Raw genomic sequence first — 72,089 nt, 5'->3', positions numbered from 1 at the left:
CCATTACTGAAACTCAAAGCAAAAAAGACATATAGGTAGAAACGGGAAGAATATACCATAAATGTTGAAACTATGAGTGTCTTAATCTCATACAATACACCTAAAGATATGCTATCTAAATATAGAACAATTTTAACTAAAATGAAAGATTCTGGGAACCCATGTGGATTCCTTATAGAAAGAGGGCAGGCAGTACCAGTATGGGTGGGAGCAGAAATAGTATAGAAAGTTAAGTAGATACATTCTGAAATCTCTCCCATGTGTCTCACAGCTTGGATGTGACCTCGACTGGAGGTCATAAGCAGCCAAGAGAAAGATCAAATGCCTGCACCCCAGATCATGGATAAAGCCTCAATTCAAACAGGGATATAACAAGAAGAATCACTACTGCTCCTCCCTCCACCCCTTCCCTTGGGAAGGAAGTAGAAAAACGTCTAAAGAATAATGTACAAGAGTAGTAGTTCTCAAATAGGGATTTCTGGGGAAACATGGCCATATTCTTAGGGGTTCAAGAGTAATCTATGAGAATTTTAATTCTGCATTAAAATGGTAATCTATTATTTTGATATTGGTATTTGTACTTATGATTGCCTTTTGGTCAAGTGTGATCATATTGTACTGTTTTATACGACAATAACTAGGCAAAAGGTGTATACTGAATTAGTATTCTTTTTTAAAAAAACTATTTATTTATTTTAGAGAGAGAGGAAAAGAGAGAGAGAGACATCCATTTGTTGTTCCACCCATTCATGTATTCATTGTTTGATTCTTGTATGTGCCCTGACTAGGGGATTGAACCTGCAACCTTGGTGTACCGGGATGACACTCCAACCAACTGAGCTCCCCAGCCAGGGCCTGAATTAATATTCTTGCAGTAAAAATACAGAACAGATTAAATATAGAATTAGACCTGATATTACATCTTTCAATTAAATAAAACATAGACAATTTATCAAAGCTTTTGCTCTAATTGTTCCCTCACTTCATTTAAGTCTGTCAGTTTATCCAAGAGGCGTTCCCTAACCATCCTATCTAAAATCAGCAATCCTCTCTCCAAATCCCACCCTCCTCTAATACACATGTCGAACTTCATACGCTATAGGGCACATGCCTTCTTATCAAGTCATGAGACGTTACAACAACTTAACATATGTTAGGACTCAAAGAAAATCTCAGTATTTTCCTCAAATTGAAATAAATCAATTTAAAATCACTGATCACAAGACAATACAATAATTTTTATAACTCTCAAATAAACAATTTTGACTTAATAAAGAAATTAAAACTCCCAACAGGTTGGGTCGTGAGTATGCCTCTTCATGCAGGCGCTGCCACAGCCTGGGAGCTGTGTGCAAAGCTGACTTTTGAAGGGTTGAGTTACAAGCAGTCCATCCCATCCCAGAGATGGCAGGAAAGGGAGGGAGGGGAGAGGGAAGGAAGGAGAAAGTGGGAAGGGTGGTGTAGATTTGTGTGACTGATCTCAGCAGGAGGTGCAGAGATGTAAGTTGAGAATGCATGCAGTGAAAGCCCTTGGGGCCTCACCCCCCCAAAATAACTCCCACCTTAATCCCTGCCCCTATTGCCTGCTGTCCCCATGGGCTACCTACCCCTCTTCCTCTTCATCCACCCACCCCATTACCTACATGGCTGACCCAAATCCAAAGCATTTTGTATATATAATTTTTTTTTTTTTCTTTTCAAAGAACAAAACAAAATAAACCTTCCAACACATACTATCTAGAAAATGTTTATAATGAAAATCCTAATATCGAAGTCTTTTGGATGTGGACAGAATTATGCTGAGAAGAAAATTCAGAATCTCACTTTATAAAATCAAATTAAAAATTCATTCAAGAAGTTAAAAAAGGGATAAAAATGTTAAAGCTAAGCTCAAGGGGAGAAATAAGGAAAAAGCAGAAATTAATGATTAGGGAGAAAACAATAAAATTGATAAATAATACCAAGAGATAGTTTTTTAAAGAAATACTTTTTTTTTTTTTTTTTAATGTCTTAGTTAAACCAGCCAAAAGGAAAAAAGAGTAAAGGAAATATATTCAAGCAGGGAAAAGTAGGAATTGAAAAATTATAACCCTAAATTAATAAATTTGAAAATCTTACTGAAAGGATGACAGACTAGAAATATTAAAAATTGCCCATACTGACTCAAGAAAAGAAAGAAAAACTCAGTCTCACTAACAAAGGGGATAATTTCAGAATGAACTATTCCTTAGAAAAACTCAAGTGTCACCCTGGCCAGTGTGGCTCAGTTGGTTGAGTGTAGTCCTGTGCACCAAAAGACTGCTGATTCAATCCTGGTCAGGGCATATGCTCAGGTTTTGAGTTAGATCTCAGGTCGGGCTGAGTTTGAGAGGCAACCAATTCCATGTTTCTCTCTCTCCCTCCTTCCCTCTCTCTTTCTCTCTCTCTAAAAATCAATAAAAAAGTCTTTTTTTAAAAAAAGTGTCAGGCCTAGAAGGTTCATGAATGAATTCTTTCTAATCTTCTGTTATGGGTACATTCCCATGGTATTTAAATTATTCTGTGGTACAGATCAAAATGGAAATATTCCTAACTCTTTTTAGGAAAGCTATATAACAATGTTAAAATCTGGCAAATATAAAATTTTCTAAATTAAGGAAAATACCAATGATTTTCACTTAGGAAAGCTGATGCTAAAAATTCAAAACAAAATATTTACAAATAGAATCCAGAGTTACACAAAAATAATAATATACCATAAACAAGTATGATTCATTCCAGGAATTTTGGAATCATCAATAAAAGTAAATATTTTATTTTTAAAAAATATATCTTTATTGATTTCAGAGAGAGGAAAAGAGAGGGAGAGAGAGAAACAAAAAGTAAATATTTTAATATAAATGATAGAGTGGGTAATGGAGATGTTATTTTTGACCTTCTGATTATAGCACTTCAACTGTTCTTGAAGAAATATTGAGTCTTTAGGTGGGGCTGTAATGTAAACCAGTCTATCCAAACTGTAAATCCTTAAAGTTTCACTGGAAGTGTTTGGAAGACAGGATAATTCTTTCTGCTCTAACAGAGTCAAAACAGGAAAGTCACGTCTGAGAGTGAAAGTAATAGGGAGAGAAAGCAAGATATGGAGAGGGAAAGAGGGAGAGAAAGAGAGACACACAGAGAGAGACACACCAGTTCTTCTGACATCCTTTAAGACCCTAGTAGTCATATAATTGAGCCTAAAAACAAAGTTTACCCTGGCTCCCATTGGGTACTTGATTCAACAGGTTCACTTTATTGCTTAAATTATTGTGAGTTGGATTTCTGATGCTTGCAATTTAGTAGTCCTAACTAAAACAATTCTATGGTAAAAATTAAAAGTAAATGATAAAAGCTACAAAGGCATTTCATAAAATTCAATATCCACACCTAATTTTAAAATAACTTTAGAATAGCAGGAAGAATGCTATTTCACACCTTATTAAAAGTATTACAAACTAGCAGATAAAACCACCTAAGAAAATGAATCACTATCCATTCAACTGTTTAAGCCAACAGTTGGCTTTATAGCTTCCTCTCCCACACCATCCATTTCCAATCGATTACCAAGTTTCTGTCCACTTTGCCTGCAAAAGCAATCTACATCTTCCTATCACCACTCTAGTACATGCAACCATCATTTCTTGCCTATGTAACTTAGTAAATTTTCCTGTTTCTACTCCTGCTCCCCACCTTTCCACAGTGCCCCCATACTCCACAGCCTTCCCTCATTCCCCCCAGTGCACTCTAATCTAGTCTGCACAAAGCAGTCATAGTGAGCATTTAAAAATATCAATAGGGCCCTGGCTGGTGTGGCTTAGTTGGCTGGAGCATCGTCCTGTACATCAAAAGTTGGTGGGTTTGATTCCCAGTCAGGGCACATATCCACATTGCTGGCTTCAATCCCTGGTCGGGGCACATTCGGGAGGTAGCTGATCGGTTTCTCTCTCAAACTGATCTCTCTCTAAAATAATCAATTAAAAAAGTTTAAAAATATGTCAATAGGGTTAGATTACTCTCCAGTTGAATATCTTTCCATGGCATTCTACTGTACTTAGAAAATGTTTTTTAAAATCCTCAATTTTGCTTATAAAGTGGGCATGATCTGCCCCCTGCCTACTCTTCAATAGTATATCATTATTGTTAAGCAAGCACCAACCATACTACCTTCTTTCAAGGTTGTCTCAAATACAGTTCTGTTTTCCTCCTCTAAGCACTCACACATGATATTCCCTCTGCCTGAAAAAGTTCTATTTTAGGTCTCAATTTAAATCTCACTCCAAGGAGTCCTCTATTATTTTATAAGCAACCCGTTATGTTCTTGCAATCAGTACATTTATTATTATTTATTTATTCACTGTGGTTATTTCTTAAATAGTACAATCTATGAGGGCAAGGAAACAATTGGATAAATCTAGTAAGCGGGACACTCTACCCAATTAACCCAGTCTCTTCAAGATGTCAAAGACAGAAAAGAAAGAGGGGATGCTACTTAAGAATAAAACAGAGATAACTAAACAGCTAAGTGCTTGATACTTGATATAAAATAAGTATTACTTAAATGTTAGTTTACTGTGTAGTAGAAATACAAAAGGGATTACACCATCTAGATTCTCAAAGCTCTTACTATCTAGTTGATGTGAGAAGACTATATATCTGAAATTAAAGAGACTATTGCGCCAAACAGTAAATATTGTATAATGCTCTGTGTTACAGATTATAAATGCAGAAGAAGAAAAATATCCATGATGACTAGAGTGGATCAGAGATGGCTTTCTGAAGGAGAAATGTGTGATCTTGGAGGAAAAGTAAAGATATAGAGAGCGGCAGAAAGAAAGGTGTTTTCTTCTCTCCCCTCCTACAAGGGCAGAAGCATATATTAGTGAAATCGTGAAGCTGCCCCCTTAATTAAAGACAGTGGGTAAGGATTATGAAAGACTTTGATGGTCAGACTGTGGAGCTGAGATTTGATAAAGTAGGAAATATGGAGCTAATAACAGTTTAGGGTCAGGGAAAGGACTGAATGAGGAATCATAATAAATCTTATCTTTTTCATGAGAATATCATGAAGGATTCATATTTTTCCCAAGAAGAACGGTATTACTTCTCCAAAATGTTATTCAAAGATGTTTTTCATCTATAGAAAAGGGAACTAACAAAAAGAAAACAGGCCTCTTATCTTACTTCATGCTGTAAAATCATCATCAAGGAGGTAAAACCCAAGGCCTCTAATTGTGGCCCATGTAACTTTTTGTTTTACTAAATAGTATCATATTCACATATTGGTCAAAACGGGTCAACCTTCAACCTTGGCTTATTTATAACTCATCATATATCACTTACAGATAATTTTGTGACATATTTTAATAAACAAGTGCTATTATAAACTTTACCCCATGTAAAAGGTCATAGCACCCTCAAAGAAACACAATCAAACTCCATATAAAGATGCAAATTATAATTTCAGAATCCTGAGACAAAACTGTCTTATCCTTCCAATGTATCTTTAAAAATGCCCACTATAGGTATTTTTATATCCTTACCCTTTTACAGCTCATTACAAAGGAACTATCAATCAGTTCTATAGCATTCTAAAACATTTTAAATGAGCCAATGTGGTTTCTTATTATACCCTAGTCTTCTCCCATTACTCCCTTCATTTTAGGCTCTAAAACTTGGGCATTATTTTCTAACCATATGCTTCATGCCATGCTGGGGATTATATAACTTTTTGTTTTTATCAAAATGGTACCCTTTTGGTTTAAGCTACATCAGGCTTTTCTTAAATTTACAATTCTAAAAAAATTACTTACAAAACAGAAGCAAAACTAGTGGGCCCCATTAAATAGAAAAATACTTTAAAAATTATAAGATTCTCTCCAGTGTTTTTTTTTTATCACTTTACATTTGATAGATTTATAATAAAAGTGAATTATTTCCTTCCATAACTAAGTTGGTATGGAAAATGAGAGAAAATACAGACACCACTACAGTTAGAAATGAACTGTGTATTCTCATAGCTGGTGTCTCAAATTCCAAAATGTACAACAAACTACCTCATGAAATTTGAAAGATTAAAAAAAATTGGATCCTCCTGAATCAAAGGCTAGGATTTGGAAGATATGGATAATTGGTCCTTGGTTATCAGAGCATTTTTGTCATTTTTAATTTTTATATACCAGAAAATTATTAAAGATAACTAAAACTTGGCAGGAGTATTAAAACTACCGAGTAAAGTTTTTCAGAAATGTAGATAGGTAAATTTAAATAAGAGTATAATCTCTCAAAGAATTTCAGAACTATTTAAAAGCCAAACCAAAAAACCTGGCAAAAGAGAGGAGATGCTTGGGGCTTAGAGGCTCTAAAAGGCTGTCAAATATTTGGGTGCAAATACTAGGACAGTAATTTTTTTTTTTTTTTAATATATCTTTATTGATTTCAGAGAGAGGACAGGAGAGGGAGGGAGAGAGATAGATAGAAACATCAATGACGAGAGAGTCATTGATCGAGCCCGCAACCCGGGCATGTGCCCTGACCGAGAATCGCCTGGATCCTAGGTCGACCCTCAACGGCTGAGCCGCGCCCGGCGGGGTAGGACAGTAATTTTTAACAAGTCAAAGTGTTTGTAAGTGGTTTAGCCGTACCCTCACCAACAAGGATTTAATTTTACATTGACTTACTCTGTATTGTGATTACACAGCGGCCCCCACGTGAAGCAACTGTCACTTTTCCATGCACATGTGAATTCCCGAGGAAGTGCGCCATGTGCATTCAGGTATGCTGCTACAGGTTGAAAGAAAACTTTTCTTTCCTTATCGTCAGAAACAGCATTAATATCGTTTCTACTGTCAAGGCTCCTAAAAGACACGCACGCACGCACGCCCGCCCGCGGCTATCGTTAAATAAAGACAGTTGCACAACAGAAGCCTATGAAATCTACCAACTTTTACTCCCATCACTTCCAGCCATTTTTACAAGCGGGAGACTCTCCCTTCCTGTCCCCCTACACCTGGGGACGGGCTGGGACAGCGGGTACGAGGGCCTGACACGGGGCGGGGGTGGTGGTGAAGACGTTGCTGGCTCACCGCGGTGGATCCTTTCTTCACCGCTTCCTGGGCATATTCCACCTGGAAGAGGTGTCCATCCGGGGAGAAGACGGTGATCGCCCGGTCATACCGAGACGCCATTGCTCAGGGCCACAGCGATCTCCACTGTGCGTCAGATGCTACAACCGTAGAGTCCCGCGGAGGAACGGCTCCTGTTGCCACGTGCTACCCGGAAGTGCTTAATCTGGGGTTTCCAGGCCCCCCGGCCCGCCCGGAAGTGTCCTTGCGCTCTCTTGCAGCAGGAGCCCGAAGCCATCGCGACGCCCGCGGAGACGGAGTCCTCGTGCCCGCCCACCGAGCGGCGCGAGGCGGTGCGTGCGGCCGGCGAATCCCTCCGCTGTCCGTCCCTGACGGCCGGCTTTCCCACCGCGGTGTTGCCCGCCGGGGGAGGGCCGTGGCAGATCACTCGCGTTATAAAAATGACATCAAAGATTAGGGCATAACGGTGAGAACTTGAAAGAGCAGATATTTGTGCTTTCGCAAACCTGTGGTAAGCTAAATTTCAAATTCTTCCTTTGGCTTCAAATTATACATTCCCTTCTCTCTGTCTCTATCTTGTTTCAATTCGGTGCAAAGACATAATTTTCAAAATAGTATTCTGTGTTGTGCCTTGTGATAAAAAAATACAGCAAATGAAAATAGTTTTTTTAAATAGAGCAAATAGTCCATCAAACTAATGCTAATGACAAGAATTAAGATACTATTTTAATCAAATGTTTGAAAAGCCCAAAGTATGCTCCTTAAAAGGTATCTGCAAATTTAACTCTAGTAGGAAGCTAACCGGCAATATTACTACCTGTGAAACAACGCTTCTCTCTTTGTCCTCGCCAGTAAATCGGAATTACTTTCATATTTAAATTTTGCACACTACAATGAGTTTTTACAAATGTCAATACCCATATAACCATGGCCACAGTAAAGATAGAGAATAGTTTCATCATCTCCCAAAGTTCTCTTGTGCTCCTTTTGGAGTAAACATCCCCCCAACCCCATCCCCAGTCAACCGTAACCTACTTTCTATCACTATACCTTCATTTAGCCTTATCTAGGTTTTTACATAAATGGAATCAACAGTATGTCTCCTTTTATGCAGCCCAATGTTTTTAAGATTCATCCATTTTGTTGGATAATAGTTCTGTCCTTTTCATTCTTGAGAAATATTCCATTGTAATAATGTGTCATAGTTTATTTATTCATTCACCTTTGTTGAATATGTGGGTTGTGTCCTAAATTTTATACTATTTTTATGAAAGGTGCTACGAATACTCAAGTCTTTGTGTGGGCAATACATTTTCATTTCTTTGGGGTAAAGAGTAAATACTCAAGAGTGGAGTTGCTGGGTCATGCTTAACTTTTTAATAATCACTGTTTTCCACTCCCACTAGCTATGTATGAATGTTCCAGTTGTTCCACATACTCTCAGTAACTTGATGTCACTAATTTTAGCCATTTAGTGAGTTTGAAGTGGTTTTTCGATGTAGCTTTAATTTGCATTTGTGATGATTAATGAGAGAGCAACTTTTCATGTATCTGTTGGCCATTGATATATCATTTTGAAGTGTTTAAATCTTTTGTCCATTTTTGTTAATAGAGTTGGTTGTCTTATTGAGTTGTAAGAGTTCTTTATATATTCTGGATAAAACTTTTGTTTTTATGTTTCATAAGTTCATGTTTTCTCCTAGACTATGTCTTGACTTTTCATTTTCTTATATTTGAGGAGATGAGTTTTTAATTTTAAAGAAATCCAGTTTTAAAGAAATCCAATTATTTTGTACTTGCTTTTTGTGTCATATCTAAGAAGCATTTGCTTAGCTTAAGGTCATGAAGATTTTCTGTTTTTTTGCAGAAGTTCTAAAGTTTTACTTTTTACATTGAGGCCTACAATCTATTTCAACTTTTTAAAAAAATTTTATTGTTGACACTACTGCAGATGTCCTCTATTTCCCCCCACCTTTGCTCCCCCCCTCCAGCTCCACTCCCTTCTCCTTTGACCCTCCCCAACGCTATTGTCTGTGTCCACGGGCTATGCATGTATGTTCTTTAGATAGTCCCCCCACCCCCATTCCCTCTGACATTTGTCAGTCTGTTCCATGTATTCATGCCTCTGGTTCTACTTTGTTCCTCAGTTTATTTTATTAGATTCTACATATTAGATCATATGGTATTTGTCTTTCTCTGACTGGTTTATTTCACTTAGGGTAATAATCTCCAGGTCCATCCATGGTGTCGCAAAGGGTAAGAGAGTTCCTTCTTTTTTACATCTGCGTAGTATTCCATTGTACCACATCTTTTTTATGCACTCATCTACTGATGGGCACTTGGGCTGTTTCCAGACCTCAGCTATTGTAAATAACGCTATGAACATAGGGGTGCATATATTCTTCCTGAGTGGTGGTTCGGGATTTTTAGGCTATATACCCAGAAGTGGGATTGCTGCATCAAGAGGCAGTTCCATTTTAAATTTTTTGAGGAAGCTCCATACTGTTTTCCACAGTGGCTGCACTAGTTTGCATTCCCACCAACACTTGTTGTTTGTTGATTTATTGATAGTCAAGTTAACTTTTTTTGTATATGTGAAGAAAAGGCCAAAGTTCATTTTTAAAAGCATGGATATCTAGCTCTTCCAAAACAATCCTTTCTCCGTTGAATTATCTTGGCCTCTGTATTAGCTTTCTGGGGCTGCTGTCATAGATTACTACAAACTTTGTGCCTTAAGTTAGCAGACATTTATTTTCTGACAGTTGGAGGCCACAAGGCTGAAATCATGGTTTCTACAGGACTGCACTATGATATTATGCTATTATTTTTCTTTTAAGAAAATGTATACTAAATGCGATTGTTAGGTTTAATATAATATTAAGACAGTAGTTTATAACATATTGAATGACTTAATATTTTACTGGACATTGTCTAATTCAACCATAAATGTTAGATGGGAAAAACCACACTGTATTAGTTTCCTATTGCTACTGTGACAAATTATCACAAACTTAATGGCTTAAAGCAACACAAATTTATTACCTTACAGTTTTGGAGGTCAGATGTCCAAAGTGGGCTTCACTGGCTATAATTAAGGTTTTAGCAGGATGGTGTTCCTTCTGGATGCTCTAAAGGAGAATCTACTTCCTTGACTTTTCTAGCTTTTAGAAGCTACCCACATTCCTTGGTTCATGACCCACTTCCATCTTCAAAGCCAGTTAAGTCTTTCTCAAGATGCCATCTCTCTGATTATGATTCGTCAATCTCAACTCTTCCTCATTTGAAGATATTTGTGATTGCTTTGGGCTCATTCAGATAATCCACGTTAATCTCCATATGTTAAAGTCAACTGATTTACCTCCTTAATTCTATCTGGAATCTTAATTGCACTTTGCCATGTAACCTATCATATTCACAGGTTCTATGGATTGGAAGGTGGTCATCTTTGTGAGAATGAAATAATTCTGCCTACCATACGCATTCATAGAAAAATTGGCTAATCATAGGGAAATTAGTATATTATAATCCTCTCTAGAAGTTGTGAAGCAGTTCACAAAGAGTTATTACATTCTTTTACTAGAGTAACTGGACATCATGCACAAAGGTCAGAGAACATTCTAAATTGGAAAAAGATCACTTGATATGTAAATTATAGCCAGAAAATTTCCCAAAGGTAGACTGCACTATCAAGTCCTTTGAAGCCTTTCTAGTCCTCAAATATATATTTTTCTTCTTAATAGCATATTAAGAACAAATCTTATCCTTGTTTAGTAATTTATAATACCTCATGGTTTTTACATATTTTACCATTAAAATTTGGAACAATCTTAAATAATCTAATGTAAGATAATCACTTAGTAGCCCGGCCGGGCATGGCTCAGCGGTTGAGCATCGGCCTAGGATCCAGGCGATCAGGGCACATGCCCGGGTTATGGGCTCGATCAATGACTCTCTCATCATTGATGTTTCTGTCTCTCTCTCTCTCCCTCTCCTTTCCTCTCTGAAATAAATAAAGATATATTAAAAAAAAAAAAAAAGATAATCACTTAGTACACTGGCTGTACATAATAAATTCTAAATAAATAAACACTTTATTTCTAATAGCCTTTAGATAGGGTAGCAGTTTTTCAGTAAGGTGAATGAAATGCAGAAATGACCTGTCCAGTATCATACCATAGGTGAAAGAACTGGCAACTCCAAACCTGTGCATTTGTCACAGTGAGTTAAGGTTGCATAGGACTTCACATAGAAACGAATTTTTTTAAAGCAATACTTTCCCATAATATCCCCCAAATATAATTGATTCAGCTCCTCAATTCATTCAATGTTTGATACTGTAAGAAGAGATGGAAATGCCCTAAATAGGCTTTGTTATAGTCTGCTTTGAATGAAATCTTCTGGAGTATTGAAAATAAAGTATTTTATGGAGAATTGGGAAAGATGATTTGTTCTTGCCTAGAATAATGATGTGTGTGTGTGTGCGCGCACGCACCTTTCTCCTTATAGTCTTGAAATCTGTGGAAGCCACAACTCAAAATGACTCATCAAATGTCATGGAGAGAGCAGAAATATTTTGAAAGATATTACCTGAGGGGTTTTGCTCTGAGACCAATTATAGGCAGACAGGCTTGGTCTGTGCCTTCCCAATGTATTCTAAGAATTTATGGCAGCATAGGGGCTTAAAATACCAGCGAATTTGATAGTACGTATATTCCATTATTATAAAGCAATAAGTATTAAATGCTTGTATCTGCACATGCATGATATTTTTTTGTGTGAATTAAGATAATTTTAATGCCATCATTCTATAGTTTTACTACATATTGATCATATTCCTGGAGCACTTCATTAGTTCAGTGAAATGCATTTAAAGAATACAAACAAATTCATGTAAAACAAATTAAAAATTCAAACATTTGAAACTCAAACATGGATAAATTTCTTATTTCCTATAAGTATGTCTACTTTACATTCATTGGTGTAAATAATCAAGAATTGTTCATGCAAATATTTTACTTAGTCTGAGCCATTGTGTATGTTCTTCTGTTTAGATTATTCTAAAAAACCTTTCACCTCTTCCTTATGTGACCTCAGTTCCTTCTTCAGATGTCTCAGTCCGGTGGGGGAGGTGGTTGCCTGGGTAGCTCATTTTTAAGTTCTGAGTAATTTCTCAGTCTTGGGTTAATAACTTCCCATCTTTATTCTCTATTTTCTCTTTTACTAAGTGCTGGGGTTTCTTTATTCTCATTTTTCTTCCAACTCTACTACCACTCATCTGTACCTCGAGATTCCTTCCTCTTTAAAAACTAATGGTGAAGTGAGGCAGGATTTACTAGGAGCCCCTATTTTCCTTAACTCAGGGATCTTACAGTTAGTTATGAAGGCTCCAACATTCTGAGAAAGTTGTAGGCTACAATTTTCCCTCTCACTCTTTGAAGTTTCTACTTTCCAAGTTATGCTGTGTTTACCAAGGGAGCTTGAAACTAAGATAGGGTCCCTTTAAAGGGTCTTCTCTTAGGGAGATGATTTGTGTTTGTGGCTGGACCTTTACTCCAGTGCTTCCCACCAGATTTCATGTGATGGACACATAGGAAATAATATTTTTATGGCACACATGGTATCACAAGAGACTCTGGTTATCCATGCCTAGGGTCTGTGAGTGCCCTAGGTCCTACTCTGCTACTCTGAAGAAATAAACACCATGGGTTAACCTGATACTACCTGTTTTCAGTTGACTACCTTACCTATTGTTGGGGAGCAATAATACCTGTTTTCAGTTGATTTCTTTTCCTGTTGTTGGGGAGCAGTAATTTAAACAGAGAAGGTACCTCCTTGGAAAATAAGTACCCTTGGCACTTTTTTTTTTTTAACTGGGATATAGAAATTCAGACTAGTAGGTTCATGTTGCTCCTTAAGATTTCATTGCTATCTGCCAGGCAGAACTGGAACAGTAAGACTATTTTTCATTTTTCCTATTGAAATACATACCTAGATGACAAATGGTAAGAGGATGATAAATGCTAGGTGTTGGACATACCATGTTAGTGGTGGACAAGACTTAGTTTCAGTTCTGAGTTCAAGAGAAGCTTTTCCAACTTGATGTCATTATGTTAAATCCAGATATACCAGAGTGTTTTTTTCAAGGATTTGTAGTGAAAGACAACAATGAATAAGAATGACTACTATTAGGAGTATAAATTGTCTTCCCTTTATTCTTAGAATGGCTTGAGTTTTTTCATCCTCTAGGTCTTAGTTTAAATATAGCAAAAGACTAACCATCCTAACTCATGTGAGGGCCCCTGTCATTCTTTTTCAGTCCCTTGTTGCTGGCCTTTCTTAGAACTTTACCTGTATACATAATTGTCTCTAATCTGTCAGCCCTATCAGAATGTAAGCTCCGGGATAGCAGATCCCATGTCCAGCTTGTTCAGCTGTATCTTAGGTGGCCAGCATAAAGCCTACTCCATAGAACACGCCCAAATTTGCTGAATGAATGAAACTCACGACTTTTTTTGGCAAAGATTTTTGTTTGAAACAGAAAACTTTAAAATACATATTCTTACATTTTTTCCAGTTTATTTTATATATAAACTGAGAAATTGATTTTTTGAGACTCATTAACGTTGGGTGATATTTTTATATAAACTTCCCCTTTGTGTTACGTAGAAATTAAATTTCTAGAATAAAAAACCCCACACCAAAACATTACCCACATTTTCCCATGTCCCTTCTATAAGTTGAGAGCTTTGGTTTTTCTCCTTATCCTGATCGGAAGCCTGACGGCTTGGGCCAAATTTACAAAGCACTAAATAAGTTATCTAAAAAGAAGAGTGAGGGTGCCGTTTCAAACCTTAATTCCAAAGAGCCAAGTCGACTTCTACTAAGGGTGAGTTCCAAGAGGCGAACTCTTCTCCTCTGGCCTCTAAGCCAAGTTGGCCGACTGCCCCCGAGTACTGGGCACAGCCCTCGTTCCCCGATTTCGGGTCAAGCTTACTTTCTGACTGTTAGGCACAACTGCGTGCGTGCGAGGCTGCGGACTCAGAAGTGCGCGTTCGGGGCGTCGTCGAGCCGTTTGAACCAGCGAATCCGCGTTCACCGAGTCCTTCAGCTCTGCTCGGCGCGGCGGATGCTCCCTGGGCCGGCACGGCTTCCCCGGGCCTGACCTCCCTCCTCCCCTCTTCCTGGTGCCGGGACAAGTCCGGCGGCCACTTCTTCCCAGGAGGCGTGAGGATAAAGTTGGAAAACTGCACTCGACCGGGAGCGGAGCGCCGAAACGCAGTCGGAAGGACGCTTCCGAGCGCGGGGGAGGGAAGCCAGTTGCGCCCGCGTGAAAGGGGAGGGCCGGTTGGGGCCGCTCGCATTTCCTGTGACAGAGGTAGCCCCAGCCTCTCCCTCTCCCGCGGCGGCGGGACCATTTCCTGAATCGCTGAAGCAGAGGGAGGACTGGGGCGCGGCTCTACCATCACCGCAGAGGGGTGGGGGAGGCGGAAAAGGAAAGGTTGAGGGACGACGGGTCGACCGAGAACTGGGGAGTTCCACGGGCCTCTGGTTCCCTAGGCACTTGCCGAAAGAGGACATCTGTGGGCCAGAGTTCCTCCTTTAGGCCAGGCTGGCAGTTAGTTTGTTCGGAACTGGAGCATCCCCCCTCCCTGCATTCCCGAGGTGGTTCAGCCCGAGAGGCCGGCGTCTTTCCCCCAGTTTGCTGTTCACCCGGAGCGCTCGGGACTTGCCGATAGTGGTGACGGCGGCAACATGTCTGTGGCGTTCGCAGCCCCGAGACAGCGAGGCAAGGGGGAGATCACTCCCGCCGCGATTCAGAAGGTGAACCGTCGCGGGGGCGGGGATGCCAGGCCCCTCCCGCCTTTGGGAGAGACCTCGAGGGCCGGGACGGGAGTCGGCCGGGCCGGGGGCGGAGGCGGGCCTGCTGGGGAGGCGGCCGTGTGGGAACCGGAGCCGCGGGCTCTGCCGGAGCGGGTGGCGGAAGACGACGAGCCGGTTCTCTCACGGGGACTTTCGCGCGTTGGGGCTCTTTCCTCCAGCCACAAAAGCCCGAGTAACCGGATTTCTCTAGGGATGGGGCGGCGTTCGAGCGGCGGGGGCCGCGCGGACAGGGGCTGTTTATCCGAGCCGGCGCCCCCCGCCGCCCTGCGCGTGGCTCCCGAGTTACTTTGGTGTCGCCCCGCCCATCGCGCCGTGGCTGCTCCGCGTCGACCCGACCTGAGGTCGCGGGAGGCCGAGGGAAGTCGCCGCCCTCCGAGCGCTGCAAACTCTGGCGGAGTTGGGGACTCCCAGGAGAACTTGGGGGACGCTGCAGGAGCCTTTGTAGAGTCAGAGGGGTGTGAGAGGGAGAGCCCGAGGGACTTCGAGATTACCTCCGACCCTCCATTCCGGACTCATCCCATATCCGTTTACATCTGCAGCAGATACTCATTGAGCACTTACTCTAGGCTCTGAGACGACGTTAGTGAGCCATGGCCTGTGCCTTCATGGCGCTTACAGTCTGGTGGTGGAGATTGATCTTGGTGACCAATTACAGCAGTCATGATAAATACACGGGGAGCTACATTCCTTTTAGGGGGTAGTGCTGCCTCTTGGTACTGTATTATTGCCAGTTAGGGACACAAAGGTTCTTTATTATCTACCCCTTGTTGCCTATGAACAAGGCAGTGCTCTGAATTCTACCCAGCCAGACTTTGAAAAGTTACTAGCTAAATTTCGGTTTTGTTTTATGCACTGGAACAAGGATGAAAATTGAAGAAAAGTCAGCTATTAGTACTACTTAGGGCACCATCTTATGCCCAGTAGATTTAAAAAAATTTTTATTGAATTTATTGGGGGGCATTGGTTACTAAAATTATATAGATTGCAAGTGTACAGTTCTATAATACATTATCTGTATATTGTCTGTTCACCATCCAAAGTCAAGTCTCCTTCGGTCATCATTTATCCCTCCTTGACCCTCTGCTACCTACTCCCACCCCCTCTACTGTTGTCTGTGTCTATGAGTTTGTGTTTTCTGTTGTTGCTTAATCCCTTCACCTTTTTCACCCCCCCCCCCCCAGCTGTCAGTCTGTTCTCAGCTTCTGTTTACTGTCAGGTTCTTTGTAGTGTGCCATTTGACATTTGCCTAACTGTTGCTTTATTTTATTAACTGACCTACTTGGCAGTGCCTGGCAATGCAGTGTTTTCATATAGTGCATTGGGCTAAGTCTGCAGCCTGGAAACAGCTCTTAAGTACACACACGCAAAACATTTGGGGTGGGGAGAATTCACTTTTTATTTTTGGACTGTTGGAAAATCCTGAATTTTTCTATTTTTTTCTACGGAGTTATTCTTACATACATCTTAAGATATTTCTCATGGGTGATTAATTTAGGAGATGCTGATCAATTAATTTTCATCCTCGGATGAGAAGGGAAAATGGATTCCAAATTACGTGCCTCATTTTAATAGTGTGAGGGATTGATTTTAGATATGACACAGATACTCTAATGATGAAGTTTCTTAGGTTGAGGAATCTACTGAGAAAAGATATGTCGTGAAATTGTTCGATTGGACTAATATATTTTAGGGACATGTTTTCTGGCATTCGATGGTTTTACTTAAGAAATAACTGCACTTTTTAGAGGGGAATGGTAATATATTTTTTCCCAGCAAGTGAAGGTTATGATTCATATGCAGAAAAAAGTCACAGTGAATGTTAAATGGATCTTCATTTTTAATTAAAAGAGTTGCATTAACTAAATTATTGAGATAGAGTGATCATGTTATTCTAACTTCATGTGTTCATGGAAGGTTGGGGCAGGTACAGGAGAAACAGTTACTCATTTCCCTTGATCGTACAGATAAATCTGAGACCCTGAAATCTTAAGTGGTTTGCACAGGATAGCAAAGCTGGCACTAAAATTAACTGGCTTTTTGCTACCTCACTACTTTCCTCAATGCCAGTTTGCTTAGATGAATTATTTAACCTTTAAAGCCAATATTGCCTTAAATTGTTATAAGATGATAGAACGATAAGTAGATAAGCTTTTGTTTTTAAACTTTTGGGACAACTTAATTATAAGGTAAGCTCATAAAGTCAGCAATACATATTCTACATACATAAAAATTATTGTATTTGATTTCATACTTGGAGAATCACAAAACCATACTGTGTAAAACTTAGAAACTAGCCAGCTCTCCCTTTAAGCCTCTTGGGCTGAAGGTTTCATGTATTTACTTCATTCTGGATAATGACAGTTTTTCATTAGTACTAAAAAGTGTTTGAATGATACAAAGCCAACTTGGACTTAGCTTTTAGTCTTAACAGGCTAAAACTTCTATGACATATAGCAGAGGTAATTAAGTGTTTGAATACAAAAGAAACTCCAGATTTTTCCTTCTCAGCTATAGGTAATAACTCAGAGGGAGAATTATTGGAATAGAGTTATTAAAAAATTGTTGATTAAACATGACATTATTCTAGAGGTTGTGAAATAAGATTTAAAAGATTTGAGTGGATTCAGTTTCTACATAGATAAATATTTCTAGAAATCTGAAGGATTTTAAAAAGTTTTACTTGATACATTAGATTTACAATAAACTTTTTCTAATTTTATTTCAGATGTTGGATGAAAATAATCATCTCATTCAGTGTATAATGGACTATCAGAATAAAGGAAAGACCTCAGAGTGTTCTCAGTAAGATTTGAAATTTCAAAAAAATTTTCTGTGTTGGTTTGTTTTTTACTTTTCCTTTTAACAGCTTTATTGAAATCTAATTCACATACCATACAATTCACCCATTTTAAAGTGTATGATTCAAGGTTTTTAGAATATTCATAGAGTTGTGCTACTATCATTTCAGTCAATTTCAGAACATTTTCATTATTCCCAAAAGAACACCTATAGACATTAGCAGTTACTTCCAATTTCCAACACCTAATTTCTCATCCCCTGACAACCACTAATCTTTCTATTTAGATTTGCCTACTGTGGTTATTTCATATAAATAGATTCATGCAATGTGTGGTCTTTTTAAAAAAATACGTTTTATTGATTTTAGAGAGGAAGGAAGAGAGAGAGAGAAAGGGAAAGGGAGAGAGAGAAGCATAGATGTGAGAGAGAAACATTGATTGGCTACCTCCGCACACACCTGGACCTGGGATTGAGCCCGCAACCTGAACATATGCCCAGACCGGGAATTGAACTGGTGTCCTTTTGGTGCCTGGCATGATGTTCTACCAACTGAACCACGCTGGCCAGGGCATGTGTGGCCTTTTTTGACTGACTTCTTTCATTTAGCACACTTTCAAGATTCATTCATGTTGAAGCATGAATTAGTACTTCCTTTTAATTGCTAAACAATCTTTCATTGTCTAGGTATGCCACATTTTATTTATCCATCAGTGATAGACAGGTGGGTTGTTTTCCTGGCTATTATGGATGATGCTACTATGAATATTAGCACACAAATTTTGGAGTGACTTTTCTTGATTTTTTACATGAGAAAAATTTGTTTTCTGGGATGGAGTGGGTATTAATTTTTCTTCTTATCCTGCATCATAAAATAATGACTTCAGATTTGTGTATGGTCTGATTTGTGAAAAAGTTAGATCTTCGCATATATAGGATATTCAGTTATATCCATATAAGTGATTGAGGAAGCAAAGGTCCTATCTAATAAATAGAGAATTGGTTTTCATTCATAAGAACCCAGTTTGTTAATTTGAAGTGTTATGTCTGAAGTAAACAGTATCCTTTGATAGAATCTGATGGAGTGGAACAAGTTGAATATTTTATCAAAAGTTTCTAGAACAACATTGGTAGAAATATATTTTGAGCCACATATGTAGTTTTATATTTGCTAGTAGATACATTAAACAAATAAAAAGAAACAGGAGGAATTAATTTTAATAATATATTTAACTCTATTTAAAAATAATATCACTTCAATATATAATCAATATAAAATACTTGAGGTAGTTTAATTCTTCTATTTCATACTAAGTCCTTGAAGTCCATTGTGCATCTTATCCTAATCATAACATTATTTTGGACTAGTTACATTTCAGTGTGTCTGTGGCTACCATTTAAAGAATAGCTCTAGAATATTTTATTCTCACCATCATTTTGGAGCTCATCTGTCTTTTCTAGGAATCTCACTGATCTGCTCTCAAGTAGATCAGGTACTGCACTTAGTTATGTCTCTTCAGTATACTTTAATCTGGAACTGATCTTCAGTATTTGTGTTATCTTTCAAGATATTGATGTTGTTGAAGTATACAGAGCAGTTACTTTGTGGACCATCTCTTTTGGATTTGAGTGGTATTGATTCAATTTACATTATGCACTTTTGGCAAGAGTATCACAGATGTGATGTATCCTCAGGTAGCCATATGATTTATCTCAGTGTTTATCCCAGTATTTGTGATAACTTCGGTCACTAAGTTAAGGTGGTGCAAGCCAGTTTCTCCACTGTAGTTACTATTTTTTCCTTTATAATTCTTACGTATTTTGTTGGGGAGATACCTTGAGACACACATATACTCTTTCTTACCATACTTTCTCACACATTAATTTTAGCATCCACCAATGATTCTTGACCGAAACAGTTATTTCTATGGTAGTTGCCAAAGGGTCACTAACTCCACCATTCCTTCTACATTTATTTGGAATTCTGTAAGGAAGAAATTTTCCATTCCTTGCCCCCTATTCATTCATTCATTCATTCATTCATTCATTCATTCATTCATTCATTCGCTCGCTTATATCTAAATGGACTTAGGGATTCTTATTGTATTCCCTAGGTTATAATCTGTTACTTCTCAAATTGTCCCTGATGTTGGCACTGGTAGCCCCTCAAGCTGGCTTTTTGATGTGTCTCTGTTATTTTTTGACACTTTTCTTATTTTTTTGCACTTTAAAAAATTAACCTTATACTTTTTCCTGTGCCAGTTTGGAATCACTCATTTCTTCAAGTCCTGGTTCTCATTTTGGAGAATGATATTTAGAAACTTAGCTCTGAGTGCTAGGATATGTTGTTTTCTAATCACAGCACATTTTGTATTTTATGTGACCATTTTTATTTCTTTTATGCATGTTGTTTCTTCACTGAATCTTGTCTGTTTAAGTTTGAATATATTCTTTCAAATAAAATGTATTTGAAAATTAACTAGCTTATCTACTTCCTTAGCTTTACTATGGGTAATCATCAGTGGTAAGGAGGAGATCACTAACTCAAGTCAGACATGAGATAATAAAAGTTGAGAAGTTCTGATTAGAATTCTTTTCACCTATAACTTTTAAAACCCTAGATAGAGCCAAGGGATTTTGTGGCATAGGACTGGCTCATTAAGGAACCCAGCGGTGTATGGCATGGATAGGAAATACTCTGATCTAGAACCAACTTTTCCAACTTGGGTCAGCAAAAGTTTATACTGTTTTTTCTTTATATTCTCAGTACTATTTTGTATATATGATCATTTCCCTTATTATCTGCATATTGGAGTAGACTTCATTTTCTCACATATTTGGTACAAAAGGGGCTTAAATTGATTTAGGTAGAATCTTAAATTCTGCTCTTTCTGATGGATTTCACTTCATTCTTAGAGTTCTTTTTTCTTAAGCTGTCAGGATTGGTTTGTGAATGAAGAGAAAAAAATTCCTCTCAATCTTAATAAATGTTTCTTGTAGTAGGAGAAATAAAAGTAAAGTAAAGAGGACACATCAGTAAATGAGAGCCATCTGGGAATTAATAGTTCAATTTTAATTCCTTAAGATGTGATAACTTTGCTTGAAACTGTTTTTTTAATTGAAAATAAGTTTATTTTTATTTTATTTTTTTAAAAAATATATCTTTATTGATTTCAGAGAGAGGAAAGGAGAGGGAGAGAGAGAGATAGTAACATCAATGATGAGAGTCACTGATCGAGTCCGCAACCCGGGCATGTGCCCTGACCGGGAATCGAACCCTGATCGCCTGGATCCTAGGTCGACGCTCAACTGCTGAGCCAAGCCCGGCCGGGCGAAAATAAGTTTATTTTTGTGAAGGCAATATAGGCATTGTAAAAATTAGAAAACACATACGTAAAAAGGAGATGATGAATACTGTATTCTCGCCACCCAAACATTTTTCACTGGTTACATTTTTGTGTATATTGTCCTATATATTCTTATCTACATACACACATGCACACACATATATTGCACTCATCTAAGTCAGCGAATCAGTTGTGGAGCTCATATGCACAGATCCTCTTCTCTTTAAATTCTGATAACGTGAGAATGTAAGACTGCTCTTTTGTGGCATTTGGCTTGAGCATTTTCTAAATCTGTATGTTTGCTTAAATATATAAACTTATTTTTGTATTTTAAAGTGAGTTCAACTGTTTCAGAGTGTGCTGTCAAATAGTTATCAAGCAAAAAATTTGTATTCATCATAATGTAAAGGATTGTGGCTTTAAATCTCTGGTTAGGAAGATGACTTTACAAATTGTATTCTTGTTGTCTTAAAAAACATAATCATCATAGCTTCTAGGTAAAGTTTTCTGTTTTTTTGTTTTGTCTTTTTTTTTTAAATGAAACTTGACTTTAGATTCATTTTTAAATTATAGCAATAGATTTAATAATTGTTATTTTACCTTATTCAAGGTAATTGATGTAGTGGCTCTCAGTGGAATGTTTGGGAAGTGAACTGCCTCTCACTTAATAGGTTAATGATAGTCATTTTGGAATCATCAAACATAAAACATTGAATATGTTTTATGTCTGCTTTCAGCTTATATACTCCATTTTATTTTATTAATGTAGACTTTTATAAGTAATCATATACATTAAAAGAGTAAACTGCTTCAGTGACAAATGTAATACTATTTTTAGAATAAACAAAAAGTTTCTCAGGAAAATGTTTCTTTAATATTTGTGGAAGAATCTGCTTTTTATTATTTCAGTAGTCTTGACTGTAGCCAGATTTTTCTAGAATATTTACGTCTTTTTAGGTGACATATGAACAAACTTATAAAAGAATTGTGTATATAGTATTTTTATTAATGTTCATCTTTGAGCCTTGAATAAGCTTATTTAAATGCCGGAAAAATAACACAAATTTACACAAAATAAAACTCACTGAAGTTAGAAAAGACTAGTTAAAAATGAGAATTTTTACCTACTGCCTTATGTTAGTTAAAAAGATTTGGGGCTAGCCCCTAGCAGGTTTTGCTCAGTGTTTAGAGTGATGCCTGCCTGTGGACTGAAGGGTCCTGGGTTTGATTCCAGCCAAGGGCTTGTACCTCAGCTGCAGGTTCCGATCCCTGACCCAGTAGGGGTGTGTGTGGGAAGCAACCAATCTATGTGTCTCTCTCACGTTGATGTTTCTCTCTCCCACACTCTCTGTCTCCCACTCTCTGAAAAGCAATGGAAAAAATATCCTTGGATGGGGATTTCAAAAAATTGGGGGCTGTTGGGACAATTGGAGAAATTTGAGTGGGTTCTGTGGATTAGATGGTAATACTGCCTCAGTACGACTTTCTTTTTTATAGTGGTGGTTCAGTGGTTGCATAGAGTATGTCATTGTTTTTGGGAAATTGGACAAAAGCATATGTGTGCTTGCATGCATGTATATGTTGGTGTATGTGTTTAGGATGGAATAAGACAAATGTAAAATACTAATGATTGGGCATGTGGGAAGAAAGATATTTGGGGGTCCTTTATATTATCCTTGAAATTGTAAGTTTGAAATTCAAACATAAAAGTTAAAAAGATGGTTGGGGAAATTGCTTAAAATTAAAGTACTCTATAAAAAAAAAAGCTGTATTTGTAGATGGTTAGAATCACAAGGGGCCTTGAGATCTACTTTAACCATTTTACAAATGAGGCCTTAAGAGCATGGCAGATTAGATTTAACAGTATTTTAACTAAGTACTAGTCAGCATAATAAAATTTTTTCTTCAAGGGTCACGAATAAACTATAGTCTCTTAGTTAGGCTTGGATTTTTATTTTTGACAGGGTTGTCAGCAAATCTCATATCTGAGTATAATGCAACCATACTAATACTCAGAGAAGAAAAGGAAAACTTGAAGGAGTAGACTTGGAAATGGGTTTTGTGTTCTTATTAAAAATGATGGGTTGGTTCTTAAAAAATGGCAAGATTGTGGAACCCTGTATCTTAAATTTTATTTACAGTCGCTATAGAATAGTGAAATAGTTCCAGGTAGTGGTGCCTATTAGTGCTGTTTGAAGAATTTTTTTTTTTTTAAAATATGTCTTTATTGATTTCAGAGAGAGGCAAGGAGAGGGAGAGAGAGATAGAAACATCAATGATGAGAGAGTCATTGATCAACTCAACTGCCTCCTGCATGCCCCCTTTGGGGATAGATCCCACATCCCGGAATGTGCCCTGACTGGGAATTGAACCTCGATCACCTGGATCATAGGTCGATGCCCAACCGCTGAGCCATGCTGGTGGGGCTGTTTGAAGAATTTTGAAAACATGATTAACCATTATGATTAATTCAGTATGATAGAATAATTATTGGTCCTTATTTATATAAAGGTCCCTATAACACAATATGTCAGGTCTGATTGAGCAACAATATAGTGTATATATGTGAGGAGGAGCATTAAAAGCATCGGCTTGTTTTTAAACAATAAACAAAAATAAAGGTTAACAAGGAAACTTTGGGAAGTGTTGGATGTCTTTTTTTGTGATTGTGGTGATGGTATCAGAGGTATTTGTCTATGTCCAAACTCATTAAATTGTACACACTAAATATGTGTGGTTCTTTGTATATCAGCTATACCTGAATAAATCAGGAAAAAATAAACAAAAAAGAGCATAAATTTATTAGTGAGGGTGCTTTAAAGTCAGTGAGATACAATTAAAAGTAGTGAAACCAGTTATTTCTAATAGGAAAAAAAAATAATGCAAAAAAAGAATTTACTCAGTTTCCTTTTATGGTGTGTGTTTTAGAAAATTATTTTATCTGCGATCTATAGTACAAGACTTTATTTAACTGAATAAAGTTCTTTCGACTTATTTTCATTATTTTAATTTGTATTTAATATTTCTTAGTAAACAAAATTCTAAAACAGCCTAATAATTTGATGCAGAATTTAACTTTGTATTTTGAGGGTTTACAAACACTAGTAATTGGATTACTACTAAATTTAATCTAGCATCTTGGTTAATTTTTAAAATTATGAAGAGAAGTTCAGCAAAGCTAATTCATTAGTAAGATCACTGTAAATGTGTTTACCCACTTCACTCCAGTAATGAGAATCTGCTTTATTTTTTATAGTTAATCCTTAATGGTGTTGTTGTATTATTCTGTTTGTGCGTAAGCATATTTTACATATATATGTAATTGGAAACCTCTATTCATTGTCTTGATAGATGGGTGATACAACCACAGCAGACATAAGTTGTTGGTCACTGCTGCTAGAGTGAGAAGGGAAAGAATATGTGGTTCCCACCTCTTTTCTGCATGTTAGCAGAGCATGTTGACTATGTGTTTGTATTGAGGTTTTCAACGTGAAAATGGCAGAGGGAAGGGAATAAGCACATGAGTTTAGTGAATTCCTTCATTCTAGACCTCTTTTAAAAAGCGTATGTACTGTTATGGAGTCAGTACATATCTCAGTTACTTCATTTACTAAGCTATGCAATCTTGAACAAGTTACTAACCTTTCTAAACCTGTTTCCTCATTTGTAAGATGGAGAAAATAAGAACAGTTATTTCATGGTGTTGGTTTGAGGATTAAATGAGGTATATGAGTATATAAAACTATAACATTACCTAGCACATGGTAACACGTTTGAGTTTATCATCATCTTTGTATTTAGTGGAATTATTTTGCAGAGGAACTAGGAAAAAATGAAATGCTATTAATGTTCAGGTAACATAAATCTTTTATTAAACTCAAGAAATGATTATAATGCTGTTCGTTTTTGAGCAGAGGGAAAGAAAATTATTTAATATTGATATTTGTTTTGTTTTAATAGGTATCAGCAGATGTTGCATACAAACTTGGTCTACCTTGCTACAATAGCAGATTCTAATCAAAATATGCAGTCTCTTTTACCAGCAGTAAGTACCTTAATAGTATGAAGTATACAATCTTTATAGAGTTATGTGTGGTGTAACACAGTTTTGTTTAGTGATTTTTGAGATTTGTTTAGTAAATCCTGATCCCCCTTCTGAGAATAAGAAGCTGTTTACCTATATGATCTAAAAGGTTTAATGTTTTGCCTTCATATTTAATTTGAAGTAATTTACCCAGAATTGATCTCCTCTCTAAGAAAGTCATATCAATGTACCCATTCACCCACATACCCATCCATCTTCCTATCTATTTATTTTGATATGTAATTGCACAGCTAATTTATGAATAAATCTGTAAATAAAGCAAATCCCTGATATCTTATAAATTTACCTCTAAATACTTCAGTACGCATCTTTATCAGGTAAGGACTATTATCCCACCCAACAAAATTAACCAAAATTTCTTAATGTTGTGTAATAACTTGAGTGTTTCCAATTTTTACCAGTTATCTAAAAAGAACCCGCAGGTGTTTTAATGACTATTTGCCACAGAATCCAAACAAAGTCTACATGCTGACAGATTGATGTGTCTTTTTCAATCTGTATCAGTTTATCTTTTCTATTCTCCATTTATTTGTTGAAGAAACTGGTTCATACATTTTATAGAATTTATTACATTCCGGATTTGGCTGATTTTATCCTCATGGTCCTTTAATATGTTCTATTCATCTCATCTTTTATTTCCTATAAACTAATAATTAGAGGCTTTATGAGAGTTAGGTTTAGTTTTGTATTTCATTGGTGGTGCTGTGTATTGTCTGTCATATATCAGGAGGAAACTGTTTGGTTGTTAAATTTTTAGTAATGGAAAATCAAAACTTACAGATTTTTACATGTTTAATGTGTTTAAACATTGCAGTCATTCTTTGATATTCAAGTTGTCTCATCTTGGGGCAGTGGGAGACTTCATTTGGCTCCTGTATTCTTCTGAAATGATTCCAGTATTCTTGTGGAGTTTCTTTGCTTTCAGGATTTGAGAGAGGTATCAGGTTGATTATATCTTTGTCCCAGAACGATTCTGCCCAAGCGGTTTTTCCAAGCAGTCCTTTTTCAATGGGAATTGATATTTAGAGACTACAATTTATATGTTTGGGGCATTCATTGTTACTGGGTTTTCATTGTTTCTTAGATGTTTCCAGTGGACAGAACTAATAAACACATTTTTTAGAAAAAGAAATAAAATATTAGATTAGTGATATTTCCCCTTCAGGGAAAGTTTTTTACTTAGCTTTGATTTTATGTATAGTATCTCTTCTGTCTTACTCTAAAAATTTTGGTACCTTGGTATCTATCTATAAAAAATAATTTCAATAAAACACTACCAAGTGTCCCACTAACAATAAGATGCTTCTCCTTAGGATATGTCCTACTAAGGATATATAATTAGTAAATATTGTTTTGAATCTGAAATAATTCTTTGTGTGATTATTGACATGAACTTAGTTACCAGCTAAATAGAATTTGTTTTTGTTAATAGTGTGAGGAATAGGTTCAATTTTATTTGTTTCCATATGGATAGTTCTCTGTCCCAGGATTATCTATTGGAAAAACAAAAGTATTTTTTCTCTATTTTGTCATGCCCCCTGTATCATGTATCAGGTGTCCATATATGTCTGTGTCTGATCTCTTTATTCTGTTTCACTGGTCTGTTTTTATAAATTCCACTATCTTGTCACACTTGTCAGAGTCTAATAATTCTTAATGTATATTAGAGAAGTTCTTATTCCTTATTTTTTTCAGAATAACTTGGCCGTTGGTGCTTTGCGTTTCCATATACACTTAAATTTCAGCATGTCCAACATAATCCTGTTGTTGATTTTCATTGACATTACCTTGACTCTAAATCAGTTTGGGGAGAATTGATAATTTTACAATATTGAGTCTTTCTAATCATGATCACTTCCTATATTTTCATTTATTTAGTCCTTTAATATCTACCAATGAAGTTTTATGATTTTCCCGGCAGAGGATTTGGGCATCTCTCTTTGGACTTATTGCTAGGTACTTCATGTTTTTTGAGGCAATTAAATGGAGTCTTTGTTTTTTTAACTTTTTGAAAATATGTTTTTATTGATTGCAGAGAGAGAAAGGGAGAGGGAGAGAGAGATAGAAACATCAATGATGAAAGAGTCATTGATCGGCTGCCTTCTGCATGCCCCCCACTGGAGATCGGGCCTGCAACCCCGGGCATGTGCCCTGACTGGGAATCAAACCGTGACCTCCTGGTTCATAGGTGGACTCTCAAAAAATACATTCAAGATTAAACCAATACATCTTCCTGTTTTATCTTTCTTTTTTTAATATATATGTTTTTATTGATTTCAGAGAAAAAGAGAGAGAGAAACATCAATGATGAGAGAGAATCATCTGTCTGCTGCCTCCTGCACGCCCCCTACTGGGGATCGAGCCCACAACCCTGGCATGTGCCCTGACCAGAATGGAACTGTGTGAGACCTGGTTCATGGTTCAATGCTCAACCACTGAACCACAATGGCTGGGCTTCCTGTTTTTTAAAGGATGGTGTTACTACAATCTTAAGAAAGCCTTAGACTATCTCCTCATGTTTCAGGAATAGATTAGTAGTAGTTTGTGTGTGTGTGTGTGTTGTTTTTTTCGAAGTATATTCCAGAGAATTCTCTTGGTCAGTTGCCTCCTGCATGAGATCTGACTGGGGTCGAAACCACAACCTAGGTATGTGCCCTGACTGGGAATCAAAACACTTGATCCTTCTGTGCATGGTGGGAACACTCCCACCAACTGGGCCACACCAGCCTATCTTGCAGGCTTTTTTTTTTTTTAAATCTTGTAAGGACTTTGGTTTGTACTCTGAAATTGGAAACTCCTGGAGGATTTTGAGCAGAAGAGAGAACTGGTAAATTTTAACATGCTTATCCTGATTACCATGTGGAGAATTAACTGGAGAGGAGCATGGATTGAATAGGTAGCCCAGTTGGGAGGCTATTGCAGTAATTAACACAAGAGACGTGATGGTGGTACCTTATGCCATGGTGGTAGCAGAAGAGGTGGTGATAGAAGTGGTCAAATTTAACATGTTGAAAAATGCAAAAAATGTGTAATAATTAACTTCATTTACCCTACTGTTTTTTGTGTTAGTCTTGTCATATATCTTATATGGGTGTTTAAATCATATGAGTCATTGTTACTATTATTTTAAATATCAGTATTAATTTATATTTATCTCTACATACCTTTCTATTAATTCCTCTAGTTCTATGCTTCCATCTGGAGTCATTTTCTTTTAGCTTGATGAATTCCCTTCATTTGTAATGAGTTCTCTCAGCTTTTGTTTGTCAGAAATTATTGTTTTATATTCATGTTTGGAGGATATTTTCTCTTAGTGTAGGTTGGTTAGTTTATTTTTTTTAAAGATGTCATGTTATTGTATCCTGTTTCTATTGTTTATGATAAAAAATTGTTAATTTTATTGCTGTACCCAGGGTATTGCTGTTACCCTGAAGATAATGTTTTCTTTTCCCTGGCTACTTTTAAGATATCCTTGTTGATTTTGGTTTTTAGGACCTTGACTCTCTGTTGTTTCTAGATAACAATTTTCCTTATATTATGCTGAGGTTTGTAGAGCTTTACATGTTTGCTGGAGACTCATGCTTACTAGCTTTGGCAAATTCTTTACCATTACTCTTCAAATATTATGGATGTTTCATTTTCCCTTCTCTGCTTTTATAACTCCAGTTAGATGGATATTAGACGTTTTCACCATGTTGTACATGCCTTTACACTTTTTTTGTATTTTCTCTCTTTTATTTTCTCTTGGCATGTCATATCTTCTATACTTTGTTTTTTTCAGTTTACCAGTTATTTCTTTTGCTCTTACTAAACTGCTGAGCTCTTAATTTCATTGATGATATTTTTCAGTTCTGGAATTTCCATTTGGCTCTTAAGAATTCTAGGGCTTTGCTGAAATTCTCTATCTGTCTTGTGTTGTTTTCTTGAACAGTTAATAAGTCTCTCAGATAACTCCAAACTGTGAGTGACCTATGCTTCCTTTTCTAGTTTTTATTTCTTTTGTTTGACCATTTATTCTATTTTTTTTAAAAACTGAGATGAAATTCACATAACATGAAATTCAGCATTTTAACCTTGTAAAGTACTATCCAACTCAGTGGTTTTTAGTATATTCACAGTTCTGTACAACTGTCATCACTATCCAGAATTCCAAAACATTTTTATCACCCCAGGCTGGGGTTGACAGTCAGTCCCAGTTCTCCCCTTTACTCATCCCCCAGCAATGAATCTTCAACTTATTTTTTTGTCTGGACATTTCATATTGGAATTATACAGTGTGTGGCCTTTTGAGTCCGACTTCTTTGAGTTAGCATAGTGTTTTCAAGGTTTATCTCTGTTGTAATATGTATCAGTACTTCATTCCATTTTGTGACTGAATAATAGTCCATTGTATGGATATATATATCACATTTTGTTACTCACCATCAGTTGATGGACATTTGCATTTTTTTCTACTTTTGGGCTATTACGAGTAATGCTGCTGTGAACATTCGTGTACAAGTTTTATGTGAATGTATTTCTTCAGTTCTCTTGGATTTATACCAGGAGTAGAATTGCTAGGTCATGTGGTAATAACTGTTTAACTTTTTGAGGAACTGCCAAATTGTTTACCATAGCACTGTACCCATTTATAATCCCAACAGTATTTATGAGAATTTCATTTTCTCCACATTTGCCAATACTTGTTACTTCCTGTTGTTATAAGCATCCTCATTGGTGATGGCCGCTTATTCTTGTTTTTCTGTATGCCTTGTAATTTTTAATTGAATGCCAGGTGTTATGAATGAACAGTTGTAGGGACTCTACTAGTTTTTTCCTCTAAGAGTTAAGTTTTACTTTGGTAGGCAGAGTACTAGGGGATCACCTTCAGCCTTTTGGTGGTTTACTATAAAATGTTTTGGGGTTGATCTATATCATTTTTGACTTTAATCTATGGAGAGGCTTTTTTGAAGTCTCAGTAGAGAGCTTGAATTGTTTATGAAGGCCCTTCTATCTCGGTGGAACCTAAACTCCAGTTTCTGTCTCCCTACCACTGGGCCGAAGCTAAAATCTCTGCTCAGCTTTTCAGCTTCCTAATTGCTGTTTTCTTGAATTTCCCCTCTTTGTGGTTCTTTAGTTTCCAGCTCTCTGGTAACCCAGAACTGACTGTCTTCTACTCAGACCAGTAGAACTGCCACTTCCTACATGCACTCTATATTTTCCTGTTACACAGCAAAGTCAAGGAAAAAGCCAAGGTGATTGTGAAGCTTCCCTTCTTTCAAGAGTTATAATCCTCTCTGTTTCTCTGTGTGCATTGTTTTTATATTTGTCTAGATAACTTTTCAGTTTTTACATTTGTCTAGATAATTATTAGCAGGAGGGTTAGTTTGATACAAGTTACTCTTATGATGGGAACCACATGTTTTATGAATTGAATCACTGGAAAATGAAAAAATGATAACCTGTTGAGAGTGAGAACATGAATTTTCAATAGAAAATTTGGATATGACTATAGGAGGAAGGATTTTTATTTTCAAATGAGAGTCAAGGTCAGCCATATTTGAAGGATGATAAAGGATAATTTAAAACTAAGGTATGTGACACAGAGTTGATATTTGGTAACTTTTGAAATTTTAATAAGATCAGTGTTTTTGAAGAGTAGGAATTGAATAAAGAATTTAAGATGAGAAATAAAGAGAAAATATTTAATAAAGAGCAATTAACCTTTGGAATTAGTAATGAAGAAATTAAGATTATGAATTTTAAATGAGTGCTATTAGAGTAGCACTTGGTTATTTTGTAAATTTTAGTGATTATTAAATGGTTGGAGATTTGAGTGTGTAGATGTGATGACTAAAGAACAATGTCTATGTGTTAATCGTTCCAGAGAGGATTGTGTTCACAATATCTTTATGGTACAAAGTCACTAACTGGCCATCTAAAATTGTGGGAGAAATAGAATAACTGAAGTTATAGGAATAGATGTTACATTTAGAGCATAGAGAAGTAAAGAAAGAAGGCCGAAATAGATCTGTAAAGAATAATACTGTCGTATCCTTCTGCAGGCATAAAAATAGGGGTTTGGAAAAAAACTAACCATTTGCTTTCTCCATCAAAATATCCCTAAGAAGGGAGCCAGGTGTTGCAGACCACCTTGTATCTGTGTTTTTCCTTTCGCCCTTTTGTGCACTCTCAAGGTTAGTCAGTGATTTTCTTCACACTTTCATTAGGAAATTTGCCAAAGGCATCCTTTTGAGGCAGCTGTCTCTGTACCCTTGGAGGCCATCAGTAATGTTTCCAATCTATAGGAGCAGTCGGCACAAAAATGTTGGGCTGCACTGAGTCTCGTGGTTTAAAACATTCCCCCACCAAAACCACTTTTCTTCCCCCTTCAAACACTATGAAGTATATTACATTTTGGGTCTTCTAGTTCTTTTAAAACATTCCTCCACCGAAACCGCTTTTCTCCCCCCTTCAAACACTATATTACATTTTGGGTCTTCTAGTTCTTTAATAATTTTTTGTTACTGTATTTTTTTAGGTAAAATTCATTATTAATAGTAAATAATCTAAATATATTTGTAATGAAAGGAGTCTTAATTTTTAAAACATAACTTAAATAACAACAACGGACACATTAAAAATCCTTATATGTAAATAAATGGAAATTCTTTTTGTATAGAATGTTACAATTTTTATTTTTATCATTCAGATTTTATAAACTAAAATAACACTTTTATTGCATTCTTTTGGTCTGAGGTGGTCAGGTGATATATTCATGCTAACATATTGTGAAGTTTTGGGGGCATATTAAATATGTTAATAAGCCCATGATTAAAATGCATTAAAATAAATTGAAATGCATTTGTGTTTTTGTCCCTATTTAACTTAATAATATAGGCAACTGTTATGCCATCTTTAATATATTAAGTCTAACTCTTTCTCTTATTTTACTAAACTGTCTTCTTTTAGCCACCCACACAGAATATGCCTATGGGTCCTGGAGGGATGAATCAGAGTGGCCCTCCCCCACCTCCACGCTCTCACAACATGCCTTCAGATGGAATGGTAGGTGGGGGTCCTCCTGCACCACACATGCAGAACCAGATGAACGGCCAGATGCCTGGTAAGTTTTTTTCCTCGAAGACATTAACACCAGAGTTGCTTAGCAACTGAAACGACATGGGGGCTCAAGGGATACTAGATTGTTGATGACAAAACTGCTTTGAATGCCCCGGAGTACAAGCTCTCTTAGAGTTTGTTAGCTACAGAGCTACGTGACCTGTATTCAGTGTTTATCAGGCTGCCCTTGGGCTTTGATGTAGCTGACACACAGCATTCCTCTGATGAACAGAACTGGCTAAATTTAGTCTGTCTGAAACTGCAATACAGCTGGCTTTAGAAGCTTTTTGGAAAAAAAAAGACATTGTGCTGTGACTTAAAAATTAAAATCTGTTTATGAAAAGGTATTATAACATTTCCCTGAGTTTTATATTAAAAATTTATTGGTCTCAGAAACAGTAATCCTAGCAAAACACATAGGGAAAAGAAACAAAACAATCTGTGAAGTGCTAATGTATTCAGTATTTTCGCATTGATACTATTGAAGTTGAGTATCGATTTGTGTGTTTATCACATAATATAAATATGGAAATTGATATTAAAGCAAAATTAAAAGCTGAAAAATAATGTCAGCTTTCTTACCTAATGAGCAATTGCCTTTACTATTTTTTTTAAATTTAGAGCCACTTAGGATGTATTTCAGGCCATTGGGTACTTATTTAGTTACTTTTTTCTAGTTTGAATTTTTAATCTGAAAAGTGTCTTTAAACTATTTTGTTTTTGTAACAGCCACAGCCCATACCCATCATTTTTGGCAGGGTATTTTCTACATTTACTACAAGAATGTTTTTACTTTCTAATGGAAAAGGTTATTTTCGTTAACCAAAGGAAAGTATTATACAAATAGCAGTAATGAAAGTAGATTAACAGGACAATTCATTTTTAAAATTAATAATTAGCAACCTTAGGTGAGTGTCACTTAGCTGATTGTGTTGGTTGGTAATGTAGCATTGGTGACTAGGGATGATGGGTGTATACAGTGAAGTAAAAGAGAGCACAGAGCAAAAGGAGACAGGTAGCCTTGTTTATAGAAGATTGATGTGTGATTGATCAGGTAGATGGGCAATGGAGTTTTCAGTGGCTGTCTTCTATTTCCTCCTAAAGCTTGCCACAATCAGTGGCCCACATGGCCCACAGTGATATGGAGGTAGGAATAAAGACATAAAGGCTTTTCATTTACTATTTTAGTTTTGTTTTTAATATTTTATAATCTAAGTTGCAGAGCTATTTTTATATGCTTTTGTTCTTGGTCAAATAAACTCTAAGTTTCAGGTTTCTTTTTTTTAAAAAGTTAACTGATTTTTTTAAAAAAAGACTAGCCAGTGCATGCCTATGGTACCAAAATCAAAAGGTATCAAAAGGCATACAGTCTCTGCCTCTTCAGACACTGTTCCAGAGTCACTGGTGTCTAGTTGTCCTTCAAGGGATATTCTTTGTATATAAAACATGTATATATGTATCTTTTTATTCTTATTTTAAAAACAGCACACATTAGATAGTATTATATATCATTTTTTCCCTCTTAAAGTTATATCTTAGAGATCATGAGTACATAAAGATATATTTTAGAAACCGCTCAGTATATAAAGAGTTGCCTTAGAGGGATATCTCAGCTGTGGGGGGTTCCCACTGAAAACTCTGGGGTCTAAACCCCAAGCTGGGCTTCCCAGCCCAGAGTGCCAGAACTGAGAAAGGTGCCTACATAGCATTTGGCTGTGAAAAGCAGCGAGAGTTTTTGTCTGCCAGGGAGAGACTGCTGGAAATGCAGGCACTTTTTTAAAGGGCCAACACACAAAGTTTCTTGTGCAGCCACTCACCTTGGGCTTCGGCAGAGGTAGAGTGGACTAGAGCAGTGTGAGGAGAATACAGGGGTTAGCTGCGGAATAGATTTTAGGGCACCCATTTGACCCCAGTGCTGAGTCATTCCTTCACATGGCAGAGGACATCTTTCTCAGGCAGACATTTACTTTCCAAGCAGCTTTTGCCTGGGGAGGAAGCAATTGCCCCACCCTGCTGGAAAACTTCTGGCCCCACCCCTTGGAGTTTCTACAGCCGAAGGCTCATGAAGAGTCTGAAGAACAGCCTCTGGGTACTTTGAATCTTTGCCTGATTTGCTTCTGGACCTAGGGCTTGGAAAAGAAGACCTTGGTACCCATCTTGGTCCTATCCAAACTCACCCAGCCCCAGCAGAGGAAATCACAAGCTGTGGAGTGTAGAAAACTCCACACAGAGTACTCAAGGCCAGTCACAAACAGCGTCTGACATTGGCCTGCACCAAAGACCATCCAAAAGACTGGGAGTCCTAGCAGATCTACCTAATACATAGAAACAAATCCAAACAGGCAGCCAAAATGGGGAGACAAAATGCACAAGCCCCAAATGAAAACAAAATAATTCTCTAGAAGAAGAGCGAAATGAAATGGAGATAAGCAATCTATAGGATACGGAGTTCAGAATACTGATCATAAAGATGCTCAACAGGATGAAAAAGATGTAGAAACTATGAAGGAAATTAAGAATGACGTAGTAGAAAGTAAAAAAACATTGGAAGGATTGAAGAGTAGATTAGGGGAAGCTGAGGATCGCATCAGCAAATTAGAAGATGGTAGAGAAAATCACTTAATCAGAGAACCAAAAAGAAAAACAATTGAAAAACAGGAGGACAGTATAAGGAAGTTGTGGGACAACATGAAATTAACAATATTTGCATCATAAGAGTGCCAGAAGAGGTAGAAAGTGAGCAAGGGTTAGAGAACCTGTTTGAAGAAATAATAGCAGAAAACTTTTCTAACCTGGTGAAGGAAAAAGTCACACAAGTTCAGGAGGCACAGGGAGTCCCAAGCAAGAAGAACCCAAAGAAGCCCACGCCCAGAAACATCATAATTAAAACGTCAAAAATTCAAGACAGAATCTTAAAGGCAGCAAGAGAAAAGCAAACTATTACCCAAAAAGCAGCTCCTATAGGCTGTCAGCTGATTTCTCATCAGAAACTCTCCAGGCCAGAAGGGAATGGCATGAAGTATTCAAGGTAATGCAAAACAAGGATCTGAAACCAAGAACACTCTATCCAGCAAGGCTATCATTCAAAATAGATGGCAAAATAAAGAGCTTTCCAGACAGAAAAAAGCTAAAGGAATTTATCACCACCAAACCAGCATGGCAAGAAATGTTAAAGGAACTGCTGTAATAAGTTGAAATAGAATGAGAAACATAGGCATAAAGAAATAAGATGGCAATAAATAAGCACTTATCAGTAATAACCTTAAATATAAGAGGATTAAATGCTCCAATCAAAACATAGGGTAGCTGAGTGGATAAGAAAACAAGACCCAAATATATGCTGTCTACAATAGACCCACCTCAGAACAAAAGACACACACAGGCTACAAAAATAAACTAAACTTCTGGAGGACTTTAAAGCAGAGATTGACAGCAATACAATCATAGTAGGGGTCTTTAACACCCCACTGACTTTCCTGGATAGATCTTCCAGACAAAAAAATAAACAAGGAAACTGCCTTTAAATGACACACTAGATCAGATGGATTTAATTGACATCTACAGAACATTCCACTCCAAAGCTGCAGAATAGGCATTCCGCTGAAGTGCACATGAGACGTTCTCAAAGATAGACCACATGTTAGGACACAAAACAAGTCTCTACAAGTTCAAGAAGATTGAAATCATATCAAGCATCTTCTTGGACATTTACACAGTGGAATACTGTGCAGCTGTAAAAACGAAGGATACCTTACCCTTTGACACAGCAATGTGGGACCTGGAGAGTATTATGCTTAGCGAAATAAGCCAGTCAGAGAAAGACAGGTGTCACGTGATCTTACTCTCATGTGGAATCTAATGAACAAAATAAACCAATGAACAAAATAGATCCAGAGACAGAAGTATGGAACAGACTGACAAATCACACAGGGAAGGCGTGGGTGGGGGGAGATTAACGTAAGACCTTATGCATATATGCATAACCCATGGACACAGACAATAATGTGAAGGCCTGGGGGGAGGGGTACAGGGCAGAGGGGATCAGTGGGGGAAAAGGGGACATTTGTAATACTTTCAGCCATAAAGATAAATTAAAAAAAAAAGTTGCCTCATTCTTTTTGGTGACTGCATTGCATTTTTTATGGATGCCTCTAATTTTTGTGAGCAGTTTCCTTCTGGTAGAATATAGGTTATTCTTTTGGTATTAAAAATTATGCTGCCATGAATATGTCTGTAAAATATAAGTAAACAAGTAAATAAGCAAACACTATTTTGTATGTGTACACACGTGCACACAAAAACTTGTATATTTATAAGATAAATTCCTAGAACTGAAATTGCTGAGTTAAAGTTATATGCATTTTAATGTATATATTCCCTGAACAGTTATGAAGGAACTTCTTTCTTCATAATAGTTGATTCAAAACTTTTGATCTTTGCCAATCTGAAAGATGAAAAATGAGTCTCATAGTTTTAATTTTCCTTTTTGTGTTATAAGCAAACAGTCTGATTATGTTTATGACCTCTTGTAGTTTTTTGTGCAAACTGGTCATTTATATCCTTTCCCCTTTCTTTTACTGCTGGCGGTATTTTACTTGTTTGGTCTGTGATATGACTTCTAAATAATTTTTCCCCAGTTTATTTTTTATTATTTCTAATTTCTTTTGTTTCGTTTTGGTCTTGTTTAAATTTTTTATTTTCATGTCTAATTTATCAATTTTTATGACTGTGTTTTCTGGCATACTTAAGAATGCCCTTCCACTTCAGTGTTATTTTTAAAATTTTCCTTTCTGAACTTCTCTTTTATGATTCCTTTTCTTCTTTTTTTAATGTTTAATTTTTCATTATCTGGAATTAGTCTTCATGGAAGTAATGTGGTAGGGATCCAACTTCTTTTTTTCCCAATGGCTTCTCAATATTCACAACACTATTTATTGAATTATCTTTCCTTTGCCCACTGATGCTTAGTTATCACCACTATAATTGTTTACTATATTATGTATTTGGGTCTCTTTTTAGACTCTGCTCTGGATTCATTGATCTGTTAGTTTATTTATATGCTAATACTACACACTTTTAATTACACCAGCTTTATATTTTGCCTCCTATTCCTCCCTCATTACTCTTCTTTTTCAGAATGTTTTTGGCTTTTCAAAAGCATTAGTTTCTTAATCTGTAAAATGGGAATAATAACATTCACCTCACAGTATCTTCTATCTTTCATGTAAAGCACTTTATTTGTTTTCTATTGATTAAAAACTGAAGTTATTGTTTGGTATTATTATTATCGTAATGCAAAAAAAAAACAACCAAAAACTTTTAGCTACTTTTGCATAGACCATCTATTTAACTTTCATATTTTGCTTTTGCTCACTTTCCTTCAAAGGGCCTAATCATATGCCTATGCAGGGACCTGGACCCAATCAACTCAATATGACAAACAATTCCATGAACATGCCTTCAAGTAGCCATGGATCCATGGGAGGTTACAACCATTCCGTGCCGTCGTCACAGAGCATGCCAGTACAGAATCAGATGACAATGAGTCAGGGGCAGCCCATGGGGAATTATGGCCCCAGACCAAATATGAATATGCAGCCAAACCAAGGTAAAGAAGCTTTGTGTTATTCTTGACTAGAGTGCTGCATCAGCCTTTGAAAATAAAACAAAATTTTCACGTTATTATCTGGTGCATAGAGATGTAAGTTTAAAGTGAGTAGCAATGGAAAGGAATGCTGAGTTTTAAACTTATGTTTAGAAATTAAATTGCTTGATTTAGCTTTTTAAGCTTATACATGGCTTTGGACAGTTTATTTGAGAGTCTATATTTTTGGATTTTTTTTTTAAAGGTGATCAGTGAATAACCAAACATTAGCTTTAGAGCTAGAAAATTTAGAAAATATAATATTAAAATTGCAAGTACAACTCCTTAAAAAATCTAAGGATATATTAATTTATATGGCTATCCCTTAATTTATATGGATGTTTTCTGATGCTGAGTTTCAGCATTTAAAGGTAATTGTAACAATAATTTTTGATTACTATATTTAGTGGAGGTGCTGTTATGTTCTCATATTAAAGTGGTGTGAAGTCTATTCTACTTTATTAGCAATCTCAGAATGAAATTATTATCATGTTTCTCTTTTAAGTATTCTTGTGAATAATAGCTAAAAACCGGTAAGTGGCGCTCTGTTCTGCTAATTGCCTGTTAAAACATTTGGCATATTGCCAGCCTAAAGCTTTTCAGTTATGAAATGTGGTAAAGTTAAGAGTATAAAATAGATTTAATATGTTGGCAATAAAGTTTTCTAGATTTTGATTATGAAAAACAGATCACTAAAGTGAATTTAGATAAAGGAAGTCTGTTAATCTGTTGATAATTATTTATGATGAAGTAATATATTCTATATTTTAAATATTAATACAAGAAATTTTCTATAATTTTGATGAGATATACTGAAAACAAAGGAAGATAATAGAATAAATTGTCAGTGAATGTAACTTCACAAAACTGGTGCTTGCTTCATTTTTTTCTCCAAAAGTTTAGTACCCATGATGGAATGTTATTTTCTTTTTATTAGGTCAATTAAAGATTCAAACCAATAGCAAGATACAATCATTGCTAGATCAGGATGGATTTCAGATGTCTCTCATATAGTTGGTTACCAGGAGAGAGAGCAAGAAAATTGGTAGTGATTCTATGAGCAAATACAGTAATGATGGCATACTTCTTAGAAACTATAGTTAATAAAAGTTAGGGCGTACACAAAAAAATGGATGTTGCTGCAGCATAGTTGGATGTGACATAAGATTTGAAAAAGAAAAAAATAATGCATGCAGCAATATGCATGCAGGAAAATAGTGTCTGTTTTTGAAGAAAGGAGTTGTATTTATAGGAATTTTTTATTCTAAACTTAGGACCTACTATGCTTTTTTAAAAATGTCATCTTTTATACTAATGTATAGTTTTTTCTTTTACTATACTTTACATTATTTTTTGCTTTGTTCTTATAATTTATGAATTTTTTAATAGAAAGGAAACTATACAGAAAATGACAATGTAGGGATCTGATTTAGAGAAATAAAAGGTCCTTTTCAAAAGAGAGACTAGGATGAAAATCAGTGAAGAAATTTTCAGTGTATTAAAAAAATCTCTTAAGTTAAATTTGATATTTTAGAATTAAAGAACACCAAAGAAAATTACAATTACAAAATAAAATTATACTCGGTTTTAGCAATATCTACTTAATCATATGAATTTCTTATAAAAATATTTTAATTACATGTACCTGTTGGATAAAAACAATTGTTTAGCATGATGAAAGTTTTACTCGAAGTTTTAATCACTTCATTATAAAACATTTTTAAGTAGTTTCTAAAAATGAACCACATATTTTACATTAAAAATTTTCTGTTTTGATAAATAGGTGGAAGAAATTAGAGGAGACTACGTTGTAAATATAGTCTTTAAAGAAAAGCTTGAAAAATATAAAAATTTTATAGGAAACAGTTTTGACTTTTATGTATTTCTCTTCACATTTATTGAGATATTAGCTGTTCTTTGAGTTAAAGGCAAAATATTGGAATCTTTTGACTATCTTCATATCTGTGTGTCAAGAGATATTAGAAAAAATATTAAAGCTAATTACCAGTCTTAATAATAGGGTTTATTAGTCAAGGAAAAATATTTGTGGGATTTCTTAGATTAAATCTTTGTCAAGTGACAAAAAAAATGGAAAATGACTCCTCCTGAGAATTTTGTTTTAAAAAGGAACAATTAAGTTTCAATTATGTTAGTAATTATTATTTAAGTGATATATTTCTGAACTTTAATTGGTGATATACGGTGGTAGTTTTTCTAAATAGAACATTGAAGGTCGAAGTCTAGATGCATTTAGTCTGGTAATTTTGAAGTGACTTTTTTACCCTCTCTCTTCCCTTCTTTCTCAGCTTTGAAAATGAAATTAAAGGGGAAAAATGTAACTAGTCTAAAATTCTTGTCATTGTAATTTAGGAATCTGGTTGAAATTAATCCAAGGGACAGATATCTCATACATTTACAATTTATCATTTTGACTATTTAAGAAAGAGAAGTATTCTGCTAATTTATAGTACTAGTTACAATATAATAAGTTACATTGTGTGCCAGTAAACTCATCTCTCTTCACTCTTAAATTGGTAGATAACTCTGTTATTGCTGGTTTCTGTTTGTTCCATTTTGAAGGATGTACAGCTAATTGTAGTTCAGACGAGATGCTTTGTTTATGCATTTGATCAATATTGCTATATTGAAAGTTTTTCAAGGTTGTGATTTTTTTCTTCAATGATAACATTTTTGGGGTTATAAAAATAATATTTAAAAATCTGGGAAATGCAGAAAAGCATAGAACATAAAGTAAAAAATCAACTATAATCCTTTTACATTTAAATTAAAATTTTTCCATCACCATTTATCCCCTCTATGCCTTCTTCCACCCACCCCTCTCTCCCCCTCAACCACACTGTTGTCCATGTCCACAAGTTCTCTCTCTTTTTCAACTATAATCTTGCTATATAAGTTTTAAATTACTCTATAGACAAGGTACAGTCTACTTATAAAGTTAAGTAGCCTGTACTTAGACTCTTTGTAGCAGCAGCTTGAGAACTTAACAATTATGTAATTATTTGTAAGTGTCTGTTTAGTTATTTTTCTCTTGTCTCTAGGTTTTATGAAGTAAGGAGCTGTATCTTGTTTTGTTCATCACTACTTTACCCTATTTGTTGACTCATACAGTAGCTAGATTTCCTTCTTGCCATAACAAATTAGAAAACTAGCATCCTTCTCTGTGGTATTGTTATCCATCAGCTGTCATTCCTGGAATGAACCAAAAAAGGAACTGTCAGATAAAGCAGATGGTTGTCAGTTATACCAAAACCTTTTGGCTTTGGTAGACAAAATCCAGTTGTTTCATTGTGATTCATTTTTAAAAACTTTAATTTTGAAATAATTACAGGCTTACAGGAAGTTACAAGGTACTGTAGAGAGCCTGTGTGTCCTTCCCCCAGTCATCTCTAACCCCTGGCAACCACTGTTACACTTCTCTCCATTCCTGTAATTTTATCCTTGTCAGAATGTCACATAAGTGGAATCATACAGTCTGTGACTTTGTCAGGTTGGCATTTTTTGCTCAGCATAATTAATATCCAAATTGTTGACTGAATTAGTGGTTCATTCCTTTTTATCACTAAGTAGTATTGCATAGTGTGGTTGTACCACAGTATATTTAATCATTCGCCTATTAAGGAACATTTTGGTTGTTTCTAGTTTTAGGCTTTTGCAAATAAAGATGCTATGAACAGTCGTGAACAAGTTCATGTTTCTATTTGGACATAAGTTTTCCTTTCTCTGAAATAAATACCCAGTAGTACAATTGCTGGGTCATATGATAAGTGTATGTTTAGTTTTTTTTAGAAATTGTGCCTGTACCATTTTACAGTATCACCAGCAATGTATGAAAGATCTGCTTTCTTCAAATCCTTGTCAGCATTTGGTATTGTCAATATATTTTTTTATGTTAGCTGTTCTAAAAATGTGTAGTGATATCTCGTTGTGGTCTTAATTTGCATTTCCCTAACAGCTACTGATACAGAACATCTTTTCATGTGCTTATTTGCCATTATATATCCTCTTCAGTGAAATGTCTCTTTATGTCTTTTGCCCATTTTCTAGTTGTTTTTTACTGTTGTTTTGCGAAATCTTTGTATTTTGCCCTAGGATTAATTTAAAATTTCCTCCCAGTATTTTATTATGTAAAATTTCAAACACAGAAAAGTTGGAGGAATTGTGCCTGCAGAGTTGCCACTTGTATTCTATAGTTAATATTTTACTAAATTGGATAACCATTCTTCTGTCTGTCCATCTATTCATCCATCAATGAATATTTTTTTCAAAATGCATTTCAGAGTAATTTGCAGATATCTGTACACTTTACCTATAACACTTTAGTCTGCATATTATTAGAGTTCAATATTTTAAATTTTATTTTTTTTAATATTTTTTTCTTTTGGTAACATTTACATAGCATGAAATGCACAAATATTAAGTATATTATTCAATGAATATTGGCATATTTATAACACAAACCTCTTTGGATTCATGTTTTAGCTAACATCCTAAGTACCCTTATAGGAGGCAGTCCTACTCCAGTATTAAACATTTTATACGAGCCATATCTATAGCTGCTTTTATGGTAAAAGAGGTTGATTGGTTGTTCTTTCCCTTACAACTCTCTCTCAGTGTGTGGTTCTAGGACTCCCTGGATCAGAGTCACCAGGAGTACTTGTTAAATAAGATTTGTTTGCCCCGTGCTATACCTGCTAAACAAGAATCTTTAGGGGTAAATTTTACAAATTGCATTTAAGAAATATTCAGTGTCATGCTTACTTATAGTCCATGCCTTCAGAATTTTTCTGGGCTATATAGTCTCTTCTGTGTCAGATGGTTCATAACTTTTCAGCTTTCATGCTGCGTGACACAAAACTACATTCTAATGTAGCTTGTCTCCATAGCTTTTTACTTGGGCAAGACAGGATCTTTACTTTCACAGCAGATTGTCACTTGTGCCACATAAATCTAGAGCATTTGGAGTTTGTTTTTGAATTAATATTATATAGTATTGTTGAAACTATATAAAAGAGGTTGTCTAACCTTAAGAACTTGTGTAGCCTTTTATTTTGCCGGATTTGTTAAGCCATAACATAACCCTTTTCCAATTTTCAGTCACCAGAAAGCTAAATACATAATTTGTGGAAATGTCTATGATGTAAAATTATGCCCTTGAGATACAGGATTTCTTAACTTGGCTCTATTGACATTTTGAGCTGAATAATTCTTTGTTGGGGGTGCTTCTCCTGTGCAATGTGAGATATTTAGCAATATTTCTATACCCACTAGGTGGCAGTAGCAACCCCCATGCCAGCTGTGACAACCAAAAATCTCTGCAGACTGCCAAATGTCCCTTGGGGGACAAAATCTTGCCCACAGTTGAAAATCATAGCTTTAAGAAATGGTTAATGTAAGGAACTACATATAAGGATGGTATGTTACTAAAGAAACAAACGACAATAACTAAAGATCCTATGTTTTAATACTTTTTAATACATTCATATAATTTTTCTAAAACTTTCATGTTATAAAACTCTCTCTCTTCATGAACTGCAACTGTTTTTATTATCTAAAATATATCATGGTTCTAATTTCTTATTGGTTGCTTAGAAATTCAGCTAAGTTTGTACTGGTTATAGTGACTTTTACTAACTGATCTTTTAGGGTTTCTTAGTTACTTGGCTCTTGTTCTTTTATCCTTGCTAATGTCTATTATAATAAATTATTTTGGGGGTTATATGATAAAAAGTTTTGTATTTCTCTTAGATGTTAATATTATATGTAAAAAAATCATGTGTAAAAAAAATTTTGTCTGTTTTCAGGTCCAATGATGCATCAGCAGCCTCCTTCTCAACAGTACAATATGCCACAGGGAGGTGGGCAGCATTACCAAGGCCAGCAGCCACCTATGGGAATGATGGGTCAAGTTAACCAAGGCAATCATATGATGGGTCAAAGACAGATTCCTCCCTATAGACCACCTCAACAGGGTAAGGTTCCATTTGGAAAATTTCCTGCTTCATATAAATAACAGTATTTGGAAGGCTTTCCATTTTAATGAACTTTTTATCTAGGCAAAGTTAGGGCTTCTATTTCTTGATTAAAAAACAAAAATTGTATTTTTCCTGAAAGGTAGTGGATATAGTAGGTACAGAGGATCACAAACTAGATAGGAACTTCCTGGTATTCAGCTCTCTTTTATTTTTTTCTGGGAAAAGGTTACATTGTAAAATTTTATATGAAAACTAATTTACAGTAGAAAATGCTGTTTTGTTTTTGAGACTGTACTAAATATATAGTCATAAGCAAACCCTAATTTATTTTAAACTGCTCTAATATCAAAATAAAAAGGAAATTTTTTTATTTGTTCTACCCTCTTTTTAAGAAGTTGGTTTTTTTTTAAAATTTGTATTGTTTGATATTGCATGTATGGTCTTAACATTAATTTTCGTGAAATATGGTGTGTGGTGTTCACTGTGTGTTTATGTATGTATGTGTATAAGAATAGTTAAAAGAATATGAAATGCCAAAGCATGGGAAGGGAATCTACAGCTGAGACATAATCTCTCTTGACATCAGATTATAAAGAAAGTCTTTCATGACCTAGTGAACAAATTGTTTACATCTTGACTGGTTGTGGTTTTTCAGGCCCACCACAGCAGTACTCAGGCCAGGAAGACTATTATGGGGACCAATACAGTCATGGTGGACAAGGTCCTCCAGAAGGCATGAACCAGCAATATTACCCTGATGGTAATCTCTCCTAATGTTAACTTTCCCATTTTCTATCCCTGTCCAATATTAATGTAGATAGCTATTCAAAACATTTCAGTGTGGATGAAGAAACTAACGGTATGTTTCTTCTAACTTTAGAACACTTGAGTAATCTAAAGCATCAATGATAGCATTAGTATATAATCTGTTTCAAAGTATATTTTGTTTAGATATTTCATGTTGGTACCATCAGGGATCATGTTCTGTTATTGGTATCCTTTCTTATATAAAAGAGGATCCTTTTATATTTGGAATTGTTCCTTTGAACCAAAGCCACTGTTATCGATTTACTTTTTTAAATAACAGCTTTATTGAGATAATTCATATACCATAAAGTTCACCTATTGGTTTACTTTAATGCATTATATAAATACATGGAGTTTCTCAAGTTTTTTTCTATGTTTCATCATTTTAGTTAATGTTGCTTACTTCTTAAAGAACTGTGGTTTGTATACATTTGCATTTGAGAAAAATTTTGGAGGCTAAATTATACCCACAATAGAGTTGTACGTAAAGTTAGTGGAATAGGAAAGGCGTTTAGAAAACAGATTTTAATTTTAGTTATTTAGTTAATGGTATATTTTTTTTAGTAGGAAGGTGACTTGTGAAACAGTGGTTAGTAAAGATGTGCTACACTTAGTGACAATCCGAGCACCCAAGTAGGCTATCACTGTACAGTTCAGTTTTCTCAGTTTTTCTGTATGTTTGGAAAATTTACAATACAGTGGTAAAGAAAAAAGAATTCAGACATGTAAAGCTGATGACTTAGAGGTGGTTAGTCATGTCACAGAATGATTTGTTATGAAAGGATTTGTGGAAGTCTTCATTTACATATACATAGTAAGCTCCCTAGGTATATTTAAGGTAAACTACTTTAAAAGAGAAACTAGGGGAAACTAAGAATTTAAAGCTGAAGTATTGGGACCATTTACTGGAAACTAATGTAAACTAACAAGAAGATATAATTTGTGTATTTAAAAAAATCATTTTGCCTGCCATTTTTTATCAGTGTATAAAAAGCATAAAGGTACATCGGCTTAAGGATGTTAATTTTACTGCGGAGGCTTTGCCTGTATAGGCAGAGCAAACACTGACCTATAGAATTTTGCATACAATAAATGCTTGTTAGTGATGATGTGTATGGATAATTCTAGTTAGAAAATGACCTAATTTTTTATACCTCAGGTTTTCTTGCCCTGAATTATTCAGAGTGTTGTGTATGTGTTGTTTTTTCCCCACCTGTAGACATTGTATTAAGTAATTTTTTACAGTATAGATATTTTTAAAAGGTGAAATCTAGGTTGTTAAATTTTATTAGGAAGTTTGCTAAATATAAATGATTGGTTTGTTTAATTTTTAAAGTACATTTTAAGTAATTGACTTGAATTTGATACTCTTATTTTGGTTGGTCCTGAGTATTTCCTGAAATGTAAAGTTTGTATTGTTATAAATAGGATGTTTCTATTCAAAACAGATATGTTATTTTTATAAATACCAGAACTTTAAAGTTCTATAAATAATTCATCTTATTACATTGGGATTTAAAATTTTAAATGGTATTTTGCATAGGTGTGTATTAATATATTTGATATTTACATAGATTATTCCATTTATAACAACTAATTTTCCTATACAGCATTGGATATTTTCTTATGTTTAGATATTTATGCCCGTAAACATGTAGATTAGAAGTTGGAAAACTTCTTTATATTTTAGTCTTTGTGTGCTATGGTCTTGATCTCAACTGCTAAACTCTTGTCATAGCATGAAAACAGCTGTAGAAAATACAAGTGGGCAGAACTATGTTTCACTAAAACTTTATTGACAGAAACAGGCTACTGGCCGTATTTAGACTGCAGGCCCTAGTTTGCTAACCCTTAATGCAGATATTTATGCAATGGTTTGGGAACATTGGAATACTAGAGCACTGAGTATAACATTTATTGATAATTGTATTCCTCCTTCCTTAGTTAGGCATTCTACTAAAATGTAGTAGAGATTTTAGCTAACCGAAAGGTTATTTCCTGCATTTTATTTGTGCTATTTAATTAAAAGGACTAGAGTATTGATTTTCACTCGAGTTCAGTCATCTTGCAGATGAAATTTATCATGCCTTAAAAGTAAAGGCGTATTGTAGCACTTACTACAATATTAATTTTACGGAGGTGTATGTTTGTTACCTTAGAAATATTTTCTAAAGGCTTCTAGAATGGCAGCATTAAGCAATATATTTTTGCATCTAAAAATATTTTAAGATACATATATTTTATTCAAGTAAATAGAATGAAAAATTTGTTTCAGTTTTTTCCAGGGGAAAAAAACTTACGGAGCTCTTTCATATTTTGCATTGTTTTAGCATATGCTGTGGAATTGGCGACCAGCAGAACAGGTGTTTAACAAAATATGATAATTGCTTCCTTTGTTCATTCTAATTTAATTCAAGTTATTTACATGTGAAAGACCTAAATGCTTTCATTCTCGTAAAAAAAAGGAAGATAAAGTTTTTTTTCCCCCCTCAATGAGGATTATCAGAGTTAAGACTAAGTGTAATGTTTCTAAAACTACTGTTTTTTGCTTTTAAGAAAACTTGCACGTTATCTTGATATGAAAACAGTCACATTGGTAAATACTTGGCTAATGCAATTGAAATTATTTTTTATGTATTTCCATTTCTTTCTCTTTTTTTTTTTTCCAGTTTTATCTGAAAGTTTAAATATATTTAGGGTTTTCACTCAGTGGCCATTAACGTTTCTTCCTGTCTCTTGTCGAATTGATGTAGGTCATAATGATTACGGTTATCAGCAACCGTCGTATCCTGAACAAGGCTACGATAGGCCTTATGAGGATTCCTCACAACATTACTACGAAGGAGGTATCTATATACCTTCACACACATACACATATATATCCCCTTCTACAGGAACGAAAATTCTTGCATAAGAACTTCTACCCATGCAAAGCTCTTGTAGAATAATAGTTGCTGGCTGTCTTGAAAATTACAGGGAGCCCAGAACAATCAAAATAATTTCCTTACAAATATTTAAAATGTATAACCATGACTTGCCATTTCTAACAACAATAAAAAGACTAAAACATTTAAAAATTTTTTCCTCAGTGAAAATTTTCTATTTGAACATAAATCCATCTATCCAGTTTTTTTGTGTGTGTTTACATATGTATAATTTCACATATAAGTATAGTGCCTTTAGGAAACAGCTTGCTGATCTTGTGTAGCTAGTGTGTGCTCTTGTAGCTGTCTTTAATTTTGTCTTTTTTATTTTATTTAGCATAGTCATGATCTTATGACTGTGATGTTCCAGTAAATGTAATGCTCGTATGGCAGAGACGCTGAAAATGCTGCAGTTCAACCTTGCAAAATTGGCTTTAACTGCAGTTTGTTTGGCCGAAATCCTTCTGTTTGGTTTGAGTTTTTTCTTTGTTTTGTTAACTTTTAAAAATCAATATGGCATTTTATTTTGTTCTTGTGTTGTTGGCTATGCATCGTAGAGGAAAAAGTTAGTTAAGCAAACTTCTCAGGTATTTTTCCCCTCTTCTCCAATTATCCTATAGGAAATTCACAGTATGGCCAACAGCAAGATGCTTACCAAGGACCACCTCCTCAACAGGGATATCCACCTCAGCAACAGCAGTACCCAGGGCAGCAGGGCTATCCAGGACAGCAGCAGGGTTACGGTAATAGCTTACTACATTTTATTTTTGTCCCCATAAAACATTAATGTTTTGAAACATGGAAGTGGATAGTTAGTTTTGAAAATTCATAATTTTACCTCAGTCTATTAGTGTTTATTTAAAATGTTCTTAGATAAACTGTTACTCTATTTAAAAAGAAACAGAAACTAGAAATGGTTCATTTACACAAGATATTCCCTGTAGTCATGTAAAGGACAAGAAGTATGAATTCTTAAACCTATTTGGCACTTATGACCAGCCACTAGTTTTGTATGTGCTTGGAAAACTGATGAACTGGTTGTTTATTAACCGTATCTACATAATCTGATTAGCAGATTTGTTTCTAAAACTGATGACTATTGCAACTCTGTTTTTAACTTTTTGACGAATCCCCAGACTGTTTTCCATAGTGGCAGAACCAGTCCACATTCCCACCAGTGGTGAATGAGGGTTCCCTTTTCTCCACAACCTATCCAGCACTTGTTGTTATTTGTCTTGTTGATAATAACCATTCAAACAGGTGTGAGCTGGTTATCTCATTGTAATATTGATTTACATTTCCCTAATAGCTAGTGGATCATATATCATAGAAATGTACACTTGAAACCTGTGTAATCCTATTAACCAATGCCACCCCAATAAATTTAATTAAAAAACCAAACTAATAACTATTACTATGAAAGATAATACTGATTTTTAAAGTACAAATGTGGTCTATTCAGAATGCATAAAGAAAGTGTTTTTTTCATTTTGTAGATAGCAGCATCCTTATCCACAGGGTTGTATTTATTGTAGCTGTGTATCCTGCAGAGTTTGGGGGAAATTTTAGCCATATTTCCCATATCTACTAGCTGGATATCTGCTTTAAATAATTTTATTAGATAAGAAGTGGGGAAGCTGAGCTGATATCTCAGTCTTAAATTTCAGGCTCCTGTAACAATTTTAATATGTTGTTATTGATTTTAGAGAGAGAGGAAGGAAGAGGGAGATAGAGATAGAAACATAGATGGGAGAGAACACTGATCAGCTGCCTCCTGCGTGCTCCCTTTTGGGGATGGGCTGCAGCCTAGGCATGTGCCTTGATCGGGAATCAAACCGGTGTCGTCTTGGTTCATGGATTAATGCTCAACCACTAAGCCACACCAGCTGGGCTGGCTATAACAATTTTAGAAATAGAAAAGTATTGTTTTAATGAAAGAGAACTAGCTGTTTATTAATCTGACACCATCTCTTGCTAACATGGTCTCTTTCTCACATCATTAATGTCTTCTTACCTTTTTATTCATTGATTTAAGATCTGCTATTACTATGACAACCTCTCTCTACTGTGATAGCAAATCTAAGAACCAATATCAGGCTTAAAAGTCTCTTGTGCCTCAACATATGCATTGAAATTCAGTCAGGTATTGGGAGTCAGGCATTTCCCGCAAAATGCTAGGTTCTGGTTTCCTAATTTCAGGTATGACTAGAAATATACTATGGATTTCTTGTTTTTACCAGGAGACTTTCTTGCTCTTCTCAAATGGAAACATTTCATGACCATCAAATATTTGTACTTTGAGTAAATAGAGTACTCTGGTTTTATTGTATTTGCATGAAAACAAATATGTGACTAAACTTACTGATTTAAGAAAGATAATTGCCCGGCTGGGCGTGGCTCAGTGGTTGAGCGTCGACCTAGGATCCAGGTGATCGGGGTTCGATTCCTAGTCAGGGCACATGCCCGGGTTGCGGGCTCAATCCCCAGTCGGGGGCATACAGGAGGCAGCCGATCAATGACTCTCTCATCATTGATGTTTCTATCTCTCTCTCTCCCTCTCCTTTCCTCTCTCTGAAATCAATAGATTATTAAAAAAAGAAAAATAATTATTTTCAGTGGGAAGAGAGAGTAAAGAAAGTTAAATATTTTTGGTTTAAGTAGCTAAACACTTTTGTTAGACATCAGGAATCCTAAAGAAGTTCCCATTTTGCCTATACATAGACTTCAGTTATTAAACTTTCTTCTAATAGGAAATACAGAGTTTTAATAATTGAATGTATAGTTAAATAAGTAAAATAATAAGTTGATGTAATTTATTTAAACCGGAAAATTTATTGTTCTCTCTTGGCACATTCCTCTGCAATCAGTGTTTTTAATGGTTTTAGGTTTTGAATGGCTGTGATAGAAACATTTATAAGAATCAAAGCTTTTTAGCTTCTGCTTTATAAAGCATGCTTTATAATGGACACTGGTAGAGTTTATGAAATAGACATATTTGTTTGGCAAGCCTAATTAGTCCCGTGCCATCTTTGAAATTTGAAATCATTCGTTTTTATGGGTTAAGTATTAAAGGTGATTGGTACACAGAGTGTAATCTTGGAATCATGTTTCCCACATGCAACTTGTAGCTTATCAAGTCTTCTTTATTTTCTCTTTGAACATATTGTGATAGTAAGTTTGTCAATGCAGAGCATAAAGCACTTTTTTGGTGATTGCAAATATAAATCTAGAAATTATATGTAAAATCATTTTTTTTGTATAAATCTAGAGTCATACAGCTGTAAATATCATTGATTCCCAAACTATTCTGAAATTGTTTCAGTATTTTAGTCTGAATCTACTTCTCACCTTTTCTTTTACCTCTTGCTTATTCTGGTTAACTTTCTAATGGAGGTATAGATGAATAGTCTTAATATGGAATTAACTTGCCTTTCGACTCCTGAATCTCTTTTACTCATTTTGACATGTAAGTTTGTTTTTTTTGAATCCTCACCAGAGGACATTTTTTCCATTACTTTTCAGAGAGAGTAGAAGGGAGAGAGAGTGAGAGAGAAACATCGATTGGTTCCCTCCTGCACGTGCCCCAACTGGGGCTGGGGATTGAGCCTACAAATGAGGTATGTGCCTTTGGCTGGAATTGAACCTGGGACCCTTCAGTCCGTGGGCTGATGCTCCATCCACCGAGTCAAACCGGCCAAGGCAACATATAAATTTTTAATGGCTAATGCATAGCATAATCATTACACTTAATCAAAGCATCTGGTACATAGTGGTATCCTTAAATTATTTCATTCTTCTTATAACTTTTGGAATTTATTTCAAAAAGCATTTGAGAAAGTCAAGATACCAAACTATCCTTTTTAGTTTAGATATAAAAATATAACATCTAGTTCTAAACCCTTTCTAGAGTTTTAGGGAATTATGTTTCTACTTGGGCTCTTGTTTATATTAATTATTTTACAGGTCCTTCACAGGGTGGTCCAGGTCCTCAGTATCCAAACTACCCACAGGGACAAGGTCAGCAGTATGGGGGGTATAGACCAACACAACCTGGACCACCACAGCCACCACAGCAGAGGCCTTATGGATATGACCAGGTAAGGTACTTGGCCAGCTGTGTGATTGCTGCATTGTTTGTGCATTCTTCGTTAGGTTAAAAATTTTACTTGAAGGCTCATTTTCCTTTCTCCTCTTCATAATACATGAGTTGACCAACAAAAACCTATTTACTTTTAACTATTTCATAGACTGCTAGCACAATGGATCATAATTACACTGACATGTAAAACATGTTTTATCTCTAGGCTCCAGCATTCGTTCATATTCTCTCATTCTCATTATCTCTTTCTTTTCCCCCACTACACTTTCTTAACAGATCCATGATATCTTTACTTTTTAAATTCATAGTTATTTGTCTCTGTTGCCTCCTTCCATGCACATATCCATTACCTCAAGTCTTAATCTTTCTTCCTTGTTATCTTTTCTGCTACTTTCAAATATGTAGTGGTGTGTCTCATCCTAAGATAACTGTATTCCCTTGAACCTAATGTTTATTTAGGTTCCTTCTTTTCAACAGTAAACCTCTTACACTTTATGCCACAAACTTTTGTGAATTCTCTCATACATACTCTGAATTATGATAGAAATGATTTATTATGCTGGCAGTTTCTTTAGATTGATTTCAGGTTTGCTAATGACTTTCTGGTAAGGATAACGTGGTCTGTTAACCATTTAAGATACCTAAAGTAGGTTTTTTTTTTGTAAGTTAGGGTAAGTTAGGGCCAGATGATCGGTTTGAGAAACAACTCATGCAGTGCTAATTAGAAATTGAGGCATGAGCATTTCTTTTACTAACGCTGGTTCAAGCCTACAACCCCTTTGTACTGACACTTCGTATTTAAGTAATAAAGATAAAAGGGACATAAGGGACTTAAACTTAAAGGGTAAGGACAGATGACTTAATATTGGAAAAAGTACACTAGAACTAAAAGGATTATGCAGAGGATTTATTAAATTTTTAAAGCACAATAAGTGTTGGCTAGTGAGTATTTAAGGGCAAAATTCTTGAGCAAATAACATTTAGGCTCATTCTAATCCACAAGTTAACTTTTTAAAAAGTGAAATTCTGGTCATTTATTCCCTCATTCAATGAATGGTTTTATTAATTTTCTATGTGTGCTGGACACTATATTAGGTCTTAGATAAGTAAAAGAGACATGTCCCTATAGCTCATGGAGTAACTGTCTTGATCTTTTTTTAACTTCACAGTTTTTTTCTGTTTTTTTCTTTTAGTATGTTAAAGATGTGGCTCCACTGTTTTCTCACTGACATTATTTCCAAGGAAACATCTGCTGTCTCCTTTATGTTTTTCTCTGGTAGTTAATATTTTTTCCCCTCTAACTGCTTTTAAGATTTTTCCATTGTCAAATTTTGTGACTGAAAACAAATTTCTCTTGAAATTTGTGTTCAACAATTTGATTAAACATGCCTTGGAATAGATTTTTAAAATTTTTTTTGCTTGGCATTTGTATAGCTTCTTGTATTTGTGGCTTTATTGTTTTCAAATTTGGAAAAATTCTGACCCAATATTTTTCCTATCTCTGTCCCTTTACCTCTTTCTCTCCTTTTCAGACTATACTTGTATGTATATTTATCTGCTTAAAGTTGTGCCATAGTTTAGTGATTCTCCTTTTTTTAAAAATTTATTTAAATTTTCTTTCTGTTTCATTTTAGGTAGTTTCTGTTGCTATGTCTTGAAGTTCGTTAATCTTGTTCATTGTTCTAAACCGCTTTTAATCCATTCCCAGGTAGTTTTCATCTCAGACATGTTTTTTATCTTTAGAAGTTTGATTTTCTTATCTTTAGAGGTCTTTTTCATATCTTTCATGTCTCTGCCTAAATTCTTGAACATATGAAATACAAGTATTATAACTGTTTTGATATCCTTTCTGTTAATTCTAACATTTGGGTCAGTTTTGATTTTTCCCCCCTCTTTATTATTGGTCATATTTTCCTCATCTTTTGCATGGTAATCTTTGTGTGCATGATAATCTTTGATTGGATACCAGACATTGTAAATATTACTTGGTCGGGTGATGGATATATTTGTATTTCACAGTGTCTATACCATTTTGCATTCTTACCAGCAGTAAGTGATAGTTTCTGCCACTCCACATTGTTATCAGCATTTGGTGTTGTCAGTGTTCAGGATTTTAGCCATTCTAATAGTTTTGCAGTCTTATCTCATTTTAATGTGCATTTCCCTACTGATAAATGATGTGGACATCTTTTCATATGCTTATTTGCCATCTTTCTATCTTCTTTGGTGTTGAGGACTTTGGCCCATTTTTTAATTGGGTTGTTTCCTTATTATTGAATTTTAAGAGCGCTTTATATATTTTGGGTAACAGTCCATTTTCAGATGTGTCTTTTGAAAATACTGTCTTGTTTTTTTGTCTGTCTTCTCATTCTTTTGACATCGTCCTTTGCAGAGTAGAAAATTTTAATTTTAATGAAGTCCAGCTTATCAGTTATTTCTTTCAGTGATCATGCCTTTGGTGTTGTATCCAAAAAGTTATCACCAAACTCAAGGTCATCTAGGTTTTCTCTTATGTTATCTCCTAGGAGCTTTATAGTTTTGTATTTTGCATTTAGGTCTATGATACATTTTGAGTTAATTTTTATTAAAGCTATAAGGTCTGTCTCTAGATTAATTTTTTTGCATGTGGATGTTGTATTCTAGCACCATTTGTTAAAAGGACTGTCTGTGTTTTATTATACTACCGTTGCTTTGTTGAAGATCAGTTGATTATTTTTATGTGAGTCTATTATTTTTATGTGGGTCTAGTTCTGTTCCATTGCTCTATTTGTCTGTTCTTTCACCAATACCACTCTCTCTTGATTTGCTGTAGCTTTATAGTAAGTCTTGAAGTCAGATAATGTCAGCCCTTCAACTTTGTTCTTTTCCTTCAATATTGTGTGACTATTCTAGGTCTTCTGTTTTTCCGTATAAACTTCAAAATCATTTTGTCAATATCCACAAAATAACTCGCTGGGATTTGGATTGGAATGTGTTGAAGTTTTAGGTCAAGTTGGGAAGAACTGACATGTTGACAGTATTGATTTTCTTACCCATGAACGTGGAACGTATCTCCGTTTATTTAGTTTTTTATTTTTTTCGTGAGTTTTTTAGGTGTTTTTCATATAGATCTTATACATATTTTGTTAGACTTATACCTAAGTACTTAATTTTTGTGGTGTGCTAATGTAAATTGTATTGTTTTTCATTTCAAATTCCACTTGTTCATTGCTGATATGTAGGGAAGTGATTGACTTTTGTATGGTAACCTTCATCCTGTAGCCTTGCTTACTAGTTTTGGGAGGTTTTGGTGATTCTTTGGGGTCTTCCTTGGAGGTGACCATGTAGTCTCTGAAGAAAGGTGGCTTCATTTTATTCCCCCCCTCTGTGCCTCATTCCCTTTCCTTACCGCATGTGCTGGGAATTCCAGCCAGTGTTGAAAAGCAGCGGTGAGAGGGCACTCCCCTGCCTGGTTCCTGATCTCAGTGGGAAAGATTCCTTAAGTATGATGTCGGTGTTTTGATTTTTTAACACAGCATTTATCGACATGTGACAGTTACTGTGGAGTTAGTTTATTGTCATGCTTTCTTCCCTTACTGTGTTAGTTCTTTAAAGATTATCACCATGTCTGTTTTTATCATTGTTGAGTCTCCATCACTTAGTAGGGCATATCAAGCAGTCAATAAATAAAGTGTAAATAAGTGAATAAATAAGGCCTTTACTTCCTAGATTTGAATGATGATCATAAGAATGGAGAGAGAAGGAAACCCCTGAAAAGTATTGTGACAGTAATTTTAAGACTTTTATATGATTAGATGAATGGAAGAGAAATTTAAAGGTTTGTATTGCTCAGGTTTCTATTCTAGGGAATCTTCTCACTCAGCATACTCTCTCTACACAATCTGTTTACTCATATGGTTTTCGTTTGCCATGTTATTGACTCCCACACCTCTTTCTAGTCTGACTCCCTCTTCTGAAAATCAGATGCCTACTGGACATCTTCTCTTGACATCTAACATAACTAAATGCACAGTTTTTCCACTTTCAAATTATTCCTCATTTCTAAGTATTCTCTACCAAAAAGAGATTACTATCACCAAGCTAGAATGCCAAAGTGCCATATTTAATATTTAAGTTTTCCTCCCTCTCTCCCTCTCTCCATCTAATGACAAAATCTTGTTAATCATTCTTCCTGAAATAACCCATCCACTTCTAACTGCTGCTTTCTCTTAGTTTACCAGGGCTGGGGAACCTTTTTATTCTGCCTAGGGCCATTTGGATATTTATAACATCATTTTGAAGGTCATACACAATTGTGAACTTAAAAATTAGCCTGCTATATTTGGTCAAACATTTAATTAACTCACCCTTAATGTGATGGCTGGAACTGTTTCTCTTTGGTGAGGGGTTGGCAGGGCAAGACCAAATGATTTGTGGGCTGGACGTTCCCCACCCCTGGTTTAGACAATTAACATCTAGCTTCATCGTGGCAGGATCCTCCCACACTCTCTTTTTACTTCTTTCCCATTTGTTCTTTACACTGTAGTCAGAGGAATTTTATAATTAAAAAAAGAAAAAAGAAAATTGAAGAAGCAGGGAAAGAGAAGCTGAGGTTTAGAGAGTTGGAGTGATTTACCTGAGATGATAGAGCTAAGAAGTGGTAGAATTGGATGGCTAATTCTTAGAGACTAGAGCCTCCAGTATCTAGAGCCTTTACTGTACCATGCCGCCTCCAGTAATATCAGTGATTGTTTGAGTAGTTTGCAGAGCATTTTCATATTTTTCTTCTCTTTTCAATCTTCACCTGAGGATGTTTATTGATTATCTTTTTTTTTAGAGAGAGAGGAAGGGGGGAGGAGAGAGAGAGTGAGAGAGACATCGATATGAGTCTCTCATCGATTGAAAAACATCAATAGATTGCTTCCTGTATGTGCCCCAACTGGGGATCGAATCCAAAACCTAGGTATGTGCCCTGAACGGCCGTGGAACCTTTTGGTGTACGTGGCGTCACTCCAGCCCACAGAGCCACCCAACCGGGGCCATGTTTTTCTTCTTGAATAACTTTTCAAGGCAACAATTACAATTACCCTCATTTGTCACATAAGAAATTTGAGAAAGGAAGGTTAGTAAACTTACTCAAGGACAAGAAATTGTTAAGTGATAGAGTTATTACTAGAAATTGTTAGCTGGCTCCAAAACTCCTACTTTTAACTCTGGAATTTGCTAATGGTAACAAATATACAGTATGCTTTTCTGGGCTTGCCCATGATTTGACTTGGTTCCAGCATTGACTTGGGTAGGTCAAGTTACTTAAATTCCCAGTGCCTCAATTTCTTCTGTGTAAAATGGAGATAATATTTACTGTGTAGTTACAGATGGGCACAAAGCACCTGTTACAGTGTCTAACACATGGTGAAGTCTTAGTTAATTGAGGTATATTAAGAGTTAGCTATTTAGTGTTAGCCCAACTTCTTATTTCTATTACTTCAAGCTTTGTGTTACCAGATAACCTGCTCACGACTGTGTGCTCTCTTTTACCCGCCACTTGCCTAGCAGCCTGTGTCCGTCCCTCTTCGTGCCTTTGCTCAGCTCTGTCTTCCATTGGAATTGATCCATTTTCTTTTCTTGGCTGTTTAAATTTCATGGTTCTCTTAAGGTTCCCCTGGTCTCTGAAATATTTTTCCTATTATTGTAGCTATGTTAACCTTTTTCTTTCTGAACTTCTGTTCTATAATTGTACTTTAATCAATTATTTATAAGTCTTTCTCTTACAAATTTATTATAGTGATTAGTATATAATATTTACTCAATAAGTGTTTATAATTGCTTCAGTATAATACAGGGTGAGGCAAAAGTAGGTTTACAGCTCTGAGCACCGAAACAGTTTTTCTTGTATTATTATTAATTCTTGTATTTTCCATATGAACAACTGTAAATCTACTTTTGCCCCACCTTTTATTTGGCATACATTATTGAAGAAGCCATGTGTCAGGCACTTTTCAATACTTGAGGCATAAAGATAGATGAGGCCTACTCTCTCTTCATGTAATTCATAATGTAGTAGATAAATTACAGCTTATATGTAGATAGCATAGCAGTGTTAAACCTCTCTTCTGCTTTCACAATATGTTCAACTCACTTTCATCATTAATACCTCATTTCACACATTTATTAGGGGAGCATTTCTCTCCGACATTGAGACTTGCTTATTTATACTTCTTTATAATTTTAAAAAGCCCCTTTTCATGTCCTCTCTTATTTAAGTGTCCTAACAAATGAGGTAGGATTAATGGAGCCATGACTAGAAAGAATATTGAGATCCAGAGATGGAGTTGTTATAGTCCTACCTTATAGATAAAGAAACTGGGTCCCGAAAAATGTTCTTAGACTCAAGTTGAAACATAACAATAGAGTTGGGACTATATTTCTTATTTTAACTTTGTATTATAGGAATCTTCAAACAAATACTAAAAAGGGATGTATCATATGAATTCCTGTGTACCCACCAACCAACTTCAATAATTACCAGTTATCAACATTTTGCCAGTGTTGTTTTCTATACCCCTACACTTTTTTTCCTTTTCAGAGTATCTTAAAGCAAATCCTAGATTTGATCAAGATGAGCATTGACTTTAAATTTTGCTGAATATAATTATGTAAAGTACATTAATATTTTTAAATATCTTAATTCTATTTATAATGCAATAATCCATTAGTTATATAGAGGCATTCAACAAATTTTCAAGTATATTTACGTGCATGGAAATGATAACTTTTAGGGTACTGTTTCCCATGGTATGCAGGTATTTTAACTCCAGAATACTTTGATGTAAAGTAGTTAATGTGACTTAGAGGAGGAAATTTAACCAAGGGAAATGATTAGCTGATGATGTTTTCTCCATTGAGTACAGTTTTTGGAAAATAGGTGCTTTCATGAACACTTACTTTAAAAACATCTAAAAATTTTTTGTTAAAATACATATTTTCTAGTATGTTTCTCTTTTATTCTACCTTTTTTCTTCTGTTGTAGAGGAAAAGATGTTCCTTCTCTTCTCTAAAATCTAAACTTAACAGTTGTATATTGCACATTATTTACCTTTGTTGTAGAATTTTGCTACTTCATCACCTGCTTGACATCTGTACTCTTTTTCTGTCCTGTCAGCCTACAGACTTTCAAGTTTACTTTATTAAATGCAACAAAAACAAAAATTATCCCTTGATTTTATGTACCAGCTCCCTGTCTGAATATCGTTGGCCTCAGAAAAAGGCCCAAATCTTTAGAAGTTTTTTTTCCTTTACCTCCCAGATATCTTTCATCCTTGCCACTTATCAAAATATCTTTGATGTTCATAATAGTAATTATAACAAGCTAAACAGTCACAAAGTTGTTACACTAGCGTAAAATTTATATACTAACAGAGTGTCCCCCAAAATATATATACACACTTCAACAGCTGATAGCTCAGTTTTGAAAATGAAATATATTTTAATAAACACTGCCTTTATAATTATTCAGAGTGTGTATATGCATTCTTTGAGACACCCTGTATATATCACACTGGAATTTAGAACCAGAACTTCTAACTCATTGTTGCCCAAATCAGTTAAACAAAATTCACCAAACATTAAAATTTTCACTCTGAAATTCATCTGCAACTGAATGCAATATCAGAAGAAATTATATGGGTACTATGTACCTACTGAATATATAACAGTTTTTGTTTGTTATAAATGCAATTGCTTTTAGAGTATCGTAATGTTAAGATTTATTTGTAATTTTCTGTGCCAAACAATTATGATCACATTATTATCTAACTGTATCTTAAAATTTATCTTTTTAGGGACAGTATGGAAATTACCAGCAGTAAAAAAGTACTTACATTCCAATAGCCAGTATCTATTAGCAGCCATATCGTCACCTCAGCACTGTGGACACCTCCCTGTGAAGAGATCCTTCCATTCCATCTAGTTTTTGGAATAACCTTGTGGCTCAGTGGCTGTTTCATCAGTAAGCAGCCTTTGTGGCTTAGTTGTTTAAACAGCTTTAGTAGCTCAGAAATACTCTTAATTTCACATTTCTACTCTAGATGGCAACATTGGACAGAAAATACGATGTAACCGATTTGCAATGATTTCAGAACTGTGTTTCAAATGGACTGTTACAGACTGAAAGGTGTGAACAGCTTTGTATGTTTATGAAGGTTAAGGGAATTTAATACTTTTCCACAGATTCTTTTTGTAAGGGGAAGAGGGAAATGTACACTTTTTACAGTAGCAATATTTTGTATATTATGTTTATTTCATGTGAAATATGCAAGGCGGTACACTACGAGTTGGACAGAATCAGAAATCCTGTTAATGTGGATTGGAAACATGGTGGATGCTTGATTGTGTTGGTCTCAAAATGGTGTGCTATAAAGATAAAGGTGAGGAAGAAGATCAAGAACATCATGTGTCCACTGTCAAAGTTCTTTAGAGGAAATTCAGACCCCTTTATCTGTTAGATGGTCAAGGGCACTGTGATACAGTTTTGAGTAAAAAGACATTTTTTTAAAGCTTTCCAGTTTTGTGGATTAAAACCTTTTTATAACAATAATTTATAACACAGTTTTTAAATGTGAGGCAATAAGAATTATTTCATGTTGGATCTGAAAAATCTTGGTAACAGTTTCAAGTAAATGAAATGGTAATCCTCTCCTAAAATAGCAATAACTGAAAATGGAAATGTTAATTTTACCTTGTTTGAGTGATCAGGGAAGTTAGTAAGTAATATCAAAGCATTTTATAAATGATATCAAAGAAGAGTCAACATTGGTTCAGTCATTTTATTTTTAACATTAAAAGGTTAATTGGTTTTTATAATAGGATAGTTCAGGAGACTTAAAACCTTTATTTCAGCTTTCTTAACTGGAAATAATACCATTTATAAAGGGACACTTAAGTTTTTCCCTTTTTTATGTTAATATAACACAAAAAGATGTTTAGGAAAATGCTTATTGATGAGGTTAATTATGATCTATATTAAAAGCATAGTGGTTGCATTCTAGATCACTTTGTTCATTAGCATGGCATATTTAATCATTTTTGAGACTGTCCTGTGCCTGATTATTTTAGCTCAATTCAGGGATATTGCATTAGGCAGGAAATCATGCATTAAGTTTAAAACCACAATCATTTAAACATAATCTGAAAACATCTAGCCCAAAGGTAAGTTGCTGTTTTTGTCACAGTTGCCTATGCCCAGGAAACAAGATGTATTCTTTATAATTGAATTGTTTTTTCCCACTTCTAACTGGAAACAAAACAGAGGGCGTGCCATTAATTTGAATGAAGCAAAACTTACTGTTCTCAACATACTGTAATCAAAAGGGGGAATTTCAGTGTGTCTCTGTGTATGTGTGAGAGACTGTGTGTGTGTGTTTTAAGGTCAGAATAGGTTTTTCTTCAACTTGGTCAGTAGGAAATGGACATCAAGTTTGAACAAATAAAGCATGGACAGCCTTATTGTGATTGAAATGCTTATAGATTCTGTGCCAATTTTCCACCACTGTGTACTTTGTTGCTATTTAAAACTGTATCAACTTTAACGGAAGAATAAATTATTTGTGATTTTAATTTTCTCATTTGTTTCTTTAAATTAGATCTCTTTGACTCTCTTGTTTTGTCTGGAGACTATGCTGTGGGTATTTTATATGAGTGAGTCCAGTATAAGCAGACTATATTTGTATTCTAGGACTTGATCAAAATTCTCTTGCTATGCCCAAGTTAATTAGAATTAACTGTTCAGTAATCAGCATGTTGTGTGGGCTGTTTGTTACAGAATTCTTTCTCTGAAAATGAAGTCCATGAGGCTATAATCAAGATGACTGAATTAGATAAATGAGTTGAGGAGACAAAATTGTACTAAACCCAACCTGGTATAGATACGTTATCTCATTTGAAATAAGCTCAACTGACATTAAGAAATAATTTGTCTTGCCAACCTATCTTCTGTTGTCTTATTCTCCTTTTAATGGAAACTAAAATTGCAATTTTAATAAGCAGAATTTCCTCTAGGACTTTCTTCCTGGAGACTAGTGCATTTGCAAGGTTTAATTGTTTTATAACAGTCTTATTTCGTAGAAGTTTTTAATTGGTGGTGACAAAAATTACCTTACTCCTTTGATACCTAGGAAGAAGAGCTTTACCAGTAGCTTTCTACCAAATTTGACATGCCCATATAGACAGTATGTTCTAAAACCGACGTGCTTACTTTATCAAAATGTGTTGTTATTATAATGAGATTATTATAATATTACTAAGTCAAATGCAGGGTGATTATTGATCAACAGTGAAAAATATTTAACTTTGCTAGTTTAGTTGTTTGAGAATATGTTAGTTTTATTTTGTAGAATTGTGGTGATACATTGTTTTTAGTTTTGGTTTTAATTTTTTAATGGAATTTTCAAACAGACACCTAAGTGGAGAGAATAGTATAATGAACCCATGTACCAGAAATCCGACCTACCTACTTAGGAATTCCTGGGCAATCTTGTGTTGTCTATATACCAACCCACAAATTGAATAATACACTATGTCCTTTAATTATTTCAGTTAGTGTCTTCAAAAGACAAGCACTCTTTTAAAAAACACTTTGGTACTTAAGGACTCCTGTTTCTGAAAATTTGTATTTCAGTGTTAACAGTGAGTTAGGAACCATCTCAGAAATTGTATGAATTAATCACCATCTTTTCTTTCATTTTAAATATTCATGTTAAATAGTTAAGACATTAGCAAAAATAGATTATACAGAAAGTGGACATTCTCCATAATTTCATATCTTATAGATAACAATTATTAAGAGGTTTGATATATTTCTTCCAACTTCATTTTACACACAGAAGTCAACATATATTATTGCTTTGTCTATTAAAACAAGTATGGAATTATACTGTCCATACTGTTTCACAGTTACCTTTTTTTTTAAAGTTAGAAATACCTTGAATGTGCTCTATTCCTGTGTTATTACTAATTTTTTACTACTGCAAAAACATAATTTTCATAAACTACCTGTCTAGGATTTTTAATTTTTATTTGTTTATTTTGGTATGCTTGTTTGGGGTATTTCTCTATGATAAATTTCTGTTAGGTGTAGGGCTATACACGTTTTTAACAGTGTCCCCCTAAAAGATAACATTCTCGCCCACACCATATTATTAGTCTTGTTAATTTTTGCAATTCTAGTAGGCTTTAAAGAATGCTATGTCAGAATTTAATTTGAATTACATCTGATTTATTTGTAAGTTTGAGCATCTTTTCAAATGTTTAATGACACTTGTTTTTTGCCCCGAAATGCATTTTCATGTTCTTTGTCCATTTTTTTTATTGGAATGTTTATTGTCTAAGAGAGAGGGGAAACAATATAAATACATATATACAAAAAAATATGTATATAATTATATATGGTTTTCTCTATTTACACATTAATCCTTTATCTCTTTTATGTATTTCACATCTCTTCAGTCTGTTCATTACTTTTTAACTTTGATTATGATGTATATCATCCTTTTAAAGTTTTAAGATTTTATATAGTCAGTTTCATAGCTTGTAGCAACCTCCCTAATTCCATATTTGCTTATATTTTTAAAAAATTTATTGTACATGGTATGATTTAGAGCACTATCTTATTTTTCTATATGGATAGAGTTGTTTCATATCACTTATTGAATAAACCAATGATTTGAGATGTCAGTTATAGTTAATTCATGTTCGATGTTTGCTATTTTAAACACTAGTTGGATTTATTTAAGTAAAACTTCATTTAATTGATGTAAAGTTGGGAGTTTTTCCCCCCAACAAGGTGTTTTTTATTAGATAAGAGTTAACTGCAAAGGGTATAAACAATGACTGGCTTTTTAATAGAGAATTATTGAAATGTAATTTTACGTAGAATGAATGACTAGAGCATCTTGGAGAATTTTGTTTGTTGAAGGTTTCATGCCTTTAATTTTTTTGTACCCTACTAATTATATCTGCCCCAAAATATCTGTTTGACTACTACCAAAAAAATTAAGAAATCAATACAAAATCATTTTATTGTTTAAAACTCTTGTTTCAGAGAGTATTACAGATGTCCTCATTTTTCCCCATTGACCCCTTCTCCCCACCCCAGGCAACATACTTTTTATTAATTCAGTAAAGACCTATAAATAGAGTGACTGTGTAATGTATTGCTCAATCTGGGAAACTTGAGAATCAAAAGGGGGGATATATACACACAAACATATGTACATACATACACATGCATATATATGTGCATGTGTTTGTTATATACTTGTGTATAGATGTGGCAAAATGTGTATATGTACTGTGTAATTTTATTTTTTTCCTTATAGAAAGCCATAGTTTAAGAACTTATATAAGTGAGTGATGCATTTATATTTGCGAAGGCTGTAATCTTTTACTGTAATAACATACTGAGGGGTTTCTTGTGAAATAGTACATTAAAGATAATTATTTGAAGTTAAAATAGGTGGATGAAACAAACCTGAATATTCTGAGGGTTTCATTATTTTTTATCTGTTAGGGAATACTGATTACTCCCCAATATTATTCTCTTTTTAAAATAATCCCCAAGTTTTGGGTGGGCACATGGCTAACTACCTAGTGACTACTTTTTATAGCCTCTTTTGCTGTAAAATGTGTGGTCATGTAACTAAGTTCAGCCAGTGAGATGTGAGCTGAAGTGATGTGTAGCCTCTAGATCGCATCCTTAAAAGTGTGCTCCATTTTCTGCTTTTCATTTACCAAGGGTTGCAACATAACATACTGGTGGTGAGCTTTGGTCTTATAGACTTAGAAAAATACTCTAGAGAATGGCAGTGCAGCTAGATAGAACCAAAGCCCCCTGAATGGCCTCCTGAAGCCCACTCTTCCACTGCCTATCGGGCTTGGACTTTGACAAGAAAAATAGCACTTCCATCTTCCCTGTCATAGCAGGAAAACCTGTACTCTAATGCTAGCGTCATGTAGTGGAGGGCCAGTTCAGACTACCCCGTGACATATTTTGTATGGAGTCATAGTTTTTAGGAATGAATTACGAGTTAGTGTACTGCGTGTGTAATGTACTTCATAATCATTCAGTTCCTATTCCTCACTAATGAGGTAGGACAAAATTCTTTATGTTTCCTTTAAGAACATCCTCTGATTTAAATCACTTGAATGAGTTGGATGCTGTATTTTAGTAACAGTAGATTTAATTCATTTAAAATATTGGTAAAAATATACTTAGCACTTACTTTTTGTCATCTGTATAAATAACATGTTTTCTAAATACTTATTTTGAGAATTATGGTAGGTAGGACTTCATAATATCTCTTAGGTTTTAAACTTTATTTTGGCTTCTGCTTTAGTTCTTGGAATTTTTTTCTCTACTGCTTTCTTGCTGTTTCCTCTTTTGTAACTTTCACTATAAGAAGTTTGTACTTTGATTCTAGTTTCTCTGCCAACTTTTCTTTTTTTTGGGGGAAAAAAGATCTAAAAGCATTCTGATTTTATACCTATAGTGGCTATTATTCAGCTTAGGTCAATATAAAAAATTTTATATCTGTAGGAAGTGTATCTATATTAGCTATGGAAGGGTATCTGGAATAATGATTGTTTTTCATATAGTATTTAATACACCTTTTTTTTTTAACTTTTCAGAACTGATATCAGTAGTTCAAAATACTGTTATTAAGGATATTATAGCTAGCAAGGATTTTATCTTCTATCAATATGACTATACTAGGGAATTATTTCTGTTAATGCTTAGTAAATTAAGAGCAAGGAAGTGTGACTGGCTTCTTTTCAGTACTAATAATCATTCTATCCATGGAAATCCTATTTTTCAGTTATTTCAGTATTCCATTCTTTCTGAAGATCTCACTTCACAGCAAGCTTTCATACTTCAAGCTCTACATGTTAGTGCTCAGACCTCATTCCCACATAAACACAACCATTTTGAAAACATGAACTGATATTAATTACCCCCTTGGCACCAAAAAGTCAGGATTTCCTGATGCGGCACGCTAATGTAAAATGCATTAGTGCAAACGCTGGCTCCAAGGGGTAATACTCTCTAAATAAACACAGCAATGTTTTTCTTTATTCACAACTCTCGGGCTATTCTGAAAGTCATTCATCCTCCGTACCCCCCAAAAAAGGATTTGAATTTTAATAAGTTATAAGTGGATTTTCATAAGAAGAAATTGAATTCCAAGCTGCAAATCAATGTCACTTAACTCTTTGGTTCTTTGAAATAAAATCTACCTTTGATTAAATGGCTTTGCACCACAGTTTGTCTGTTGGAAGGTAACAGTTTATGTTTAATCATTGGTATCACTAAAAGTGTGTCTTTTTGACTTAAATCTTCTTTGGAAGTAGAAAACGGGCAAGGAGGTCAGTCACTTAAGGCTAGAAAGAATGTGTGTGGGTTTTTTTGTTTTGTTTTGTGGTGCATGTGTGTGTGCGTGTTTCTATGTGTGTGTGCGTATGTGTTTCTAGACTTCTGGTCAAGAAAGCATTTTTCATTCTTTGATATACCCTCTCCAAACACATACTACTACTATTAGATAAAGCAAAAGTGAACCAAACCAAAGATAACCAGCCTCTAACAAGGTGAGCATCTGGAAAAAGCAAAAATGTAAATTGTTAAGTGAGGCTGAAACCATGGGCCTTCTGGGTTCTGAGTCTAGAAGCTGGTAGTGGTACTTGAGAAATTGGTGTCTACGAAGTAATAGAAGCTAGAAATACTACACAGGATTGGATATTGGAGCCAGAGTTACTCCTTGAAATTAGGGGCTAGAATGTGACTCTCCCCCACTGTTCCCACTTTAAAAAGGAGGCCTAAAGTTTGCTTCTGCTGTCTACTTCCCAGGATCTTATTTTGGGGAAGCTGAGGGTAATGATGCTAGAAAATGCATCTTGATTTGGAGCTGAACCAAGGTATTCTGAAGCTTGGTACTTACAGGGTAACAGTATTTCTTAAATAACATTGTAGGGAAGATGTTCCCAAAGATTTGGTTCTGGATTTGATAAGGGCCCAGGGGTACAAGAGGAAGTACAGAAGGGAAAAGAAAGGGTAGGGAAGAGAGGAAAAATAAAAAGCAAACCCTCCTACTTTAAGCCCAAGAACTAAAATTTCAAAATACATCAAAATTGTTTGACACAGCATGTATTTCCACCACATAAAATTCTACAGGAGAGTCTGACATTTTATTTTATTTTAAATATATCTTTATTGACTTCAGAGAGAGGAAGGGAGAGGGAGAGAGAGAGAGGAAAATCAATGATGAGAGTCACTGATCGGCTGCCTCCTGCACACCCCCGACGGGATCGAGCCCGCGACCTGGGCATGTGCCCTGACCGGGAATTGAACCCCAATCACCTGGATCCTAGGTCGATGCTCAACCGCTGAGCCATGCCCGGCCAGGCCAGTCTGACGTTTAAAATTACGAATGTTTAGGATGCTCAGGGAAATTCATTAATTCACATAGGTCCTCAGATACGAAATAAAAACATGGACAAGTAGAACAGGTATAAAAATTATTAAATCTTACAAGTGAAAAATAAGAGTCATTGAAACAAGCTCAATTGACAGGAACGAAGCGGGGCACAGTTGAAGAAATTTGTGAATTAGGTGGTAGTCTGACAAATTGTCTCATACTGAAGTAGAAAGAAACAGAATGGTTTTCAAAGAAAAGCTATACTTGAGATACAGAAGTGAATGCAGTTTTCATAAGGTAGCTCCAGAAGGAAAAGGAGGGATTGGCAGAAAAGCGATACATTAAAAAAAAAAGAAAAGCCAACAGTTTTCTACAATTGAATCTATGAATACTCAGATTGTAAATTCACCCTAAATCCATTTAGGGCAAAATAAAATCTGTATCCAGATATGTTATGATGGTGTTCAGAAAGAATCTAGAAACTACCTGAGAAAAAAGGTGCATTACTTATAAAGAAAGAAAATCTAGACGAGGATTTTCTGCAACAATTGAAAGCTATAGGATTGAAGTACTGGGGGAAAATAAGTCAGCCTAAGTGTTACACCAACTAAACTATTTCTACAGTGAGAGCAAAATAAATTTTCAGACTTACAAAGACCGAGATTTATCATCCATAGATGTATTTCAGCAAAAAAATCCCAAAACACCAAACAGAAACAGAAGGTGTAGGATGCATAAAAGAGTGGAGATTACATAAGATTGTCACATGAAATCCATAGGAACATCATGTATTTGAGTGCGTAAAAAAGGTAAAGTTGCCCAGCCAGCGTGGCTCAGTGGTTGAGAGTCCACCTACAAACCTGGAGATCATGGTTTGATTCCTGGTCAGGGCACATGCCCAGGTTGCAGGCTCGATCCCCAGTGTAGGAGGCAGCTAATCAATGACTCTCTCTCTCCCTTTATCTGAAAAAACAACCCTCCCCCCCCAACATATTAACAAAAAAGACCCTCTTTGGGAAAGTTGAGTGTGATAGGTTGATTGCATTCCTGACCTCAATTCTTTACCCGCCTGAGTTCGTGCCTTTTTGCCATGTGATTTTGCAGTTCCTCTCACTGAAGAGGCAGTTAATTTTCCTGCTCCTTGATTCTGAGTTTGGCTCTATGACTTGCTTTGGCCAGTGGGATCTTAGCAGATATCACTCATACAGAATCTTTTAAAAGCACTGGTGCAGTTCTGCTTCCGCTCTGTGCCTCTGCCTTTGCCATGGAAACCTGCTCAGGCTAACCTGCTGAAGAATGGGAGACTCCAGGCAAAGCCAAATCAGCACGGTTGACACCAGATGACTTCTAGAGAAGATCGGCAGAGCTACCGGCTGATCAGCCAGCTGACCACAGATGCGGAAGCAGGCCTAACGCAGGTGAGCTAGACCTCGGGCTCTGGGGCGAAATCCATGTTTATTGTGCGTCACCGAGTTGAGTTCTTTGTTACGCAGCATTAAATAGGTAGCGGATACAAGAACAAGATACAAGTGGGAAACATGGTGAAGCGATAAAGCACACTGGGGACTTCATGGTCAGAAGAAGAGACTGAAAAACAGACATTTTTGGAAATTTTTAGGTAAAGTAAGAATAATGCCAAAAATATTAGTATAAAAAGTGTAAGTCAACATTAAAAAACAAATACAATTCAGAAATTTAGAGCAAGAAAAGAGGGAGGGAGAGGGAAAAGGGAGAAGAAACAAAATGTACTAATCCAATGAAAGGGAGGAACAAAGGAAAAAATGTGGCAAAAATCACCAAAAAAGATGATAGAATTATATCTAAATATATCAGTAATTGCAATAAATATAAACAGATTAAATGTATTTTTAAAAGATATTAAATTGGGAGAAAATTTATTTTTTTTAGGAGATATTACTAAAAATATAACAAAGGTAGAAAATAGATACAGGTATATTAATAGCGAAGTAAAATTGAAAGCAAAAGCAATAATTAGAATAAAGAAAGATCCTAAGTAATAAATAGAAAAACCATTTAAGATATAACTTCAGAATATAGAAGCAAAAATTGAGAATTACAAGCAAAGGTGTAAAACTCCAAAATCAAAGTGGAAGACTTTTAGACTACTAGCAGAAACTCGGCTCAGGCAGCAGTAAGTATAGAACCGTTCTGTCTAACAGAAATATGTCAGCCCCGTGTGTGGTTTAAAATTTATTAGTGGCTACATTAAAAGCTTAGAAATGGGAACTATTGTAATAATACATTTTACTTAACCCACTATATGGAAAATGCTATTTCAATATTTAGAAAATTCATGAGACTGTTTACATTCTTTTTTATAGTAAGTCTTAGGAATCTATTATTTCACACAGTACATCACTAGTCACATTTCAAGTGCTCAGCAGCCACATCTGGTCAGTGGCTACCATATTGGATAGACTTAAAGCAGAAAATCTAATAGATAAAAAAGGAATCCTGGACCTGACAGAGTATACATTATTTCAATAAGTGTAATATTTAAAAAATTGACCTTATACTAATTTACAAAATCTGATCATAATTTAAAGAATTGTTATATAAGCCATTTTCTCCGATGATAGTACATGTCTAGGAACTTAGAAAATTTATTAATAACTATTTAAAGAAAAATCACAGTGGAAATTTAAAAAAAAATTGGAACTGAGCTACAATAAAAGCTTTCAAATCAAAACTTGTGAGATGCTGATATAACAGTTCTTAGAAGTAAATTAATAGCCTTAAGTCCCTTTATGTAAAAATAAAAATGATGGAAAATAACTCAGGAATATAGATGAGGATGTCAAAAGTAAGTGCAGATGAAACAATAGAAGGAAGGATTTTGAAAGGAATAAAGTTAAGAGCATAAAAAAATGAAATAACAAAAAAGAGGATCACCAAAATGAACCAAATTCATTTTTAAATAAATAAAAGCTGTATGTTGACCAAAAATAAAATATTAAGGCACAAATAAACTGTTTTAGAAAGAGAAAGAAGAATATGACTGTATATGTGTTATAAATTCCAAATTTTGCTAAAAGTGTACTCTAAAAGAACTGTATAGCAAACCTGATTAGGAACTTCTTATATTTTACATTAATATCAGATAGGTGTGACAAATAGGTGTGACATAGATGTGGTCTCTGGCCCTTTTAGGAGCCGTGACTAAATTTAGGAATCAATTCTTTGATCAACTACAGCTCATTTATGAGTTTCCTCATTGCCCAAAGGTAGTCATTGTCAGCCTCCTGAAGGCAGGGACTTTGTTTTTGTCTATTGCTGGTCGCTCAATGCCTAGAATAATGCTCAATAAGTAAGGAGAGTTCCATAAATATTGGTTGAAAGAAAGCATATGGGGAATGTTGGCTATGAATTAGGATGTATGCAGAAATTTAGGATTTATATATTGTAAATGAAGTAATAAAACAGATGGGTTAGAGGTAAAAGTCAGGGACTTTTAAACACAGGTCCCTAATACCTTCTCCACAGGCCTATAATCCTGCCCTATCCTGAGGTCATCTGGCTGCAGAATCTGGCCTGACCTATGGCGAGGTTATTTACAGTCTGTCTTTATCTGACTCAGATTCCCCTGGAGGTGTCATGACACATACTGTATATGCTCACATCTGGTCCTAGGAGTTTTGGATAAGGGATTTCGACCTGTGTCTGTCTACTTAAGCTGTGTAATAGAAGAATACATTTCATATTTAAATAAGCCAGGGGTAGTTTGCCTGGGCATACTGGTGATTTATTAATAAATTATAGCACTGCAATAATTTTAAGGTTAAAAATAGTAGACCTGGCTAACTTTGTACTGTTTTCCCTTGTTAATAAAAAAAGCATTTCCTTGGGGGAGTAAATTTTGTATGGGAACGTAGACAAAAGAATGACATTGATGACAGCATTCCTCTCTATTTTGGTCTCTGTCATCCTCTATTCTTGTGCCCAGAGCTAAAACCATTAGGAGTCTATAACTGGCTAGGAAAACGTGCTCTTTTGCTCCTTCACCAGTACAGCCAACTATATGATACATGTAATGATCTCCCATCATGAGCTCCCTTCAGCCTCCCCCTTCACATCGCTCACAGCCTTGGCCGCATGCCCACTCTACCTGAACAATGCCCCTTCTATTTCCCGGAATTCCTCCCTCCCTCCACACTACCCTCCCAACACTGTCACATTCCTAGCGGCTTTCCCTGCTGCCTAATATTCACTCAACCGTGTTCAATCAAGCTGCCTGTTAAACCTGTTTCCTTTATTAACATTTTATGGCTTCTAAGCATTTCCAAGTTCCTCTAGTAGACAGTTTCCTTACATGAGGGCTGATGGGCTTCTGGCCTGGCACGTATAATTATTAGCAATAATTTCTCTTCTAGGAAAAGTAGATAGCTAGAGCTCCTTGGTGGGCACGTGCGGAACCTGTACGCTCGTATTTGGACTGATGCATCAATAAGTTTGCCACAGCGGACCAAGGAAGATGTATGAAAATCCAGGCTGAAAAGGATAAGCCGTATTATATCCCTTTATATTTGGAAACTCGGATCTAAAATTATCTTCAGCAAGAAATAGCACCTCCTAGGTTGAACTAAATATACTCTATTTCATCGAACCGAATCACAGCGCTTTAACTTTGTTCCTTTTATGCCCTTAAGGTGGTGCTGGGAAACAAGCCTTAGCTGCTGCTTCCTTAGCAAACCCTCTTTAGGTGGGTTAGCACCTTATTTGGAATGTGTTTTGGACCTCAGCCTAAAGTAAGGCTAAAAGGTTCCACTCCCCAGAGTGCTCAGCAAAAATTAATTCTCAATAAATGTTGAACGAATGAACTGATGATCTC

At 35.3% G+C, this 72,089-nt stretch overlaps 2 protein-coding genes across 3 annotated transcripts in view; one reads left to right on the top strand and one right to left on the bottom strand.

Moving 5' to 3' along the window:
* PSMA8 (proteasome 20S subunit alpha 8) overlaps positions 1 to 8,081 on the bottom strand; it is a 23,706-nt gene extending 15,625 nt beyond the window's left edge. For both annotated transcript variants that reach the window (XM_087818613.1, XM_016195916.2), the window contains exon 1: positions 7,101 to 8,081. In XM_087818613.1, coding sequence (XP_087674739.1) covers positions 7,101 to 7,202 — 102 coding nt within the window. In that variant the 5' untranslated portion in view covers positions 7,203 to 8,081. The remainder of the gene's footprint in view (positions 1 to 7,100) is intronic.
* Positions 8,082 to 14,789: 6,708 nt separating this feature from the next.
* SS18 (SS18 subunit of BAF chromatin remodeling complex) lies at positions 14,790 to 61,391 on the top strand. Its single transcript, XM_016195913.2, has 10 exons — positions 14,790 to 14,921; positions 17,707 to 17,783; positions 25,085 to 25,169; positions 32,181 to 32,334; positions 37,717 to 37,938; positions 43,797 to 43,964; positions 44,623 to 44,727; positions 48,319 to 48,441; positions 51,662 to 51,795; positions 59,618 to 61,391. Exons 1-10 carry the CDS (start codon positions 14,853 to 14,855, stop codon positions 59,642 to 59,644), a joined length of 1,164 nt encoding a protein of 387 aa, XP_016051399.2. The 5' UTR covers positions 14,790 to 14,852; the 3' UTR covers positions 59,645 to 61,391.
* Positions 61,392 to 72,089: the final 10,698 nt, after the last annotated feature.

Source organism: Miniopterus natalensis, chromosome 7 (genome assembly GCF_054644295.1).
Source record: "Miniopterus natalensis isolate mMinNat1 chromosome 7, mMinNat1.hap1, whole genome shotgun sequence".
NCBI lineage: Eukaryota > Metazoa > Chordata > Mammalia > Chiroptera > Miniopteridae > Miniopterus > Miniopterus natalensis.
Note: the sequence above shows the minus strand (reverse complement) of the source record. Positions and strands in the feature narration are given on the sequence as shown.

Bases quoted from the DNA above. Each gene is read 5' to 3' on its own strand.
- SS18 (XM_016195913.2), top strand. From the start codon at position 14,853: ATGTCTGTGGCGTTCGCAGCCCCGAGACAGCGAGGCAAGGGGGAGATC. The intron at 43,965-44,622 runs GTAAGGTTCCAT...GTGGTTTTTCAG, and splicing joins CTATAGACCACCTCAACAGG to GCCCACCACAGCAGTACTCA. The intron at 51,796-59,617 runs GTAAGGTACTTG...TTATCTTTTTAG, and splicing joins GGCCTTATGGATATGACCAG to GGACAGTATGGAAATTACCA.